The 72089-nt window shown below is 37.5% G+C and overlaps 2 protein-coding genes across 7 annotated transcripts; both read left to right on the top strand.

Annotated features, from left to right (window-relative positions):
• Positions 1-32376: 32376 nt before the first annotated feature.
• Positions 32377-49428, top strand: LOC145158964 (putative serine/threonine-protein kinase PBL22). 6 transcript variants are annotated; one of them, XM_079077831.1, is made up of 6 exons: positions 32377-32517; positions 35039-35380; positions 47121-48025; positions 48153-48386; positions 48507-48958; positions 49078-49428. In XM_079077831.1, exons 2-5 carry the CDS (start codon positions 35053-35055, stop codon positions 48834-48836), a joined length of 1797 nt encoding a protein of 598 aa, XP_078933957.1. In that variant the 5' UTR covers positions 32377-32517; positions 35039-35052; the 3' UTR covers positions 48837-48958; positions 49078-49428. The 6 variants fall into 6 exon arrangements, with proteins under 6 accessions (XP_078933957.1, XP_078933956.1, XP_078933960.1 ...); XM_079077830.1 differs by having other exon boundaries at positions 48504-48958; XM_079077834.1 differs by lacking the exon at positions 35039-35380 and adding an exon at positions 34250-34378 and having other exon boundaries at positions 48504-48958.
• On the top strand, positions 48878-49329 carry LOC145157290 (agglutinin-like). Its single transcript, XM_079076353.1, has 2 exons — positions 48878-48958; positions 49078-49329. The coding sequence occupies exons 1-2, from the start codon at positions 48878-48880 to the stop codon at positions 49327-49329; spliced, it is 333 nt and encodes a 110-aa protein (XP_078932479.1).
• Positions 49429-72089: the final 22661 nt, after the last annotated feature.

Genomic DNA, 72089 nt, shown 5'->3' with positions numbered 1-72089 from the left:
CTCAATAATAGTTTTAGACTTATCCAAGTGGGAGACTGTTGGATTAATGTCTAAGTCCATAACTATATTTGGTATGTACTTGACCCGACCCGGCATGGTCCATTTGGGTTGCACTTCACCGGCACAATTTATATGGATAGTCTTTTGAGAATAGTATATTTATGATTTATATTAATATATTATAAGTTCTAATATATTAATATGGAATCATATTATTTAATTAGTATTGATCAAGAATTAATTTAGAATTAATTAAGTGATCAAAAAGAACTAATTAAATATGGACTCTTATATATATGGAATGGGCCAAGTTCATTTAGGTTGGGCTAAGCTTTCATGGATGGTCCATGGAGCTTTTAACCCATGGATCCTATGTAAATAAAAGGTCATGGGTATTAGGGTTTACATGGATGTAACCCTAATCCTCCATAATATATAAAGGGGTCCTTGGCTCACAAAATTGGCACAAGTGTGTGAAAATAAGAGTGGGCCGATTTTAGTGTGCATACATATTCTCTCAAGTTCTTCCAAGGTGTTTTGGTGATTTGTGATTCCATTTGAGGCTTCCACACTATTGGGGCTAAGCTCTTAAAGCTTGAAGACATCAAGCTACATCAAAAGGTATGTCATCTAACTAGAACTTTGTAGTATATGTGCTTCATAATATGCTAGTTAGGATGAAACCTTGGAATAGTTAATATTTGCATGTATAATAGAGAAAACATAGATCCAAGGTTTATAGGGTTGCATGTACACCATAGGAGTGTTAGAATGCTCAAAACCCAACATGTAGTTCATAAAATCTTTGTACGAACATACTCTAGATGGACCTCAATTATCACCTTGGGAACTCTCACCCCCATTTCCTCCTAAACCCACATTCCTATTGGTTTCAATTTTTGTTATTGCGTCGGCAATGCGTTGTGCTACTAAGGCTTCAGTGGCGTCTGAACTCATAGGCTCAGGGTTAGATCAGGGTCATCCTCTTGTGACAGGCATGGTTCTAAATTTAAGGTATAAGTTAGTTGTTATCATTAGTTTGAAGTTTTCTTTTGACAATCTAGTTAAAAGGAAGTTAACTATATTAAGAAAAAAATTCAAATAGATAACAATATACGAAAGGTTTATATATTTACACTAACGTTTACAGATTTTTGGTTCCATTAAGCATTTCCCCCAAAAGTGTACAAAATGTGTGGTTTGAACAGGAAAAGTATCTATATCATACACAAAAGATATAGGAGGATCCTATACATCTGCTATTTTACTTTTCCCTCATTCAAACCCAAAAAATACAGTCCTCAGCTTCCCTAGCTGGGACAATCCATCACAATCCAAAATAAGTAATTATGAAGGCCACCAACATCACCATCTGCTGATGTAGGTACCTGATCATCACATCTGCCATGAAGGTACCGATCTCCAATATAATAACCCTATGTTCTAAATCATCCCTATGCCATGCTAACCCATCGATCATTATCTATTGATAATGGAACTGAGACCGAGTCTCCTCCATATGATAATTAGCGTGGAGTATCCTTATCTTGGTCAAGTCTCTCTCATGCTCCAACTCCCTAACTCTGTCGGTCAACATCCTGATCTCTTGTCTCATCGCAACATGATCCTTCTCTACCTGGTGTATATGATCCTCATGACATGCAACTCGTGGAACTAGGACTGAGATTGCCCTATCCACGAGATCCTCTAGAATAGGATCACATATAGTGCTTGAGAGGACTCACCAATCTCGTAGAATCTGATATCGTTCTCCAACACCCACACCGTCCACCTGAGGAGTCCATTTGTGAATGGAGTAGGGCTTTTTGGAAGCCCTAGGCAAAGATAGAGATGACACCACCCTTTTTAGTGATGGAGTGTGGATCATCTCCTCTAGCGGTGACTCTGACTATGTAGGGTCCTCCTCGCAAGTCTTTTTCGGCTCGATTGGATCACCATGAGATGATGAGTCTGGGTAAGATGAGTTGTCCGCTAGGTCTCCGTCCCTTGTCTGCTGCTCCTCGACCCCATCATATACATCATCCTCAGATGGCTTATCCTCCTCCTCGTAGGGTTCCTCATCCTCCACATTTACAGGTGGGGGTGTTATAGGCATCCACAGATCATACTCCTCCTCTGCCAACTCACGACACCACCTGATCATCCTCTGGGGAAGGGTATGACATCCACTACCAGATATCCATCCGCTAGCTTGTAATGGTCACGATACTCCGACTGCCCTACATAAGACATCAAACGGGTCATAAGTTTATGAGAGACATAGAGAAAATTGAAAATACATATAATTTGGTAATGATAAGTATATAGTAGGCAGTACCATTTCTACTAGGATTTTCTATAAAGGGTATATCGGATAGGGGACTTTCAACCATCATCCTTGAGCAAGAGTGGGATCCTTAAGCGATAAACTTGATCTATTTCTATCCGACAATCCTAAAGAGTCGAGCTATGTCGCTGATCCACCAATCCTCAAACGCTTAATGAGTTGACTATCATCTCCGGGTTTAGGCGTGCGACATTCAGACCATAAGAAAACTTAGTGCGCATTATAGGTCTAGTCGTGGTATGGCTGAAATACTATACTAACCCTAGGATTGGCCTTCGACTTAAACTCTTGAGTTGTGATTTAATGGATATTTATTTTCTGATTATTAGGTATATTTAATAGAGTTTATATATACTCTTCCATATCTTTTCTTTATTTTGTATTTTATTAATTTGTTGTTTTATACTTCAAGACTATATGGTAAGGATCAACTAGATGAGAAGTGATGGAGGGTAGGACCATTTTGGCATATTACCGTTCTGAAATCCAACAACCCAAGCGAAATTTCAAAATAGACAGCTCTCCCGTAAGTAGTCTATCTGTATGTTAATTAGTAATAATACTTTTTATTAGAGTATACATCCTAAGTTATAGTCATAGTTCCTAAGGAATTACTAGTTCGCTATAATTAAATTCTTTGATACCAATAAGTCACTCCCTTCTCGGCCGATGGCGGAAACGCCAGGCAGTGTGATGTAGGGATGATTGGATTCTCGGAAAATTATCACAATTGAACAATATACATAATATAAATCAAAAGATAATTTTATTCATTATACTAATTGGGGGTTACATTGATAGTTTTAAACATTCTCGGAAAACATAACGACACACAAGATATATAGAAATAACTTCCAGCAAGCTTCGATGATGATCCGCTCCTATTCGGGACTATCCTCCACATTCATCTCCCTAAGAATACATGTATTTTCATACATCAACATAATGTTGGTGAGTTCATAGGTTTTTATAATGTTCTGCCTTAAACTGATCTTTTAATCTTAAAGATTGTTTTAGTTATTAGGAAAATCTTTCTGAGATACCGTTCGGATAACAATCCGTCCTAACTTACTATGTGTTTTAGGTGTCTTATTTAACCCTAGTTCTATTTTAATTTATTTTTAAGAAGGTATGTTATCTTCCTTAAATTATAATAACCACTACTAGAAGGTGTCCCTCTTTAGTAGCAGGAGTATTGACTAGTGTACTTTTTGAGCCCCCATAATCGAAGCTTCTAACTGATTATAACCCCACACAACGCTTCATTGGACGTTGTAAGTATTTAATTTCATATTGATATCCTACTGGGGATTGTAGCTAGCAGTCGCAGGCGGGGGTGTCGGACCTCGTATACATCTATACATATATCTCACCGGCTCCCTCAGAGATTAACGATTATAGTCCGAGGTAGCCGATTTTAATCCAACTTTAATTTATGAATATATTTTGGCTCACTCACACTTTTAGTCTTTATATTTTTTAATCTTTCCATAATTATCCATATATATATATATATATATATATATATATATACACACACACACATCAAATTATCTTTGTATATACATCTTCTACCGTAATATATATATATATATATATATATATATATATATATATCTTTTGTTGTATACATATATATGATAATTATTGTAAGTTTTATCTCATAATCACCTGAGTATACATTCATATATATATATATATATATATATATATATATATATATATATATATACTTTAATTATGTTTATTTTGTTAAATAGGATATTCGGGCAGAGTAACAGTTAAGTAAAGTGCATATCCATGTATTTTACTATCATTTGTTCTAGGTACTAAGTTACCCTGGGCATTTGGCCAACATAACATCTAGGCATTGTCTCGTCCTAGATTATTGGGCAACATAACTCTTAGGCATAATATCATAGCTTACACATAGGCAAGGTATCTATGTTATCCTTAGTTTTATACATTTATATCAACTAATATATATATACAGAAATGTTGTAACACCCGTTTTCCTGGATGAGTCAAATAAGAGTTTCAAGGAGTCAAAGGCATGGTTTTTGGGTAAGACCAAGGCCCATGACGTGAACCATAGAGGGTCATGACGTGAGGAGTAATTAAATAAAGAAGTTGTATTTATATTGAGCTCACGGCGTGAGAAATAAGAACTTACGACGTGAGGAGTGCTGCATCCCAAGCGCATGATCTTTTAGGGTTCCCTTTGTATTTAAGCCCCATTAACTCGGTTTTAGAGTTCATTTGTCATCCTCCACCCCCTCTAACTCAGAAAACCCTAACCCTAATCCATCTTGGCGATTTTGTATCCATTTTGGTTATTTGGTGGCTAGAAGACGGAGAAGAAGATGTTCTAGAGTGTTAGTCCAGCAAGGAAGCTTCTTCATCATCATCTTGTGCATATTCTGAACCTTTGTAAATGTCTAAGATTCAACCTTTATAAGTTTAAATTTCTAGATCTAGATTCTCTTCCCTTTTCCTCCACGGATGTTGAAGTTTCCATGGAAGAGATCCATAAAGTTCGCAACTTTATGATCCTTAAGTGTCCTTGGAGCATCTTATCCTTTGTATCTGAAGTTTGGTGGTGATTTATGAATATTGTATAATTTTGGGATCATTTCTTGTTATTTGATCAAAGTTAGGTTAAGGACATGCTTTGGGCATGAATGTCCATCAACTAATCATTTTTATTGACCTTGGAAGTCCCCTTAAGCCTCTGTGAAAGTTGGGTTTGATGGGTGAATGGATTAAGCCAATTTGATCTTGGTTTTAGCTTAAGGACGTCCTCACGAAGTGAGACATTAGGTCTTACAATGTGAGGATGAAGAAACCGAGTTACCGAGTTGACTGAGTGAGGAGCGAGTCACTGATGCAGATCGGTTGGGTTCTCATGATGCGACCAAGGTCTGGCCACGATGTGAGACTCTCTTTTGGGCCTTAATGGGCCACTAGTTTACTGACTTTGGGTCTTCTTGGCTTTGGGTCCATGATGGGTTTTGGGCTCATTTAGGAAGTTCGGACAGTTTGGGCTTCTGGATCGGGCCTTAGATTTTGGGTCGAGTAAGGAAAGGGTAAATTGGACTTTTACCTGAGTGTTGGACAATTGGTCTAGTATTTCAACATTGGGTTGTGGACCAATTATTAATTGGGTGTTATTTGTTGATGTTAGCGCGTGGATTTTTTGGATCAACAGTCCGAACTTTTATTTGAGACATTCAACAGCTTGAGGTGAGTCTCCTCACTGTACCATGGGTCGAAGGAACCAATGCCAGCTCATTAGCTTATGTTATATAGGAAGACCAGGGGTGGCCCTTGGCATTTGTATGAAAGACCCGAAGGTGGCTCTTGGCAAATTGTATGCAAGACTAGGGATCAGACCTTGGCAGATAGGTAGATACATATGTATATCTGTGTAGATAGTATGCTAGTTGTCTTTGTGATACTTGCATGGAAGACCAGGAGGTGGCTCATGGCACTTGTCTATAAGACCCAAGGTTTTGGGCCCCCGACCTGACAGGGAAAGACTATGATACTGCTCGTGGCCTAATGGCAAGACTATGGTCGGCACATAGCAGTCTCTATTGTATGTATGGTATTGTTGGGTTATGTGTCTAAGTTCATAACTATTTCTGGGTTGTACTTGACCCGACCCGACATGGTCCATTTGGGTTGCATGGCATCATGCATTTGGATAAACTAAAATGAGAGAAATAACACTTATGGTTTATTAATATATTATAAGTTCTAATATATTAATAATATTATTTAATTAGTATTGATCAAGAATTAATCTAGTATTAATTAAGTGATCAAAAGATGACTGATTAAATATATGGGTTGATTATGTAAATCATCCATAACTTGTATAGTGGGCTAAAGGCTCCATGGATTATCAAGTTGGGCTAAGGTCCATAGGATGCTCCATGGATGCTCCATGGGAGTTACAAACCCATGGGTCATGGAAATGAAGAGCCATGTTACATTAGGGTTTACATGGTGTAACCCTAATTGTAACACACTATATAAAGGATATGAAGCTCACCAAAATCGGCACTATAAGCAAGATTGAGGGCAAGCCGATTTCTAAGTGTGACATTCTCTCTCAAAGTTTATTCCAAGTGAATTTGGTATTGTGTGAGACATTTGAGGCATCACACTTCGGGTGCTAGGCTCTCAAGGTTTTCAAGGAATCAAATCAATTACAAGGTATGTAACTCTAGCTAACTTTTATGTTTAGAAGTTCCCCATGTATGCTAGATAGGATTATGAACCTTGGAAAAAGTATTTTTGCATGTATTTTAGACAAACATAGATCCAAGGTTTCTAGGGTTGCATGTACACCTTAGGAGTGTTAGAATGCTCAAATCCCAACAGGTATGTGGTATTTTGGGGAACTCACTAAGCTTTTGTTCTTACGACTTATTGTTTATGGTTTCAGGTACTTACGGTACAAAAGGGAAGGGCTCGGCTTGACTGCACTACATCCACTCCTGTTCCGTAACTTTTTGATTTTGGGATTGTACTATGATATCTGTTTTTTACCTTTTACACTTTGAATGATTGGAAATGTTAAATGTTGTTTATGGTTGAATTAAAATTGAAAGTTTTACCTTCACTACTGGAATATAGGCTTTTAATGAGACGCGAACCAAGACACACAATGATTTATGATACGCAATAGCTTGTGTCCTAAAAATAATGACATCTCCCCTAAAATTTGAAGGATTTTGAAAATTGATGTCTGAACAAAAAAAACACGGAGGGTGCCCATTATAAAAAGCGTGCCGTCAAAATATGTCGCTTTATAATTTATAAAATGAACGCGCGTTCCAACTATTTATCTTATCACAAAACCGGAGGCACCATTATCTAGGTTTTTTTTCAAGGAAGGGTCTCTACAAAGTTCGCTACCTCCGCTCATCTCTTGCCGACGACCTCAGCTCACCTCTCTCCTCCGGCGACCTCGAGCCCACCTCACCTCACCGGATTCGGCGACGACTTCTCATGTTAACAAGCCTTTATTGAAAAGCCAACCGTTTATGGCTGCTCACGCTCACAGAGACTGCAATTTAGGGCACGTTACACTATACGTGTGTTGGTCTTACAAAGAGATTAAGGGTTTTGCGACTTCTCCCGGTCGCCTTCTGTGAACTAAGGGAGCCTTAGTTAGGTCCGATTAAAGCAGTGTGTAACGTACAGGTGACATGCCTCCTCCACAAAATTGTAAGTTTTTATAATTTTTATAATTTTATGGAATTGGGTGCTCATATTATTTTCAGAAAAATGTTTTTACCCTATTATCGTTCTTTAGTTTTTGCTTGTATCTGGAAAGTCTTAATTTCTTGATGGAGTTTTTGCCTTCGTGATTGATTTTATATCCATGATGTGAACCGTGATGTTGAACTACAATATTAGGGTTTTATATGCTTCATTTTTTAGAATCTTTTGTTTAAGTAGCTCCCCCTTCAACTCCCAAGAGTAGTAAAGTGATAATGGTTTGTGGGAGATCGTATATAGAGACTCACCATAAAGTGACGTTGAAGGTTTGCAAGAAGGTTCTCAGGGATGGAAAGTGATCCTACCAACACAGTTTCTTCTCCTCGTATGTGTCAAGATTCATCTCATATTTGTAGATGTTTCTGCAGGCGAGAAATTTTGAAGCAGGCTTGGATGAGAAAATGCATTACAGGTCTAGTTATTTCCAAGTGCCCTTCTTACACAATATGTATATGTTTTCCAAAGAATGTTCATCAAGAAACAATACAATTGTTTTCTAGTGGGTTGAATAGAGTTTACCTTTATATGATTGCAACAGGGAATGACAACAATGATAGACATTACTCAGTTCTGTTTAGGGACTACCATTCAGTCGTTGTGATGTCACCAGAGAGAGACAACACCAGTCGCGAGCTACGCTCTTCTCACCTCCCACAACCATAAAGTCGGTCTCGTCGATATCCGCTTTCGTCGGCAACAGCCGCAACGGAGGTGTCGGCTCGGTGGTTCATGATGGAGGCTGCAACAAAATTTAGGGTTAGGGTTTATTGTGTGGGGTTTTAAACGTTAGAGCATGGGGAGGGGGTATCGGGTTTAGTCCCGCCTCTAACTCTTCAAACTTAATTCCATTTCTTACACTTTCAGTCCCTCTTTCTCAATTCTTTTTCTTACTCACACCGACCTATTGTTGAGCACAAAATCACTACACATTTGATCAGCTAGCACCTGCAACTCCATTTCTATTTAATTGAAGTTGTAAGGTAGTTACATTGTCACCTCCCGATGTTTTATGTCAAAGATCCAAAAAGATTAAGGGAATTTCTCATACATTATTGTGATCTCGCATTCATTTTTTCTTATTTATTTCATTTCAATACTTTTACACGTCTTTAATACATTGATTTTAATTGTACATTACTTTCCCAATTATGTACAACTTATTTACATCAATATAAGTCATGGTTATACAATTTATCTTGACATATATTACATTTTTGAAAATCTTCAAACATTTCTAAGTATCTTCTACTTTTAAATTTCTAAACATTAATTTTGTCCTAATTACACAATTAAAAATATGATATTCAATTCAAAATCTTCACAACAAATATTTACTAATACTTTCGGATCCCATGATCTTGGGCCAAAATTATATATATATATATATATATATATATATATATATATATATATATATATATATATATATATATATAGAGAGAGAGAGAGAGAGAGAGGAAGGATCATTTGAGAACTCATATATTCCCGAGAACCTGAGAACCAAATAATAGCCGTTAGATCAAATTAATAGAAGGTCAAGATGATTTATGACATTTTTGTAAATAATTGGAAAAAATAAGAAACGGGGGTATGGTATTGAATTTAATTGAAGGGCATTTATGATACTCAGATCATTTCCATCAAATTAATCGATGTCATATTTCTCCCAAATTCTTCCATCGTCTCTTCATCCCTCTCTCTCTCTCTCTCTCTCTCTCTCTCTCACAACTTCGTCGTTGATTGTTCCCCAATCCGGAACCATCGTCTCCTCCGTCAACCGTCTCCCTTATTCATTGAATCGAGTAAGGTGAAGACTCTGGATCCTTTGAATCTGAATTCTGAACCACAAAATGCGGTGGTTCATCTTCAGCCCATTGTTCGTGCTCATCTTCGATTGTAGCCGTAGATCGCCGAAGCCCTAAGTCATTTGGTAGTGGATCGATGGAGTATCCATCGTCACATCCTACAAAAACCGTATTGAAATCAAACTCACACTCATTGGAACCGAACTCAATAGCATCGATGCATCAGAGAAGCTCTGTAACAGTTATCCTTCCATTCCGATATATCACTCAAGTAAATGATGAAGTAGAGCACATTGACCGCCGATCACCGTCCTAAATCCAAGGACACCTTCGAATGGGTGCTCTTCCACGTCTGTCGTGTTGGCGACACTGCTCATCTTGTCTACGCCATCTCTAGTAAGTTCCTTCTCGCATGCAATTTCTCTGTTTCTCATCACTATAATTTAGTGTTTCAAGTTCAATATAGTGAACGATAGGGAGAATCTCGATAGGATATATGAATGCATATTGTGTGCTTGTTGTAGCACATCATGCCCTAGCTATTAGTGGAATCCTGAAGTTTACCTTGGTTCTGCTGCTATAATACATTCCTCAATATTTTATCAATGTACACAACTGGAGCATGGCAATCATAAACAGAGGTGAAGATGCTGATGGTTTTTCATTTGGAACTGCTAAAATATGTATATTTGGTCTATCTACTATCTGTCAAGCTGCTTCATCAGAGACACCAACATCCTCTGTTATTCAAGGCATCTGTTCAGCTGTATTTCTCAATGTTCTAACCTTCTTTATTTTATTTTTCGAGGGACAAGGAATCTTCCAGATTGTAAATAAAGATGTTGCAAACATCTTTGATTCTCCAAAAACATTCTCTGAGCTCAAAGAAAAGTTTTCTAATGAAAATGAAGCTCCATCTGTAATATTATCCAAGTTTCGTGCATTATGTATGCTTTGGATTTTCTTTAGCTGTCCTAGAAATTCACTTGCAGCCTGCTTTGAGCTCTGTAATTCTAGTTCAACTTCAACAAATGTTGTTCCTGTTACCATTCCCAATGGGGGGCAGTATTTTCTCAGTCAGGTGACAGCTGGACTTGACACCTGTGATGTGAAAGGTACCGTAAACCTCTGATTAATCTTTTTTTAGTCAATGATAATCCTACATGGTTGGAAATTAATTGTAAATGAAAATGATATGTTTCGCTTAAAATTTTCATAGACAACTCAGTTTCTGCGTTTTTTCTACTTTGCCCTGATAGGTCGATTAAAGCAGCCCTAGACAAGTTGGATTTTTCCCAAAATGATGGGGCGGATGTATACGAACTTGTATCTCACTGCATCAAAACCTTTAAGCATGGTTCAGAATATCGAAACGATATCAGATTTCTTAAGATTTGGCTCATATATGTAATCTTGTTTCCCTCTTTATCTCTGTCTATATGGATGCACTGCATTAGCTCCAAATGAAGTGATATAGTTTGTTGCTTGAGGTCAAGGCATCACTTTGACATACAAAATTTAAGCAATGTATATGAACAAATTAACCCTGGATTTATGATTTATCTATCTGCATTGCCCTTTATAAAGCTTAGTGTAGTTTTTAACTTAGAATAATTTGTGGTTAATACATTCATTTATCATCACAGAAAAATTTCTCTGTAATAAAAACAAAAAAAAACGCTTTTGTTTTTGCAAATGGATTTTAGTCCAAACTATGAGGCTGTTTTTAGGGAAATTGAACAGCTTAAAATTTGTTTGGATAAAACTTTGCTATATGAGTCATATGCATTGTTCTTGGAAGCAAAGGGAATGATTAATGAGGCTCATTTAGTGTATCAGTCAGGCATTTCAAGGTCCTTACAATCTTCTCCTCTTTATATCATATCTATATCTAATCTTATGACCAAGGGGTTATAATTTAAAATTAAATTGTTATTCTCTTAATGGTTTTCATTGCTAATGGGTATAGTGTCAAGTTTTGTTATAGGAATGCTGAACCAATAGAGAAGTTGAAGAAGGCACACACCTATTTTCTTGAAAGAATGCAAGCAATAATAGATGCTTGTTCACATAAGAAGGTATCTATGATATGATGCTTGAAACTGTTTTTTATTTTTTTATTATGAGTTTGCTCTTCAAATATGGTTATAATATTTAACAATGTCAATTATGGTTATTTGTAGGTGGATGGAGGATCCCCTCTTAATAGCGGTTCAAATTGTATGAATCCATGGTCAATCTCTACTCTCTACAATCTATTGCAAAAGATGAATGCTCAAATATCAAAATACACAGTAAGAAACTTTGGTCATTCATTGTTGGATGTTATAACCTGTAATTCACAGTTGAGGTTTTTTTCATTGACTAAAAAAAGATAAATCAGGGTTTCAATCATTCGATTCATATGATTTACATGTAATTCACATGTAAATCACATATGAATTACATGTAATTCACATGTAAATCGCATGTAATTCACATATGAATTACATGTGCTTCACATGTAAATCGCATGTAATTTACATATGAATTACATGTGATTCACATGTAAATCGCATGTATATTACATATGAATTACATGTGATTCACATGTAAATCGCATGTAATTCACATATGAATTACATGTGATTCACATGTCAATCACATATGAATTACATGTGCTTCACATGTAAATCGCATGTAATTCACATATGAATTACATGTGCTTCACATGTAAATCGCATGTAATTCACATACGAATTACATGTGCTTCACATGTAAATCACATGTAATTCACATACGAATTACATGTGATTCACATGTAAATCGCATGTAATTCACATATAAATTACATGTGATTCACATGTAAATCGCATGTAATTCACATATGCATCACATGTAATTCATATGTGAATCGTTTGTGATTCATATGTTAATCACATGTAAATGACATATGTAGTTTTGTAAGTGATTTTGCATCAATCATTTTTTTTAATTTTCTTGTAGATTTGGATGAAATTGTGATGAATATTGAAGAGGTGAAGATGATACCAACTGTGACATCCCCAATTTCACGGCCACAAAAGACCGATTTTCTACATACTTTATATAAAAATCAGAGTAACTTTTTAAAGAAAGTGTTGCGGAATTTGTTCCCAAAATATGATAAATATTTTATCAAAACATTTCCGAAGAAATGTATTTCATTATATCAAAAACCTTGGGATGTCATTGTCAATACATTTCAAAAGCATAAAGCAAAACAACATAGGCCTTACAAGATTTATTTATATCTACTGGCCTATAATCTATAAACTCTCATCCGATCATCAGATCTATGCTCTTGTGCCACTACCTGTAATACAAGAAACTGAGTGGGTCAGGCTTGGGAGCCTGGTGAGCACATAGGGTTTTCAACCCACAATAATTAAGTTTATTAATTTCATCAAATTAAACAACCCGATTACCCGTTCCCGTTATCCTCACTTTCTGTCCCTAAAGCATCTAATTCAAGGGACCTAGCCTAAGGATTTTCATCAGGATGTACACTACTACTAAGGGGGTTCATCAACAATATATGTCCATAAGGCAACCATGAGAGGGATGGCGTCCACCGGTGAACACATCGTTCAAAAACACCTACAGGTTGCGAGCCTGCCTGAGTTCCACTAGAATGTCTAAAATAGTCCGCGGTCGTCATCTATACTTCGCTAGATGACTGGATCATCGTAAACATCGAGGCCTCTCATCATTTTATTTACTCACACATCAACTATTTCATCTACCCATGTTTTAACCAACATATTTGTAGATATAAAATACATATATACAGTTTAAATCAATTAAAACATGTAGGAATTGTTCATCCAGCATAGATATCAAGAAAACATATAATGTCACACCCCGCTAAAGTGGAAACACGCGGCGTGGCAGTACAAAGGGTCTCATAGAAAAAGTTAAAAGACAACACCAACCATAGTATTAAAAACTTTACAAATTACAATAAGTTTGAACAACTTTTAAAAGTAATTACACCGTATTAAAATAGAACTGCACATGCAAATGCTCCTACAAGTGTTGTGTCTCTACGTGCCTCTTACTAGGTGATTCCAGAAAAAGCATGTAAAATGAGGGTCAGCTATAAAAATAGTTCGTTCACATGTTAAAAATAATATTAGTTTCATGAATCGTAATCAAAATTTTGATATAAGTTTCCATAAATAAAAGTACATTGCTAAAATGAGTAAATAAGTTTACATAAACAAAGTTCGTTGTCATCATGAGAAATAAAGTACATTGCCCAAGTAAGATGTAACGTTCATATCCTCATGGGAAATAAAGTTCGTTGCTAAAACGAGTAAACAAGTTTCATTACTATAATGAGCAATCAAGTTCGTTGCTACAAGGAGCAAACAGGTTCATTGTTAAGACAAGTAAATAAGTTTCCAGTAATAAAAGTTCGTTGCTATAATATGTAAGCTAGTTCGTACGTATATGAGCAAAAAATGAGTTCACAACCAAGCCTATGACTGATGCCCTTTCAAGATCTATGCTTATCGTTCCATAGATGAATATGGTATCACGCACTCAAGCAATCGGGCGAGTGAGGAGTTGTTAATTCCTAATAACGCTATCCATAATGACCATTGGCTCAAAGAGTTAATGGTTGGAGTAAAGTGGAAGGGACTTAAGATGATAAGGCCTCATGTTTCAAGTTTCATAAACATACATAGCAAAATATAACAATCAAGTTTGATACAAGAACAATAAATGGTTTTTGGACATTCTTTTCGACCCCAAAACATAAAAACCAAAAATAGGGGGAGTCGTGAATACTCACAATGCATTGAGATGATGCAAATGATTCCTTGAACTACGTTCCACTTGTACCACTATCGATTCCTACACGATGTTACACACTAATGAGTCTCTAATACTAGTATACTTACTACTACAATAGAATTATGACAATATTGTGTCAAAATTGTGATATTGATAAGTTATAAACATTTTTCTATCAAATTTAAATTTCTATGAATCAATTTGTTGTATAACAAATTTAAGTGGAATTTCACATTTTAGAAATGTTAAAATTTAACATTTTAGGAGGTGTTCCAATGATTAAATATTTAAAAAAACTAAGTCAATTTAGTTACAAAATTTCCCAAACTTTGCATTTCAGTTTTAACTGAAGTCAAAGACCTTAAGATAAGTTTTCTTGCATTTTTGATTTGTCTAACTATTTTTCATCATTTTAATTTCTTGAATAATCATAAAATCATGAAAAATACTAAACAGTTAATCAAAATTACCAAACTTCTGATCTTGGTAAATAGAAAACAGTTTCAAAAATTCCCCACACTTTTTGTACTAGTGTCATTAGACATATAAAAGCTAGGGAAAAATAAAAGTTGGTTTCCATACATTTGAGATATTTTTCTTTGTTTTGTTCACTTAAATAAGCATTAATTCGTGAATAATTATTAAACAGTAAATGAAAAGTACCAAACCTTTTGTAAAGTTCATATACAGTGTACAAAAGCTGAGAAAAATATCAAAGTTGATTTTCATATATAGGAATCCGATTTTCATAATTTATGTGTATTTAATCTTAGGAAAATAGAACAAAATAGCATACAGAAGAGAAAAATCATCACACTTTTTATATAGCATTCTAATGTAGTACAAGATGTTCTGGTAAATTTTCATGAATTGTGGATGAGTAAAACTATTTTTCCAGATTTTAGTCCATTCTATAACCAAAAAATCGTTGAAAAACACAAATACATTATGAAAAATCCTCTAAACATTTTTCTGAGTTTTCCACATAGTATAGAAGCTGCGAAATGATATATGGGATTTTAAAATTCTATATTATGGTTTTATGATTTGTTGGAATTAAAAATAAAAATTTAAAAATCATACAAAAAGGTAACAAAAATCGATTAAACTTAATGAGAAGTCTTTATGTACTCTAAGGGTCATCCACAAATTTATGTAGGATTTATGGACTTCAGAAAGTATTTTATGTGAATTATTGCTCTATTTTCTTGCAATAATTATAATAATTCCAGAAAATTAAGTTATCTTCTAAAAATTTGCAGAACTTCTCATTTTGTTGGTGGGATTCTGGGAAAAATCGGATTTGATCAAAAACGAAGTTTTAGATATTTATTTGTGAATAAATCTTTTATGACATATTTGAAAGCTTTTTAACAACATACTTTGATCATCTAGCATCTAAACTTAAAGATCATCACATGCATGTTTATTTTAGGGCCATTCATGAGTTTCAAATGTTCAAAAGTCGTTTTAGAAAGAAAAAGCATGGTTCATGTGGTGATTTTCCAAAAAAACTTCTGGAAAAGTGCATTATGTTGATTTTGGCTTGGGTTTTGGTCATGGGACTTCACCATTTGCAACATGCATGTTGTTTTTGGGTGAAATCCTACCACCATCATCATCAATTTTGACATACATGAACATGCATATGAATGTTCATAAAGAATGGTGTAGAAGGGAAGATAAATGCAAGAAAACATGAAATTTTTGAAAGAAAAGTAAAGAAAATATAAGGAAATTAGTTTTACCTTGAATATAAACTTCAAATGATGAATATTTTTTATTAGAAGGAGGGATATTTGCTGGAAATTTTGTGGGTTTTGGAGCTAATTCATAGAGGTAAAGAATGGAGGGTTTTAGAAAGAAGAAAAGAGAAAAGAAAGATTTCATCTCTCTGGATACCCAATCTCTATCGTCATCTCTTTGGGGTTTCTATCCACTAAAATAGGTCCCCAAAATATAGAGATGTGTGATAACATATGAATAATGAACCGGAAAAATCTCTCCCACATAAGTTGCTCTTAACATCAGATTTTCTTTATAGAGAAGAAATAGAGAAACTTTACAGAGAGAAGTAGAGTGGTAGAGTGAATAAGCGGGGAGAAATGATTGAGTTTTCGGGAAGAGTGGTATTAGGAGGGATGAAGCTGATTTTTGAGTGGAGAGAGGAAATTTTATTTTATTTTATTTATTTATTTTTTATTAATTCCTTAATTTTTATAAAATTTCTTTCAATTTATATAAAATGTGTATTTTATATAAATTTTGTTCATAACTCTTGGATTTTTAGTTTATAAATGCAAAGTTAATGTTTATGAATTAAATTAATTTCCTTGATTATATTTCCACATTTTAAATATATTAATTTGATATTATAGTGTTTATAATTTTTTATGGGATTTTAATATAAAACTTCATAAATTTAAGTTTTTATGACTTTTAGGGTTTTAAGGAATTTTGTAAATCCTTGGATATCAAAATTAATTGAATTTTGAGACTTCAAACTATTTTAGAGTTTCATAACTCTTATTCAAGTTAGAAATAATGTTTGTAATTTATTTTTGTCGGTTTATTGGCATTTCTATGTAGTAGATCCAAGATTCAAATGAAATTGAAGAACCAGGTATACTAGTCCTAGTTTTCAACTTTGACTTAAGTTCCTATGAGACTTGGACCTAATTTCTACTGGTAGGTCTAGTGCATGAAGTGTCTACATGATTCATGCAAAGATGTTCGAGTCAAAGAATGACCTGAATATAGATAGTCACTACAGTTAAGTAGTTGTAGAATTCATAAATCAATGAGAAATCTAAGTACACTATCCTTCGATTCTACTTGTTTCCAAGTTTCTAGTATGTTATAACTTAGCTTCTAGTTACAAAGTCTAGTATGTGTCGTGCCTACATGTGTAACTAAGTTTATTCAAATCTACAACTGTCTCAAATTTTGACGGTTGTCACATATAATATGCACACATAACACGTAATTTATATTACATACTTCATATCTATGTTTAAGATGAAAGTAACTATGCTCTCACTTGTTAAAGTGATGATTCCAAATTCGGGCAGCGCTTCGCTTCTAATAATTTTATTTTCCTTCGACGAAACCTAGTTTCATTACCACTAGATTTTAGTCTAATATTTATCGTGACAATTTACGAGCGATGTTGTTTTATAAGTGTTAAACAATACATTTCAACCGCTATGTATAGACATGGGCCATACATGAAACACCGGAGGGCAATTCCATTTTGGCATTATAGCACTTCTTAAATCTAACAACCCAGGCGACCCTTCAAACCGGATTCCCCGTACCACGAGTAGTTAAAAGATATTATAATAACACTTTTTATATCATATATATATATATATATATATATATATATATATATATATATATATACATATATATATATATATATATATATATATATATATATATACATATATATATATATATATATATATATATATATATACAAGTAAGTTCAAATAAAAACAGTAAATAGTGTGAGAACGTAAAAACACTATGTTTATGTTATTATTCTGTAATGAATGTTGTATATGTATATTGTTGAAGTAATTCTAATATGAATATTAATGTTTGATTATTCATATATTCATTGAAATGTTATTCTTCTATTATATATTTATGTATATGCATTTTTGTAGTAAATTCTAATTTTAATTTTAACCTATGACTATTCATTTATTCATTGCTGAATAATAACATAAACATGTGGATACAACATTCATTGCAGAATAATAACATAAAAATAGTGTTTTTACGTTCTCACATTATTTACTGTTTTTATTTGAACTGTCTGTATATATATATATATATATATATATATATATATATATATATATATATATATATATATATATATATATATATATATATATATATATATATATATATATATATATATATTGTTTATAAGTTCCTAATAACGATAATAAATTTAAACATAAGCATATCTCACTTACCTTGGGTTTGGCTAGGAACCGGGCTCCGCGGGGGCTGAACTTCCGCGCCGAAAAGCACTTCTTCTTGGAGCCTTCTGGCGCTTCAAGACTCGCCTCTTAGCACTTGGGAAGTACTAGGGCTTGGGAGGGGCTTAGAGAGAGATTAGAGAGAGAAGGGTTATGGTGTGAGTTTTTGGAGTGAGCCGCACATCTTTTATATAGGCCTCAGCCTCGGACTACACTGGGCGTACTTCGGTATGCATGGCGTACGAGGGTACGCTGCGCGTGCGAGGGGGCATGTGTCACACTTCGGATGGGGCGACGTGGTCTCCTCTGGGCCAAGTATACGAGACCGCGGGGCGTACACATGTACCCTTGCAACAACCTCTTCCAACTTCTAAATTCCATAACTTTCGCATACGAGCTCCATTTTCGACGTTCTTTATATCCACACGTAGGTGGAGACGTACTCTACAACTCTCGTTAGACTCCATCGGCTAGTTTTGACGTTATTTTTAAAGTTATATTTTAACAAGCCTGGACAGGTAAAGTTCGTTAAAAATTCATAACTTGGTCATCTGACGTCCGTTTTTGTCTGTCTTATAGTTGAGTTCCTATTAACGACATTTTCGATTCTCATTTAGATTGTGTCGGCTAAAAGTCGGTCGATCTAAAATTTGAACTCCGGGCTGCATATTGTTATGCCAAATCTTAGAAAAAACATAACTTCTTCATACAAAGTCAGCTTTGAATTATTTTTTATGCACACTCTTGGTTTAACATATACTACGAGTTTCGTTTAGATCACTAAGGCTAAAAAGTACTTTATTGTAAACTCACTTTTTACATCACATAGTGTCGTGTCGGTTTTGTCGCGAAAGTTCGACAGGTCATAACTTCTTCGTCATAAGTCGGATTTCGACGTTCTTTATATCTCCGGAATCCTTGTCACGACCACTACGACTTTCTTCATAGATATTGGGTCTATCTATTATTTTTCTTTTGAAGCTTATTTTTATTCTTAACATGTTATATCTTATAAATAAGTATAATGCACATAAAATCACATAATTCACATAATATTTGTAACATACATAAAATATGGTCCCAAAAATTTCATTTTTAATTTATTAAATAAACAACATTTTTCAAAAACATCTAATCATGTTCATAAACCAAAGTATCCATATCAAAAACATCAGAGTAATATCCCAGGTAAAACATGATGGTGTGTGTAGTACAATCATCCCGAGCTCTTCCCCCTTGCTACCAGAGGTACCTGAAACCGAAACTGAAAACCGTAAGCACAAATCTTAGTGAGTTCCCCCAAAATACCACATACCAACATACAGTAAAAATACAGTGGGCCCCGCCCACTCATCCGGTCCCACCCGATCATCAGACCCCGTCCGATCATTGGGCCCCGCCCGGTCATCGAGTTGAGCTCGACATAGATATAACATATATCAAATAAACACAAACACACATGCAATAATTACATATCATACAACTAGTCTTCGGGCCTTGCCCGACATCAGGCCTTAGCCCGGAAGCGTATAAACACATATACATGCGAGAGTCACGAAGATAACTAGCATACTAACATATCATATACATGGGCCGGACTTGGTGCCTTCGACCCGCTAAACCTGGTAAGGAAACTCACCTCGCAAAGCTGAATGATACGGATGATCCCCGACTGCTGGTCCTATGACTCCCCGAGCTACCAATTATCAAATAAAAGTTAATTAGGTTCGGGATCTCCATCACTTAACCACAAGTCCTCATTAGGGTAAAAGATAATTTTACCCCTAATATACTCTTGTCGTAAAAGTAAACTCTAAATCATAACCAATGGCCCAAAAGTGATAAATAATCCCATAAGGCCCAATATATGGCCCAATTTCCAATTGGGCCCAATCCCTTCACATGTCCCTAAACCAAGGCCCTAAACATTTTCCTAACCCAACGAGTCGATTTCAGATGGCCCACTAAGGCCCAAACCACAAGCTTAAGGAAACAGCCCAAACCGAGGCCCAAAAGACGCCAGCCCAAATCCACTGAGTACGCGGGGTGTACTCAGCTGTACGCTTAACGTACAGGCTGCATGGCTTGTACGTTGCGCGTACAGGCTCGTACGCCCAACGTACTCTCCTGTTAAGCCAAAATCCCAAAAAGGGCTTAATGCCTTAAGATTTGAAGCTCCAAACAAAGATCTGAGTCCATTGAAGGGTCTTAACCCATAAAGTCGATTACATGGCAGCTTGCATGCCCCCAAATGGGATCAAACTTGAAATAATACAACCTATTTCCTTAAAAATGAACAAAACTCATGCATGGATGCTACAAGACTCTCAAGATGGCAACTTTCTGACTTAGGGACTCCCATAACACCAAGGGTGGTAACCCTAAGCTTAGGAAAGGATTTTAAACCATAAAGCTTCATTCTTTGGACCAAAGAGGTCCAAAAATCAACTCAAGAGATCTAGATATTCATAAGAAAAGTTCAAGACTTTATACCTTAAAAAGGTCTGAAATGAAGCAACAATCCCATATCTACACCTTCTCATTTGAACCTCCACCTTGGTTCAACCTTCACTTTCTTGGAGAATGGATCAAAACACCAAGAATGCTCTCAAGAGGCCTTCCAAACACAAGAACACATAATATATGAATTAGGGTTTTATGGGAGCTTCTTGAAGGTGAGAGGGAGGTTGGTCTTTAAGACATAATGTTCTTTATATAACGTTCAACCCTAAAATTTAGGGTTTGGGGACTGCACGCGTACTCTGTGCATACGTGCATGGGATGCGCGATCATCTCATACTAGTACGTTGCGCGTACATAGGGTGGTACGCCCTGCGTACGACACCCTTAAGCCCAAATAATGAGGATCCAATGGATACAAGTCAAGTCAATACAAAATAATTAACCCAAAATATAAATAATACCTTAGAGAAATACCAAGCGTTACAATTCTCCCCCACTTGAATCAGACTTGGTCCCCGAAGTCCGCCGCCCTGAACAACTCCGGTTAGTGCTCCCTCATCTCCTCCTTAGGCTCCCAAGTCCACTCAGACCCCTTGTGGTGCTGCCACTACACCTTCACCGGCTCCACAACCTTGTTCCTCATGGTCTTCGTTTTCCGATCTAAAATTTCCACCGGTCTCTCTATATAATTCCGGTGGTCATCCACATAATTATGCTCCAAGGGTACAACTGCGGAATCATCCACTAAACACTTCCGCAGCTGAGAGATGTGAAAGGTGTTGTGAATCTGACTGAGCTCTGCTGGAAGATCCAAACGATAAGCAACTCGGCCCAACCGAGCCAAAATCCTAAATGGACCGATGTACCTAGGCCCAGCTTGCCCCGTTTCCTGAACCAGATGACACATTTCCAAGGTGACACCTTCAGGAGAATCATATCCCCCACCTGAAACTCCAAGTCTGACCGGCGCTTGTCGGCATAGCTTTTCTGCCGACTCTGAGCTGTATGGAGCATGCTCCGGACCGGCTGAATCATCTCAGTAGTCTTGAGTACCACTTCGGTACTCCCCATGACTCGCTGACCGACCTCACCCCAAAAAATCGGGGTTCTACATTTCCTCCCGTAGAGCATCTCAAATGGAGGTCGATCTATGCTAGCGTGATAGCTGTTGTTATACGAAAATTCCGCTAACGGAAGATACGTATCCCAACTCCCACCAAAATCCAATTCACATGCGCGTAGCATATCCTCCAGAGTCTGGATCGTCCGCTCACTCTGTTCATCAGGCTGAGGATGAAAATTTGTACTGAAGTGAAGACGAGTGCCCATCTCGTCATGAAACTGCTTCCAAAATCTGGAAGTAAAGCGAACATCTCGGTCTGACACAACCGAAACTGGCACCCCATGATGTGCTACAACCTTGCGGACGTAAATCTCGGCTAGCTTCTCAGCTGATATATTCTCCTGAATTTGGATGAAATGCGCACTCTTGGTCAACCGATCCATGATGACCCAGATTGAATCTACTCCACGTGCAGTCCTAGGAAGCTTTGTGATGAAATCCATAGTGATGTCTTCCTATTTCCACACAGGAATCTCCAACAGCTGCATTTTTCCGTGCGGTCGCTGATGTTCGGCCTTGACTTTCCTGCAAGTCAAGCACCGCTCTACAAACCATGCTATATCCTGCTTCATGCAGGGCCACCAATAAACAGGGCGAAAATCCCGATACATCTTCGTCGCCCCGGGATGAATGGAGAATCTCGACATGTGAGCCTCCTCTATCAGAACTTGGCGCACACCGCCCCAATAAGGAACCCATACCCTTTGATGCAGGGTCAACAATCCATGACTATCATAAGAGAAAGAAGCCGCCAGAACTATAATCCGATCACATTTCCGGCGCTCCTCCTTTATACCCTCGACTCGAGCCTCCCGAATCCGTTCCAGCAACGGAGTAATCACTGTCATCCTCAAGTATATATATCCCTGATCGGAGCCATGACCGCCTTGCGGTTGAGGGCATCGGCCACCATATTGGCCTTCCCCAGGTGGTAGAGGATCTTACAATCATAATCATTCACCACTTCCAACCAACGACGCTGCCTCATATTTAGATTCAGCTGGTCCATCAAATACCTTAGGCTCTTGTGGTCCGTGTATATGGTACAACGAACCCCATAGAGGTAGTGCCGTCAAATCTTGAGGGAGAAAACAACGGCCCCTAACTCCAAATCGTGCGTCGAGTAGCTCGTCTCATGAGGCTTCAGCTGCCTCGAAGCGTACGCGATCACGCGGCCTCGATGCATCAGAACTGCACCCATACCCGAGATCGAATCATCACAGTAGACTACAAAATCATCGACACCCTCTGGCAAGGTCAGAATCAGCGCCTCGCACAATCGCTGTCTAAGAGTCTCGAAAGTTACTTGCTGCTCAGCCCCCAACGAAATGTCACCGACTTCTTGGTCAGTTGGGTCAGTGGAACAACAATCTTGGAGAAATCCTGGATGAATCTCCGATAATTACCCGCCAAACCAAGAAAACTCCGAATCTCAGATGGAGACCTCGGAACCTCCCACTGCATCACGACCTCTATCTTGGCCGGATCGACCAAAACACCATTGTGGTCGATAAGGTGCCCCAGAAACTGCACCTCGCGCAACCAAAACTCACACTTGGAGAACTTTGTGAAAAGTCTCTCCCTCCTCAATGTCTCCATCACCTCCCTCAGGTGCTCCACGTGCTGCTCCCAAATCTTGGAATAAACCAAGATATCATCGATAAAGACTATTACAGACTGGTCCAACATAGGTCTGCAAATGCGGTTCATGAGATCCATGAATGCGGCAGGAGCATTGGTGAGCCCAAACGGCATCACCACGAACTCGTAATGTCCATAACGAGTCTGAAAGGCCGTCTTCTGCACATCGTCGTCCCTAAATCGCATATGGTGGTAACCCGATCGCAGATCAATCTTGGAGAAACAAGATGCACCCTGTAGCTGGTCAAATAAATCATCAATCGCCGGGAGGGGATAACGGTTCTTCACCGTTACCTTATTCAACTCCCGGTTATCTATACACATCCGATGTGACCCGTCCTTCTTCATAAACAGAATCGAGGCTCCCCATGGCGAACTGCTCAGTATGATAAATCCCTTGTCTAACAGTTCCTGCAGCTGTGTAGATAACTCCTGCATCTCGGGAGGAGCCAACCAATATGGTGCCTTGACTATCAGAGCCGCACCAGGAACTAGATCAATCCCGAACTCCACCTGTCTCTCCGGAGGTACCCTAGGCAAATCCTCCGGGAACACGTCCGGATACTCTCGTACGATCGGTACATCATGCACGGTCTCCTTACCCTTATCCCGTGTATCCATAACATAGGCGACATACCCTGCTCAACCCTGCTGAAGGTAGCGCCTCGCCCTCGCTGCTGAACACAAAGTTAGCCCACACTACGGCCTCTCGCCCTAAATCACCAACCCTCCCCCACTTGGGGTCCGAATTCGAACTAGCTGATGCTCGCAGTCGATCACCGCCCTATTGGGGCTCAACCAGTCCATGCCCACGATGACCTTATTCCCTCGCAGGGGAATAAGGACTAAATCCATGAAATACTGCTCATCAAACAACTGAAGAGTACACCCCCGATGAACCCTCGCAACCCGAACGATCCTATCATCCGCAATCTCTACATCAAGAGGACAATCCAGCTCCCATGGAGCCCCAACAAATCGCTTGCTAAGCGCGAGCGATACAAAAGATCGAGTAGCCCCCGAATCGAATAATACCAGGGCAGATATACCATTCACAAGGAGAGATAAGGAGAAGATACTCTTGTCCACATGTCCTTACTGGGGTAAAAGACAATTTTACCCCTAACATACTCTTGTCCCAAAATGAAACTCTAAATCATAACCAATGGCCCAAAAGAGATAAATAATCCCACAAGGCCCAATATATGGCCTAATTTCCAATTGGGCCCAATCCCTTCACATGACCCTAACCTAAGGCCCAAAACGTTTTCGTAACCCAAAGAGTCGATTCCAGATGGCCCACTAAGGCCCAAAGCACAAGCCTAAGGAAACATCCCAAACCGAGGCCCAAAAGACGCCAGCCCAAATCCACTGATCAGCTATACGCTTAGCGTACAAGCTGCATGGCTCTTAAGTTGCGCGTACGGCCTTTTACGCCCAACGTACTCTCCTGTTAAGCCAAAATCCCAAAAAGAGATTAATCCCTTAAGATATGAAGCTCCAAACACATATCTGAGTCCAATAAAGGGTCTTAACCCATAAAGTCGCTTACTTGGCGGCTTGCATGCCCTCAAATGGGCTCAAACTTGAAATAATACAACCTACTTCGTTAAATATGAACAAAACTCATGCATGGATGCTACAAGACTCCCAAGATGGTAACTTTCTCACTTAGGGACTCCCATAACACCAAGGGTGGCAACCCTAAGCTTAGGAAACGATTTTAAACCATAAAGCTTCATTATTTGGACCAAAGAGGTCCAAAACTCAACTCAAGAGATCTAGGTATTCATAAGGCAAGTTCAGGACTTTATACCTTAAAAAGGTCTGAAATGAAGCAACAATCCCAAATCTACACCTTCTCCTTTGAACCACCACCTTGGTTCAACCTTCACTTTCTTGGAGAATGGATCAAAACACGAAGAATGCTCTCAAGAGGCCTTCCAAACACAAGAACACACAATATATGAATTAGGGTTTCGTGGGAGCTACTTGAAGGTGAGAGGGAGGATGGTCTTTAAGATTTAGGGTTTGGGGACTACACGCGTACGTGCATGGCATGCGCGATCATCTTATACTAGTACACTGCGCGTACATAGGGTGGTACGCCCTGCGTACGACACCTTTAAGCCCAAATAATGAGGACCCAATGGATCCAAGCCCAAGTCAATACAAAATAATTAACCCAAAATATAAATAATACCTTGGAGAAATACTGAGCGTTACAATATTCAAATAATTCATCTTCATTACTTCAACAGAGGCTACAATTGTTGACCCTAACTATTACATCATCATACTAATGCTTAGCTAGAAACATGAACGTTACATTCAGGTTGGTATCCAACTTTCTTACATCTGGAGTTAGGGGATTCTCAATTTTAGCAGAAGGACCAAAAGATATAAAACCTTCAGTATCAAAAGAAGAACTAAAAGCTACACCTGATCGAGTAAGACGTGAACCTAATTAAGTTAATTATATCAAAAACGTTGAGAAGAAATAGAGAAAGAAAAGTAAAAGGGATTTACTTGTAGACATGCTAATTGGATCGTATCTCTAACCAATAAATATGTGCTAAGATCTTTATATGATAGACACTCTACCAAGATCTTGAAACTACTTTTATTTTTCTTAGAAAGCTTCAAAAAATTCTGAATCCTCTTGTTGTTATCCTCCCGAGGAGGAAAAATCTCTTCAAACTTTGGAACTGTCAAAGATAAGTTAAGAACTCATGTTAATTTCTAAAGAGAAACTTAATAAAAAGCCTATAAATAAAAACCCTACCTTAGTCATCCAATCTTTGGGGAGAGAATCCCCGTTTTCAAGAGTCTATCTGTTATCAAAGATATATTTCTTCTTCCAGTCGTTATCAATTGTGGAACTCTTAAGGACCAAGTAAGGTTTCTTAGGTTTCATCTTGAGGATTATACAAGAAAACCCACAATTATGAAGATCGCAAATGCTTTATATCTCGGGTAAACCAATACATAGGCCTTCATACTCATTTAGATATGATATCTAAAATAGAACGTACCAAGTTACTAGTATAACTTGGGCATATGCAATCTCAGTGTTCTAAAAAAATCCAGAAATCAGTGGGGGAAATGGGAAGTGAAGACCGACGGAGAATAGGAAATGATAGAAACAAATCCAGGATGGAGAAAGATAATTTGATCTTAAATTGGTTCTAGGGACGCTAAAGATGGTGCCGTGTGGAAACTTGCTAGACGATCGAAGCGATTCAATCTCAACATTGAATAGGCCCTAACTTCACTCTCATCTTGAGGAAGTGTCACGTCCCATTTTTATCAACCAAAATTTCCATTTTTATTAAGGTAAAATTTCCCAATTCATAAATCCATTAATCAGAAAACCGTTTATTCCAAATTACATTTATTAAAATCAGAGTATCAAAGAAAACGGGAAATCCTCAATGCTACCGATGAGTGTGTACAGTCCCGCCTTCGCCTTCCCATAGACCTTGATGATACCTGAAACAATAAACAACTGGATAAACATAAAGCTTAGTGAGTTTCCCCCAAAATACCACACATAACCAGATAGATAAACAAGGAACAGGCCCAATCAGTCATCAGACTGAAATGCCCAACTATACTGGGTTTATTGGCCTTACCGCCTTAACCCAACTACTCATCCCGAGCCTCCGTGCCTACAGATTATAGCCAACTCACACCAGGTATCTTGTCCTACAACATAAAGCAGGACCGCCTCAACCCAAACCAAACACAATATGTCGACATGTGAACAATCAAGGATCAAGTAGGCACATAGTACAAGAAACATCAATCATACAGCTCACTACTACATACCAGTCCTCTTATAGCATACAGTTCTGCTACCAGCTAAACTCCATGAAATACATAACCATAAGTAATCAGATGTGAGATAGCCACCCGAACATATGATCCTACTCTAGATCTACAACCAAACAAGGAAAAGGCAAGAAAGCCTAGATCAAGAGTTCTTAGGCTCTCCTACATGACTACACACAGTCCCTAGGGCACTCCACTAGATGATAACCAACAAGTACAAGTAGACATACAGTTCTACATATCACTACAACAAGGCAACATACTCGATACCAGGATACAGATCTAACAAATCACTATAGCAAAGCAACATACTCAGTATACAACAAAACAATATACTCGATACCATGATACAGATCTAATAGACCACTACAACAAAGCAACATACTAAGTATCAACAATCTAAGGAATGCATGACCGTATATACTTAGAGGTGAGATAGACACCCGGACAGGTGATCCTACTCTAGAACCACAACTAAACAAGGAACAGGTAAAAGAACCTAGATCAAAAGTCCTCAGTCTATCCTGCGTGACTATATACAGTCCCTATGGCATCCTCTTACTAACATATAACCAAAACTAGTGACCCAACATTGGTGCCTTCGACTCACGGGTACAGTGAGGCGAAACTCACCTTGATATACACATAGGTAACCACCGTAGTAACGAAGAACTCTTCTAGCTTCAACTCACTTGCAATCACCTATAGGAAGATACTTGAGTCAATACCCGATCACAGCTCATAGTTACTTGCAACAATGACTAACTTACATAAAATGACGATTAGGGTTCCACATAAAATGACAAATAGGGTTAAGTAAGGACACTTAACCCATTAAGGACTTAACTAACTAAGAGTAGGACTGATTAAGGTTTGACCTAGTAATTCTCGGGTATAATAATAATCCAAGCAATATCCCAAATATGCGCCCTGATCATTGCCCAAAATAGGGCTTCCCGATTCTAGGGTTTTCCACATAAAATCATAACTAGGGTTAGTGTTCCACACTTAACCCCCTTAGGGAGTTAATTCATTAAGTCCAATACCGCATTAAGGTAATCGTAGGGCATTATTGAGTATAATTTAAAGTTCAATTAACACTTTTAACGCGAGACCCAACACACTCCAAAGCTAGGGTTTTCTTGACATTAGGGTTTTTAAAACCCTAATTAGGGTTTCCAACCCAAATATATGCCACTCGGTCTAAGGTTAGAAGCTTATGTCATTCAGTGTTTAGTAAGTCGGACAACAACCACTGCCACCTCCGGCGGTCCATGGCGGCGAGAGGCGGCAGCCACCACTTTTTAATGGCGGAAGTTATAATTTTAGGCCAAAACAGTATCCAAAGTATTCTGGTTCAAACAATACGTCAATCCAACACACATATACACACACAACCACCCGCGGTGGTGGCTAGCTGCCATGGTGGTTCTCTTCATATTCCGGCCAACTAAGACGCATACACAAACCTCATGACTTGCAGCAGCAACACACACACACATGCGAAACACGAACACCAACACAACCACCCACTCACGGCGGTATGCCACAGTCGGGAAAATGATGGAAAAACGGGACAGCCGCTGGGAGCGGCAGCGGCGGCAGGTCTCGATGAAACAACAGATGAAGCGAAGAGGGTGGAAGGGGAACATGTTGCGCCGTTACCAGAGAGAGACAACACTAGCCGCAAGCTCTGCTCTTCCGACCTCCCACAACCATAACGTCAGTCACGTCAATATCCGCTTTAGTCGGCAATAGCAGCAGCGGCGGTGTCAGCTCGGTGGTTCACGACAGTGACAAGGAAGATGGAAGCGACTGGAGGTTGGAGGGATAAGGGTGGCGGCTGCAATAAAATTTAGGGTTAGGGTTTGTTGTGTGGGGTTTTAAACGTTAGAACATGGGGAGGGGGCATCGGGTTTAGTCCATCCTCCAACTCTTCAAACATAATTCTATTTCTTACACTTTCAACCCCTCCTGCTTAATTCTTTTTCTTACTCATGGAGTAAGCAAAAACTATGGGAGAAAACGAAAGAAGAGAATTACCTAAAAGAATAGGAGAAACCCTCTTGCTGACAGGTGAACGAAGATTGACAAGAAAGTTGGATTTATAGTCTAAGGGAGAAAATTTCGTTCGTATAAAATTCAAATTTCCTAGGATCGTAAACGGATAAGATTGACCCTGAATAAGTGAGCCACATTATATCACCACCTAACGTAATGATTTTACTTCGATAAATTTCCAATCACCAAGACCTTAGATTGAAGATTTCTGGGGGCAGTTGTTATGGGTAATATTTCCACCTTTACTTATTATGGCTAACATCTAGAACTTATACTAATATATTGAGTAGCCCAAGATCTTGAACTAGCCAATATCTCGGGTATGCCATCGTGTTTCTTGTATCAATCAATGCGGAGATGAAGACTTATTAAAAACACATGGACTAAGTCAAACAGTTAGGGGTCAAAGAGAAGGAACGTTGAAGTCTTTCCTAAAAACTTCGTCAAGCAATAATCAAGGAACATCCCAAGATTTTAGGATAGTTTGTTATACAATCCTTGTATAAAAATACAAGTCGGTGATCAAAGAGACACGTTCACTTACTCACTCCGACCTATTATTGAGCACAAAATCACTACACAGTTGATCATCTAGCACCTGCAACTCCATTTCTATTTAATTGAAGTTCTAAGGTAGTGTTACATTGTCACCTCCTTATGTTTTATGTCAAAGAACCAAAAGATTAAGGAAATTTCTCGTACATTATTGTGATCTTGCATTCATTTTTTCATATTTATTTCATTTCAATACTTTTACACGTCTTTAGTACATTGATTTTGATTGTACATTATTTTCCCAATTATTTACAACTTATTTACATCAATATATGTAATGGTTATACAATTTATCTTGAAATATATTACATTTTTGAACATCTTAAAACATTTCTAAGTATTCGTCTACTTTTAAATTTCTAAACATTAATTTTGTCCCAATCACACAATCACAAATATGATATTCAATTCAAAATCTTCACAACAAATATTTACAAGGATCCCATGATCTTGGGCCAAAACAATATATATATATATATATATATATATATATATATATATATATATATATATATATATATATATATATATATATATATATATAGGGAAGAGTTATATGGAAAATAAAAAATCCCTAAAAATCATAAAAATGCATAAAAAATACTTAGAGATCACAAATCTATTTTTTGACTTTATATTCTTAAAAATCACAATTTTTTTTTAAATAAATTCAGCGAAAAAAATTAAAAAATCAATAAAAAAAATTTGGTTTTTTTTCAAAAACAATTTCAGCGAAGTTATATAAAAAGTTGCGATTTTTAAGAATATATAATAAAAAAAAAGATTTGTGATCTCTAAATATTTTTTTTATGTATTTTTATGATTTTTAGGGTTTTTTATTTTCCATAGAACCTATCTATATATATATATATATATATATATATATATATATATATATATATATATATATATATATATATATATATATATATATATATATATAAGGGTAAGAATGCATTATTTGTGTGTTTTTTTGGCAAACCAAGTAAATAATTCATTAGATGACAAAAAAAAAATAACAAGAATTGCAAAAAAAATCCCGAGAAAAGGCATCGATGATTCAATTTTTTACTGAATCAAGTTTTGGTTAACTTTTTTGACAACTTTAATGAATAATTGTAAAAATGAATCATCAATGCATTTTTTTTGGATTTTATTTACGAATCAAATTATTTTTGTATTATCTAATAATTAATTTTGTTGATTCGCCAAAAATCATATAAATGATGAACTTCTTATCATTTATTCACAATATTTTCTTCTTATATATTGTATGTGTGTGTGTTTATATATATATATATATATATATATATATATATATATATATATATGTGTGTGTGTGTGTGTGTGTGTGTGTGTGTGTGTGTGTGTGTGTGTGTGCACGTGCGCACGCACACTTTTAATAGAATAAAGTAGTAAGAAAATTTTCAAATTAACAAACTAGCACATTTATAATGAACGTAAAATTTTCAGTCACCCGAAATTCGAAATTTCATATTTGCAAACTGTTTGTGGAATATAAAAATTTCATCTATAATTTTGCATATAGTCGATGCTGGTGATTTTAGTTTTATCAATACTTTTAGTATAGTCATGATTAACTCAAGACATTCTAAGTTTAGTTTTGGCTATAACATGAGATTGGAGGTGAAAAGTGCATACTCAGTTAAACTAAAGTTTACTGGAGAGAACACAGGGTCCGGGGGCAGTGTCCTGGTGGGGTTGAAGGGACATCACCCCTGACGAGGCTTAAGGTGCAACAACCTTGCCCAAAACCAAATCCTTACGTGAATGAATTGACCTTAAAATTATTTTATGCCAAAACTAACTGTCACTCTGTCGGTATCGGTTGTTGAAGAGAGATATGAACATATTGTATCGTTACTCTGTTGGATTTTTTTCTCGAAAAGCATACAAACAACAACGACATATTGAATGTTTGTGATTGGATTAAGTCTGTAATCCAAATCGATTTTATTGGATTTTCTCACGTCTGAATTTGTGTAACCCTGGACATTGGGTCACATTAATGATTTCCGAAAATATATTTTACACGATCGATGAAATTATCCAAGTACATATAATCCTATTTCTAAGGGTCGATTTAAAAAAATAATACTAAAAGGTGATATTCAGTGAGAGTCCTATATCATCTTCACAGTTTAGGATTAGATATACCATAATATATACTTCCATGTCTAGAACCAGTCAAATAATAAAAATATGTTTAGCAACACCACGCGGTTTACGGTTGACTTTCTAATTCAAGTTGTTAATACTTAATAAGTTATAATTAAAAGATGATAGTAGAATTTTTATTTTTAATTAAATATTGCTAATAAAGAAGCCATTTTTAATTAAATATTGCTAATAAAGAAGCCATTGGTTGATATATAATAATTAACAAATTCCCTTCCGTCCCTGTTACATGTCTTGTGTAAATAACATATGCTTAATGCATTGGCATAAGCTTTATCATTGCAGCAATACGGGTGAGAAAGTTAGCTTCAGGTGCCGCAAATTCTACACCCATATTTAGTTTGTGAGGTACTGAGGTGGTGTTTCTCCGATCAACCGGTGAGATATTTAATACCAAGTCATGTATGATTAAATTTTCGTCTTTATCATCTTATTTTATTTTAGTTTACCGGTATTAGAGTTCGCAAACACCTATCAGTGTATGCCGTTCAGTAAATTACTGTCTTTTAAAGTATCTTTTTAGAGGTTAAATTTATTTGTTTTTCTGATAAATTGTTGGTTTACGAGCATTCTAATTGTGATATCTTGTCTTTGAAATGATAAGATAATATAAATAAAATAAGTATTCTTGCTTATGTTGATCTAGTTTCATGAATGTAAGAGTAAATTACATGAATGACTTCTATAGTTTGGTATGTATTTGGTCCTTATTTATTTATTTTTTAAAATTTGGATTGTCTCTGTTGTATTTGGTCCGGTTCTTGGTTCTTAGTTTACAACGTATTCGGTTTTTGGTTTTCCGGGTGCGGTTGGTTCCGGTTCCAAACAACTTCTTAGATAACATATTTCTTAGTAGAACCAAATCGGAACTGGTTAGTGGTATTTGACCCGATTTTCTATTCCTAGTTTACAACTTTTTTGGTTTTCGGTTTTTCGATTCCGGTCCGGTTTACATGCCTAGTGTTGATGACCATGATGCTGGTAGCATCCACTGTGACATACCGACATCTAATGCCGACGACAACCACTACCTTTCAACAGCCACACATTTTTTAGGCATGCATGAATGAAAAAGGTTTTTAGTTGAAAATGTGGTTGGCAATTTGACATTTACTTCTCAACTAGCTGTTGAGAGAGGTTAGGGTTTATAATTTTTTTCTTTCTAAATTATAGCTCTTTTCAATATTATAAATACATATATATCTTCTACCCATCTTACCACCTTAGATAGTACTATTATTTCTCACGAATTCTCTATGAATATGAAAAAGAAAATAATAATTTGTAGGTATTATATTTTTAGTATTTTAATTTTCTAAATGTCATTTTCTATTTTTTAATTTCCTCAATGTCATTTTTATTTATTAGTTATGTAATTTTAATTTTTAAATTAATGAAATGTTTGGTTTAAAAAAATACAAAATATTGGAGGCATTGGATGACACCACAACCTAATGTAGGCACAAAATGATATGTTTTGGCTGCATCCTATGTGACACATATATGACACCAAATGTTCGAGGTATTGACCATACCCTTTTAGGTTAGGACAATTACATGGACTATTAAGATTTTTCTTGGCATTCAATATCATTCTCTTGCATTCCACCTTACCATCGATTTGATTAACGATTCTCTCTTCAATAGCCATAGGTTCTTGATTATTGTCAAGATTTGTTACTTTTCATCACCATTATTATCATGTTCCCGAAAGATCTTGCATATCTTTTGTCGTATTCGATGGAATTTGGTGGCAATATTATCCTAATTATTCGACTACTTGACATTTTTTTGAACGGCGGATGTATTAAACAAAAAAACAAATAGAAATATGCTAGTAGATTACAAAGTACAAAAAATATAAGGAGCATTACACTAATCGAACCAACATAAATTAAAGAACTTAGTACAATGTTTTATATGATTAAACGCAATTAATTGTAATTCATCCGACGTCTTCAAGGGAGCACACCTTAATTTTTTGAACACCAATGAGTTTCGGGCTTTCCAAATGAACCAAAACACTGAATAAATTAAGGCCAAACAAAGTTCACGATCTTTTTTCCCACTCCTTTAAACTCCATAACTTTGAGAATATCTTCTATATTAGATGGGGAGGCCTCAATGAAGTTGCTCCATGATCCAAACCACATGCATATGCAAGTAGAAAAATGGCAGCCAAAGAAAAGATGATCCACTTGCTCATTCTTAGACCTGCAAAAGACGCACAAGGTGGAAGGTAAGGTAACCCCCGCTTGACAAGATTTCAAGCAACCGACACTCGATTTAAGAATACCCTCTAAACAAAACAATTGATTTTTAAGGGCATCTAATTATCCAAATAAAGCCGCTCACATTTTCATTACTGTCTACCTTGTCAGCCAAAAAATACCTCATAGAGGACACACAGAACTGCCCCCTCCATTTCCAAAAATCAGCTGCATCATTGAGTCTAACGTCAACCAAGGCAGCCGAAAGGTTCAACAGAGCAGACGATTCACATTAATATATGATTTAGTCTGGAAGTTAGATATGAGACCATCATTATTATTATGCATTTGAATAATTGGCTAAAAAATATTGGGCTTTTCTTTTAACTTAAATGGACTACTTTTACCCCGTCTAAATATTATCAGTGTGAAGTTTGGGGAGAAATGGAGAAAGTGGATTCGAAACTGTCTGGAATCAGGGAGAGCGTCGGTAATCATCAACGGAAGTCCAACCACTGAATTCACGATGTCAAAGGGTGTCCGGCAGGGAGACCCTCTTTCTCCCTTCCTCTTCATCATTGCTATGGAAGGTCTTAACCTGGCAATGAAGACGGTAGTGGATACTGGAGTTTTCGACGAGATAAAACTCCCAACCTCTAACATTTGTTTCTCTCCCTTATTTTATGCAGATGACGCGCTTTTCATGGGAGAATGGTCGAGGAGAAACATTGCTAATCTGGCATGTATTTTGAGATGCTTTTATGTACCATCTGGGCTGAAAGTGAATTTCAGAAAATTTAAGGTGTTCGGGATCGGAGCTTCCCCCTCGGAAATCTTGAACTGGTCCTCTCCCCTTGGTTGTGAACCATCGACGTTACCATTTACCTATCTTGGAATCCCCGTTGGTGGAAACATGAATCTAAAAAGCGCTTGGAGGGCGATAATAGATAAATTTCAATCAAAACTTTCACTGTGGAAAGCTAAAACATTGAGATTTGGTGGTAGACTTACACTTGCAAAGGCGGTGCTAGGTAACCTCCCGATGTATTATATGTCCATCTTCGTACTTCCTAATGGATTCATTGATACGCTTGAAAAAATAAGACGAAAATTTATATGGAGTAGAGAATACGACAAAAAAAGCATCTGTTGGGTGAATTGGGAAAAGATCACTGCCCCAAAAAAGGTGAGGGGTATTGGGCTTGGCTCAATTAAAGCTCTTAATCTCTCCTTGGTCACTAAATGGTTGTGGAAACTAAAAAATGACAATTCTGCCCTCTAGGAAAAAGTGATCAGTTGCCTACACAGACTATTGGGGAGGCATTGGAATGTGTTTGGTAACTATACTATCACTGGGGTTTGGAAAAACATCATAAAATCCAACAGGAGATTGGCAAAACTTAACATCGACCCTAATGAAGTTGTTTCTTGGAATCCGGAGGAGAACAAATGGGTCTCTGATTTCATGTTTGGCGATCGATTCATTGTTAGTTTGTTACGAGACCGAATCGAGTTGGCGAGTCATATTGTAAATGATGGTCCCTTTGATTGGTGCAAGGTGATCCCATACAAGATCCTGTGCTTCATATGGAGGGAAAAACAGGGAAGAATTCCAGTTGTTGTGGCACTAAGTCAAAGGGGAATTACCATTCCAGTCACCATATGTAGTATATGCGATGCAGAGGAGGAGACAAGTGATCACGCTTTACTTTCATGTCATGCAGCAAAAAACTCAACTTGATAAACAAAAAACTGACCATGTTATCAGATGGCTGTTATAAAACCTTCACTTTACCTTGGTGCACAAGGTGTAGATGTGTTAATGGAAAATTAAGAACAACGGACAGAACATGTGAAGAGAAATACAAAAGGAGAGAACATGAAATTACTTGATCTACAAGGTTTATTAGTAACAGAAGGATGAATACTTGATAAAAAAACATCTAACATATGTTCCCTATTTATACAAATAAAAAAGACTCCTTCAACTAACACAAAAGCTGGAAATATGGTAAGTTTCCAAAAAATGCCCTTGGTCCCCGATTCTGAATTAAGCCTACAATTTCTGCCTAATTCAGAATTCATCACCTTCTTCACTCCCAACATACTTTTCATCTCTACAAACCTTACTTTTCCTTGTTATTAATGACCACATTGCCTTTAACAAGATAAATCAATGCAACATTTAACCCGTTACTTGGAATTTTTTAACCAAACACTAAATAAAGAACACTTAAAGACAATGACCCATACTAGTGACCCGGTAAATAAATGCTTAACACAACAATATAGATTACCCCTTAATAATGTATTCACACACTTCACTTACAACAATGTTTCTTCACATTCTTGTCAAACCATCTTGATTGTCGACCTTTCCCGGGCACCCGACCTTCACCTTGGTCACATAGAAAGTCTTTTCTAGCTCAACCCCTTTTGTTTTTTTTTCACAAAACATCTGTAACATTTAACATGTCATCCTGTTGGACATGTTCATTACCATCTCGACTTTTTCCGGATCCACGACCTTTTCCTCGGCTACATCTAAAGCTACCCAATTTGAACTTCCACCACCATAATGTTCACATAGTGTTGTTTCTCCATTATCTCATGTATTGACAACCATACTTTGCTATTCAATCCTATTTCAAGATATTCATTCACAGAAAAAGAAAACAAGGTCACCACCACCTTTACCGTCTTTTATCACATGCAATACGAACCGAATGAAAAGCCAAATGCTTTGACTTCATTTTGCTCGTCTTTTCCATGCCATTAGTTAATTAATCTCACTTTATCACACAAACACCCCAATCAAGGATGGAACCTGCTTTCAAGATTTCAACCTCTGATCATAACATCACAACCCCTTTAAAACAAAGCCTGGTTCTTTCTGCGTCTGCCCTGTAGCGAAGTGTAACACTCCAAAAATCAAATAAATTTAAAATTTTCAAAATCAACCATTAACCAACATTATTTACAAAAGGAGTTATTGTTTCAAAAATAGTATTTCAAAATCAGAGTTTTCCCAAGACCCAATGACATATAACAGGAAGATGTGCACGATCACGCCATTGCTTTCCCAAAATCCTCAAAGTACCTGAAACGATAAACCGAAACTATAAACACAAAGCTTAGTGTGTTCCTCCAAAGTACCACCACACAAACATATGATCAAACAAATATTGGGCCCACAAACTCCTAGTTGGATTATCCTCGACAGACAACCTTTCGGTTGGAATGCCCCGGCCCAAAACCTTACGATTAGAATGCCCAATACATAACAGGTCCACAATCTCCTGGTTGGATTACCTCAGGCCCACAACCTTACGGTTGGAACGCCCAATACATAACGAGTCCATAACCTCTTGGTTGGATCACCCCAAGCCCACAACCTTTCGATTGGAATGCCCAATATATAACGGGTCCAGAACCTCCTTATTGGATTACCTCCGGCCCATAACCTTTCGGTTGGAATGCCCTGGCCCACTACTTTTCGGTTGGAATGCCCCAGTCTTTTGACTGACATCACAAAGCAGTACAGTCTCAACCCCACCATACCATGTCGACATATACATAACAAATAACATATATCCAACAACAGATAATCATATAACTAGTCAGCAGAAAAACATACATATCTACATAATAGTACATCATAACGACATCCTATATACCAGGATACACAATCTAGTGGGCCAACATTGGTGCCTTCGACCCACAGACACAATGAGGAAAACTCACCTCACAGTTTGACGAATAGTTAAACAATACACTGCTCCGAATACGACTCTACTTGTCACCTATTCAACAGATAGAGACCAAGGCTTAACTGTAGCTTAAAATACCTAAAATACCCTTAAGTCAAACTTGGCCAACCCTAGTCAAAGTCAAAGTCAACGGTCAAGGTCGCAAAAGTCAATATCCATTCCCAGTGGAGTACACTCTACATACCACAAGAGTACGCCTAGCGTACTTTGATGTTGACCAAAAAAGCGGGGCACTAACCGCGTATGCGCAGCGTACCTCCAGGTACACCCATAGTACACAGCCCAATCCAAAAACTCCATTAAGAGCTTATTCGATTAAGCCCTTATGTCCAAAACTTAGATCCACGCCCAAAATGATGTCCTAAGTCATAAAGTTTTGAACCTTATGAATTTTCATGGCTATTCCAAAACCCTTAGTTCTTAACCCAATAAGACATACAACTCTTGTATGGAAGGGATAGAAGGGCCAATATCATATTTTTATGGTTCATAATGACTCCTTAATGGATAAAGTTTCCAACTTTATCAATTAGAATGGTCCCAACAAACAAGATATAGTCTTTAATTCTCAAAGGGTACCAAAAGGGCATCTTTTTCAACTTAATCCATTAAATACAAGTCTCCAACCTTTAGATCTGAATCAAAATGATGTCTAGATGGATAAAGTTTCCAACTTTATCCATAACAAGGTCACAAACTTTCAAAATTTATGCACTTAAAGTGACCAAAAGCTCATAACACCCAAAACTAGCTAGATCTAACAATTTCATCTTCAAGATTCAAACTTTATATCTCTAGGAGAAAGATCAAGGTGAGAAGAGTATGGATCTACAAGCTCCAATGCAACTAACACTTCTTTAATGAGTTCCTTCTTCTCCAAGGTGCACCAAGAATACTCCAAATCACTTAAAAACACCTTATTTTTGCTCACAAGGCTCAATCTAGGGATAGGGTTTCAAGAGAGGGTGTTGGAGAGGTGGAGGCTGAGAATGGAATGGGTTTGGGGAAGTTAAGGAGCTTAAATAGGGCTCAAACCACGAAAATAAGGTTTGGGCACTGATCGCGTATGCACAGCGTATTCAATTTACTCCTAGTGTACTGGGGATGCCCTTGTACGTCTAACGTACACGTTGAGTACGCCCAGTGTACGTGAATCAACCCAAAACCTCCCTAACTTCAAACGGTCATAACCTATTTGTTCCAACTCCGTTTTCGACGTTCTTTATATCCACGGAAAGGTCTTGAAGAGCTTTACAATATTATCTAAATATCTTGGACTAAAAAGTTCTCGAACAAAAATCCATATTTCATGCAAGGACTCGGCCTATGAATTTACCCTTTCTACCCTTCGGCCCAAAACATAATTTAAGGGTAAAATCTCTTAACTATCATTACCTCTTTCCACAAGGGCTATACTTTGCCTCCTTAAGGCCCAAAACCTTACACAATCGAATTTCGGTTCATGGTTCAGAAATGGCAGGAAACAGGATGTTACAATTCTCACCCACTTAAATTAGATTTCTTCCTCGAAATCAGCTCTTGCTTCCGCTTCACGACGGAATACTAACCGAAAACCCGCATATTTGATTGGCTCTAAACCACCTCCGGTAATCATCGTTATGCTAATCCCGCACATAAGTGCACAATCACGATGAGAACAAACTGGAAAATAGAACCCTTGACTATTTACTGTTGTTGAAACCTCCATTAAAAAACAAGGTGACTCCTAACGCGAGTCTCATCTATGTAACCGCTGTAGAGAAGCATGTACAACGCCATCATATTCCACAACTTCCTAGCTATAAGAACGAACTTCTAGTGAGAATCATAGATCTGGGAACTCTCGAAACTACAATCACCGAATCAACTATATCAATATGCTTCCCAAGACCGGGAACCCATCAGGTCCAAGCTTTAGTACCCATATTCCAGGACTGATATTCATCCATTCGTTGAACCCACCCTTTGTCTTTGACTAAGAACACCACCAAACACGCAGAATGAAGTACTCAAAACACATCGATCGCGAATTTCAACCAATTCCAAATCCATAAGATGTACCAAAAACCTTAAATAAACCCTTGATTCCCTGACACGCCATTACCAACCATTGCTCCTATGAGCTAAGATGACCAATCATAGAATTTTCACATTGCATCCAACCCTTATCAGCTCAGGTGTACCCCCACCTGGAAATTCGAGACATTCACAATGAACTTCATGATTCGAGACTCCATAACCAATACCGAACCTTGGTAACCAAACCCCTAATAACAGCTCGCGAACAAATGGGATTTATAATGCAAACACTCTGTAAGATACTTTCTGATGCACGACTGATACTCCCAATAAACCTTAGCTGCTCACTTTATTCAACCAGTTGGTTCGTGGGTCTCCCGACTTCCAACAATGCACCAACACCAAAATTACCACATGCAGAAGAAATAAAGAATCATGATCACTGGGGACACAACCTATGTCTGGAATGCTCCCAGTATTGCGCCGATCTTGTCGACGTTCCATAAGTCGCCTGGAAACTCACGACCAACACCACGGGGCCTAAAGATACTCAACCTCATTCCACCGCCTTGTAGGAACCCAATCAACATCTCTCTCAACACTAACCGAGTGCAAAAATGCCATATTCTTTTACTACGCACAATTCCTTTCACAGTTCAAGCTGCTACCAACGCAATATCCGACGAAAAACATGGTCGCACACGGCCCAAGAATGGGATAGACGGTCACACTCTTGTTCCAATTTAGAGGCTATAAACCAAATAAGAACCATGCATATAATTCGAACCAAGTGCTCCATTGGAATCTTGTCCAACCCACATACACCCCTTACAACAATATCTAATGAACTTACCACAATACACACCCTTAGGGAACCCATAACCTTACCCAAAAGGGGCACAATACAAGAGTCATAACGAAATGACGAACCTCAATCATTAATAGAAGACATCCTCATGAACGCTCGAAACAAGATCCCATACCTTGATTGAGACTAAACAGACGCCATCAATACGTAACTATCTCGATAAAACTTTTAAGTTTATCTAGAAATGCTGCTAAGACTCTAGCCAGATCCATCCAAATACCAACCCTGCCAACACGACATGCCAAAAATTAGATTCCATCCAGATCTAATGTCCCGTCTGGAAAACTAAGCAACACTATCCCAAATTCTAGACTCCCAATAACCCAGGATGTCTTCCAAAATCGAGCCGAACTTGACGATAGGTTGACTTATCCATTGAATTTCAACGGTCATAACTTGAAACTTTCAAAGAACCTCTGCTTGATGATGAACAAAATGACCAATGATCGAGGACGCATTGAAACTTAATCCAATGAACCAAAACCCGTGTGGAGCTGAACGTACCCAACTCTGAAACTGATTTCCTGATTGACATTTGCCCAAGCTAGACTATAAATAACAATCCATACAACGAGATGAAAATCCCTCAGCAACCGATACTCCACCTGAGTGATCATAGCAGCTCCTTATCTATTCATTGGCACCCCAAAAGGAACCAATGGATGCAACGAGCTCTTTGACTAACTACTTTCTACTGAGAGACAACTCGTGTATCTCCTGAATATATACATCCGATAGTCACTTACTCTACACCCCTGACTTGATCAAATCTTGAACCGAGATCCCACATACCCACACCACAGATCCATATGAACCATTCTTCCAACATCACGAACTCGAATAGATTGATGATCCTCCATGCAGAATACCTAGTTCTCCCCCACTTAGGGTTTGAACTACCACTCACTAGTGTTGCAACCCAACCATATCTCAAACCTGCTCAACCACGTATAACCATCCCTGACCTTGGAATGTATAACACACGCAAGATGATCTTCCAGATAAGGACCAAGCAACCTTAAGAGATTATGAATTTCAGATGAAGACCTCAATTTTGTTTTCATTCATAACTGCCTTTAACATTAGGGATTTCATGCAAATGCATAAGCAAAACACCAACTTCCTATCCAAAACATACGTTCCTCGCATGAAATCCCGACCATCAATCCGGTACCTGACCTACCTATATCCAAAGAAAATAGACCCCTGATCGCATCACTAAGCATCCATACCACATTAATCCTCCAACGTACTCCCATGTTATCACACTACGGCCAAACACCACAGCCAACTGGCCCCGTGTTGGGTTTGCATCCTAACTCTGAAAGTCATAAGCTTGCTCACTCCTTCTCCGAAACCAGAAAACTGAGAGGACATAATCCTCGCCATAGATAGCGACATTCCAATCCATCAGTCAACCATTTAGCTTCCAGATGCAATCCTTAAGCCGATCATAACAATCGTTTCCTTCTTGAGTCGTGCGACTCCAATGCACAACCTCGAGCAAGGCCCTAGAGACCTTAAAACCAACAAACTCACCTAGGTCTGCACCAATCAAACCCAACTAATATCACCCCTAAGGCCCAAAACAATTAGCATACCCATCCTCATGCTTGAACAACCATAACCAAAAGATTAACAGATATGAAACCACTGCCACGAATCATGGTATCAAACCATGCTATCTTCCCCGACCACCTCCCTTAGAATCCCCAATTTTTTTCTCTATTCGACTATGGTTCTGTGCTTCCATTAGTACGGGCCCAATACTACCTTCCACACCTATCCGTACTTTCCTCAAGAATCATCCGGGGTCCTCTATGTCACCTACTCATAATAATACTCCCAATACCTGCTCAACAACATAGCAACCACACTAAAATACTTCCTAGGCTCTCCTAGGATTCCCCACCTCGCCTGCCATCAGCTGTTGTAGACCCCTACTAATGCCATCTAACCACTTCATGAATACAATTATATACAACAAAGCTTAAATAATCTTTTGACTAAAGGACTCAACCCTATAATGGTTAGACTCAAACAAGAGCTACGGAATAGGACAAAATCCTTCACTATAAGATTATTTAACCGTCGTAACATGTAACTTAACATATTCATTTGATAGTTAAATCACATCGATATCAATACTACAAAGCACGAAGCAAGCATCATCCGAGCAGTGGAGTTTACTGATACTAAGACACAATAAAAATCAGACAGATCCTCATACGAAATTCCCGACGCCTAAACCCAAGCATCTAGGATACACCCTTATCCTATCCTCGCTCTATCAAGAGTGACTAATCATTCTCATGCTGACCTGCTATGAACTGCACCCACTCATGAAACTTCCACCAACCTTGCAGCCACTCGTGCATGCTAATCATACATAAATCTGGATCCCATAGACAGTCGAATACTTGACTCAACCCTAAGCCCTTAATCAAACAAGAACGTGAAATAAAGCTAAATCAAACATTCTCAGGTTATAGAATCTTTGTTATGTACAACTATGATGCACACACTAATCAACCACAATAATGATGTTAACTTCATCTAGCATATAAGAAGTCCTCCTAGGCTATCAGGCATCATAAATAAGGCAATTCTATCATGCAATTCCTGAAGATCACAAGCTTATCACTAGCATGCAGTTCTATCATATCATAAAAAATAACAGTGTGGGTAACTTGGCATATACTTTCTTGTTTCGGCTGACCGTACACATCACATCATTCCTTGGTTATTTTGAAAACAATTTGAAAACCATTTAAAAACTTTTGTAGTTCCCTAGTTTGAGTCTGGATTCACACGAATGTTCATCCAATTCTCTCAAACAAAGGATCTGATACCAAATTGTAACACTCCAAAAATCAAAGAGATTTAAAATTTTCAAAATCAACCATTAACCAACATTGTTTACAAAAGGAATTATTGTTTCAAAACTATTATTTCAAAATCCGAGTTTTCTACAGACCAAGTGACATAAAACAAGAAGATGTGCACGATCACGCATTTGCTTTCCCACGATCCTCAAAAGTATCTGAAACAATAAACTGAAACTGTAGGCATGAAGCTTAGTGAGTTCCCCTAAAGTACCACAACAAGAACATATGATCAAACAAATATTGGGTCCACAACCTCCTGGTTGGATTACCCATAGCCCACAACCTTTCGGTTCGAATGCCCGGCCCACAACCTTACGGTTGGAACGTCGAATACATAACATGTCCACAACCCCCTGGTTGGATTACCCTCGGCTCATAACCTTACGGTTGGAATGCCCAATACACAACGGGTCCACAACCTCCTAGTTGGATTACCCTCGGCCCACAACCTTTCGGTTGGAATGCCCAATGTATAACGAGTCCATAACCTCCTGGTTGGATTACCCTTGGCCTACAACCTTTCGGTTGGAAGGCGTCAGTCTGTTGACTGACAACACAAAGTAGTGCAGTAGTCTCAACCCCACCAAACCATGTCGACATATACATAACAAATAACATATATCCAACAACAGATAATCATATAACCAGTCAGCATACAAACATATAGATCTACAAAATACTACATCATAATGACATCTTATATACCAGGATACATAATCTAGTGGTCCGACATTGGTGCCTTTGACCCACAGGCACAGTGAGGAAAACTCACCTCACAGTCTAACGAATAGCCAAACAATACACTACTCCGAATACCGGTTCTACATGCCACCTATTCAATAGATAGAGACCAAGGCTTAACTATAGCTCAAAATACCCAAAATACCCTTAAGTCAAACTTGGCCAACCCTGGTCAAAGTCAAAGTCAACAGTCAAGGTCCCAAAAGTCAATATCCCTTCCCAGAGGAGTACACCCTACGTACCAAGAGAGTACGCCCAACGTACTCTGATGTTGACCAAAAAAGCAGGGCGCTGACTACGTACGTTCAACGTACCTCCAGGTACGCCCAACATATGCAGCCCAGTCCTAACACTCCATTAAGAGCTTATTCCATTTATCCCTTACGTCTAAATCTCATATCCAAGCCTAAAATGATGTCCTAATTCATAAAGTTTCCAACTTTATGACTTTGCATGGCCATAAACTGCTTAATGTCCAAAACCCTAAGTTCTTAACCCAATAATACATCACAACTCTTGTATGGAAGGAATAGAAGGGCCAATATCACATTTTTATGGTTTATAATAGCTCCATAATGGGTAAAGTTTCCAACTTTATCCATTAGAATGATCCTAACAAACATGATCTAGTCTTTAAGTCTCAAAGGGACCCAAAAGGGCATCTTTTTCAACTTAATCCATTAAGTCAAAGTCTCAAAACCTATATATCTGAATCAAAATGATGTTTAGATGGATAAAGTTTCCAACTTTATCCATAACAAGGTCACAAACTTTCGAGATCTAAACTTTATGCACTTAAAATGTCCAAAAGCTCATAATAACCAAAACTAGCTAGATCTAACAATTTCATCATCAAGATTCACACTTTATACTTCTAGGAGAAAGATCAAGGTGAACAAAGTCTGGATCTACAAGCTCCAATGCAACCAACACTTCTTCAATGAGTTCCTTCTTCTCCAAGGTGCACCAAGAACACTCCAAATCACTTTAAAACACCTTCTTTTTCTCACAAGGCTCAATCTAGGGCTAGGGTTTCAAGAGAGGGTGTTGGAGAGGTGGAGGTTGAGAATGGAATGGGTTTGGGGAAGTTAAGAAGCTTAAATAGGGCTTAAACCATGAAAATAGGGTTTGGGCACTGATCGCGTATGCCCAACGTACTCCATTTATACCTAGCGTACTAGGTATGCCCTAGTACGCCAGCGTACACGTTGAGTATGCCCAACGTACGCGACTCAACCCAAAACCGCCCTAACTTCAAACGGTCATAACTTCTTCGTTCCAACTCTGTTTTCGATGTTCTTTATATTCACGGAAAGGTGTTGAAGAGCTCTAAAATATTATCAAAATATCTTGGACTAAAAACTTCTTGAACAAAAATCCATATTTCATGCAAGGACCTGTCCTATGACTTTTCCCTTTCTACCCTTCGGACGAGAACACAATTCAAGGGTAAAATCTCTTAACTATCATTACCTCCTTCCACAAGGGCTAAACTTGGCCTCCTTAAGGCCCAAAAACTTACACAATCGACTTCTGGTTCATGGTTTAGAGGTTGCAGGAAACAGGATGTTACACGAAAGGTTACACCTTTTCTTGAAACCGACTCTCAAACCGACCTTCTACATCTTCACTCTCCCTAGGCTCTGATACAAAATGTTATCAGAGGACTGTTATAAAACCTGCACTTTACCTTGGTGCACAAGGTGTAGGCGTATGACAGGATAAACAAGAACAATGAACAGAACATGGGGAGAGAAAAACAAAAGTAGAGAACATGAAATGAATTGATCTACAAGCTTTATTATTAACATAAGGAAGAATACTTGATAAAAGCACATCTAACATATGTGCCACATGTGGGGAATTTTCCCCTGAAAATCCCTATGGGGATGGGTTTGCCCACTTATGTGAAGCTCAAACTCGGGGTGCACGTTGAAATATTGCGTGTAGGCTTCCGTTGAATCATCTGTTGTTTCCAAAAAAGATACGTCTAACATATGTTACCTATTTATACTAATAAAAAAGACTCCTTAAACTAACACAAAAGCTTAAATGTAAGTTTCCAAAAATTCTCCTAGGACTTTTTGTCCCAGATTCTGAATTAAGCAAACAGACTCCACGTACATTTAGGTAGTTCCCGATAATGCCGATGACTCGATTTAGACAAACCTAGAGTTCCAAGTTTTATACTCAACTTAGTTTCTTGTAAACCATCTAACATTTCAGGTTGATGTTATTTTTTAGTCTATTTAGTCTTGGTAATTTATAGAATTATATTAGTTTATTTCTTTATTATTTTTCCGTCACAAAAAACTTGTAGTTTATTAGTATATTTTATCTTATATTTAAAGAAATATATAGGTGCTTTGTTAACCATCTTTGTTGTAACAAAAAATCATTGGTGTAAGATATTATATTTTTATTGTAAACGTTTAGATTGGAAACTACATCAGATTTTGCTCATAGTTTGTTAAACCTTTCACAGATATTGTGTTACTAATGGAAATTGCACAACATTTAAAGATACCACTCGAGGAGATAATACTAGCCACAAAAAACTTTGACAAACAAAATTTCATTGCCAAGGGTGGATTTGGGAGTGTCTATAAGGGCGAACTCTCATTGTTTGGTAGGCTCATTGAGGTCGCCGTTAAGCGATTAGAACCTCAATCGGATCAAGGGAAACATGAATTCATGATGGAAATTTCAATTCTTTCAAGTTATAGTCATGAAAACCTTGTCTCTCTACTTGGCTTCTGTGAAGAGGGTAACGAAAAATTACTTGTTTATAAACATGAGAGTAGAGGGAGCCTTGACAATTATATACAAAACCCAGACCTCACATGGATGCAACGTCTTAAAATAAGCATTGGCGCTGCTCGTGGCATAAATTATCTTCATGACGAAGTAGGACAACAACATAGAGTCCTACACCGAGACATAAAGAGTGGAAACATTCTGTTGAACAACGAATGGGAAGCAAAAGTGTCAGATTTTGGGTTATCTAAAATAGGACCCGCACACATACAACACACTTTCGTTGTTACCCGTGTTGCTGGTACATTAGGCTATGTAGATCCTTCATATTATAATACTGAAGTTCTAACAAAAGAAGCAGACGTATACTCGTTTGGTGTGGTGCTATTTGAAATCTTGTGTGGAAGACTAGCATATGTAAAAGGATCCGAGTCTCTAGATGTCTTGGCTAAAAGCAAGTATATAGATAACAAATTGGATGAGATCATTATTCCTGAATTGAGGAAGCAAATGAAGTTGAGTTCCCTTAACACCTTCTCAGCAATTGCATATCAATGTTTGAAACCCGATCGAAGTGAACGTCCAACAATGGCTCACATTGTTGAAGAACTTGAAAAAGCATATAGAATTCAAGTAAGCTTAATTTTTCATAAGTAGTTCGTCACATTACAACAGCTTGCATGTACATTATACATCAAATGATTCTTTTATTTATCGTGGTCCGTAGCTCACTTGTCATTTTTGTATGGTGTATTGCAAGGCTTCTCTCAAAACTGCAGAAGTAATTCGGGTTGGATCATGGGGAAATACATCTACTGGAGGTCCCCATAATTGTTGGCATTTCATACTTGAAAAAGATCATAAACTGAAGAAGATAACTATCGATCATGGTGATGAGAATATATACTCTCTGACGTTCACTACCGAATCCAATGGTATTTTTTACACATCCGAAAGGGTTGGTGATAAGAATGGTGGAGGCACAGTGACTGAGGTAACTCATTTTTTAACAAACCTACACATACATGTTGACTCATTTATTTACTTGTTACAATTATGAATAGTTAAAAGATGTTACTTTTTGGCAAAATTCCACTATGTACTTTTCTAGAAGAAGTTTGAAGAGAACGAGGAACTAACTGGCATTAAAGGAACAATTAGAGTATTAACATCAGGCCATACAACTATTTCGTCACTAACGTTTATTACAAACGATACGACACGTGGGCCTTTTGGTCGAAAAACAGATACCCCTTTCTATATACTATGGGAAAAAGGAAATTTTGGTGGATTTTATGGTCTTGCACACAACATTATTGATGGCATCGGTGTCTACATGAAGTCTTCATCTGACGGATTCACACGGGTTGGAAAATGGGGAATGAAATCTCAAGGACGTCCCGATAACCAATGGTCTTTCCGACTCCAGAAAATCATTGTCTGAAGAAGATAACAATCGATCATGGTTATCTTATATACTCTCTCATGTTCACAACCGAATTTAGAGGAGAAGAGAAAACTTCAGAAAAGGCTGGTGGTAGGGCCGGTGGAGAGGTAGTCTCTAAGGTGAGGACTTAACTAAGTGTATATGTCAACAAAATTCCGTATTTGGTATATTTTTTAAATGAAATGTTTACTTTTTTGGTTCACTTCTCCTTTCGTTTTTTGTTGTTTATTCTTCTCAGGTTAAATTTGCTTGGGATGAGGAAATTATTGCTATCAGTGGAACTGTCGGTATCTCAAGGGGATTTTATGGTGGTTATACGATCATATCGTCTCTCACATTCATCACAAACAAAAGAACTCGTGGACCTTATGGTAATGTAACAAAAAAGCCTTTTAATGTACCATGGGACAAAGGATCATTTGCTGGATTTTATGGTCGTGCTGGCGCATTTATTGATGCTATCGGTGTATATTTGAAGACTACTGTATAACTAACCATCTTATACAGAGCGAAAGAATAAGGGATAATATCACTTATGCCCTATGAACTTCTTTGTTTTGGTTTAAAAGAGGTATTCTAAAGATATAAAGTCTATTTTTGTGTTTTAAATAAGCTATTATAAAATATTTAAACATGTCATCCGGTAAACATTTTCCTAGTCACCAAGGTTGAGTGCCACATCATTTAAAACTTTGCCAAAGAAAAGGAGAAAGTCTAGAGGGATGAGAGCAAGAACCCCAAAGTATTTGCTACATTTCCATCTTCTTCTCTCCCACCTCTGATTATCTTGCCACAATTAAATTCCAACACCATCGTCCACGAAGTTTGTTGAACGGAGATTGTATCGATTTTTAGCAAATTTCTTCATATAGTCTTGTTATTCATGGCACCATTCCCCAACTTTCACCGGTTTGAAGCCCGATTCTCCCTTTAGGTCCATCTGGGTCTCTGCAAAAACAATCAATTCATTGATGGATTTTGGGGTGAATTTAAAGGGGTTGCATCAGTTCAGTTCTAAACATGTTGTCATCACTACTCTTTCCCATATTCATGATTCTCCCTTTCCCCTGGTCATGCTTCTTCCCTGAAGGTTATTCATGATAGTAAAACCGCCAAGAATTTTCGGATCCTCATCAAAATCTGGATTAAGGATTATGGGGGAAGATTAAAGAGGAAACGATGATCAGATCAGTAACACGCCGATAAACGGAACTATGTCATAGAAAATCGTCAACATCGTCTACATGGTTTCCAGAGGAAAATCATTAAAAAAAATTCCATAATCTGGCATGCAACGACAAGTTTAAAGACACAACTATAACGAATCCTTCAACCAGGAGAAGCCTTCAAAGGGTCTGATGTGGAAACTAGGTGTTAGAAAACTAGGTCTCTGATAAAAATTTGATCAGTTTGCGTGGCTCATAGCCATTGGAAATAAACAAATACTAAACTACTGACTTCAGTGACCATGAAAGGTTCACTGAAGAAAACAAAGTAAACACGCTAAGTAAGTAAAGTAACATAGAAATCTTCATGCAATCGTTCAACTCTACGGTAGGTCTTCTGGTCTTCGATACACAAAACATAGGATTAAACTTTGGTAGTCATTGTCTTTTATGGTAGCAGCAGCAATTCAGGACTGCGGTTCCTTAGCTAAAGAGGGTCACTTTTTGTTTCAAGAGAACGTATTCACCAACACCTTCAACACTCTCAACAAAAGTACTAATTTGATCTTCATTTATAAAGAAACTCACATTTCACTTGTAAAAGACATTGTCAAACAACAGAACCTTTCATTAACAACATAAACATTTATTCTTAAAACAAATATTAATAATATATCATATAAAACACTATAATATAAAATGTAAATGTTATGTTATAATATAAAATGTAAATGTCAATAAACGTTTATTGTTTATAACAGATATCAACGATATCAATCACATATAATTTTCTCAATGCTTTAAATCATATATGATGTAAATCATTGTATTATAGTTTATATAACAGATATCAATCACATATGTTTCTTTGATAGCTAATCATAAACTGTTACTAAAAGAACTTAATCACATGTTATTGAAATAATTCAATTTTAAACATATACTAACACATGTTTTCTGAATGATTTAGGTTTTTATGCAAACATAAATCACGATTATTAACTTCATACTTAACAATTTCGATTTATACTACGTAAATACAATAACAAATTCAATAATCGACGTTTAACGATCAACATGACTTACAATATATTAAACATAACTCCTTTCGAACTCAAGCTTTCAATTTATACTTCATAAATGCAGTTACAATGCAAGGATCAACGATAAATAATCAAAATATGTTCTGAAAAGTGACGATCTTTACTTTTTCGATGAACAATATGTTAAACCTAACTCCTTTCAAACTCAAAACGTTAAATAACTTATTATATTACTAGAATAGATGAAATAAATACAAATGCGAGTGTTTAATAATAAAAAAACATTAAAAAAAGTGAAGATTTTTACCTTTTGATAGAATGAACTATTAGACGTAACTTCTTTGACGACAATGCAATTACTTCTTCTATAAGAATAGACGAACATAAGGCAGTGAATTTAGGAACAAAAATCGTAGAAATCGCTGAGATTTAGAAGCAATTTCGTAAAAACGCTAACTAATCACTCTGTTCTCATTCGATACTCTCGACAAGAGTTACGTCAAATATGGAAACAAAATCAGATGAAAACTCGTTCATAAGAGCAAAGTTACAGAAATACCCCTGAAGTTAATTAGAAAAAGGAACGTGTGTGTTTTTGAATATAATAGGCTAAATTTTCTTCTCAAATGTTCTCAATCTAAAAAATGTTCTCATTTGAACATACATCTCTCTCTCTCTCTCTCTCTATATATATATATATATATATATATATATATATATATATATATATGTGTGTGTGTGTGTGTGTGTGTGTTTGTGTGTGTGTGTGGAAAAGTTCAATATAGAACCATTAGTAATTAAGAAACCAAGGAACTAATTAGACAGTAACTTTTTCCTATCTTAATTACGAATGTGTGTTTAATTCGACAGTAAAAAGTTTGGGTTAACTAAAGAGCTTGTCTTGGTTAATTTAATTAGGTAAAAGAGATTATACTAGAGCATGATAGTTGATCTCTGTACCAGCGTAGATAGAAACCACTCTGAACAACCAAATCTGGGCTGATTGCATGAATAGGAAAATCGTAGCAGAACTGAATTCATTTCTATTACTAATTTCACTTAGTTTATTTACACTGCTATTTTTAGTTTAGTTAATAATCAAAATCCCCCATTTTTATATTTTCTATTTTGACTAGAATGTGCCTTACACAAAGAGGCATTGACCATTAGGTTGTGTCCCTGGGGATTCTGTTTGATTAGGTGTCTAAGCCCATAACTAAAATTGGTATATAAAATTGATAGTAGCACAGTCCTTTTTGGTTGCCCTCAAGCCTAACAATTGGACATGATGATTTTAGAGAAAGAGATTAATTTATTATGTGAATAATAAATTAAATAAATATTTTATTAAGGTGTTATGAAAATAATATATTAATTAGAAATCATATTATTTAATTAATAATTAATCAGAAATTAATTGGATTAATTAAAAGTACATGGACTGTTTTGTTATTTATTAATAGTTGAGAAAGGAAGAAGGCTCTAGAACCCCTTGGCACACCTAATCCATTCTGTTTCTAGCTTGGGTGTGATTCCATTAGAGGCACGCCGCTTGTGGTGTTTGCTTCCAAGAGATTTACAAGAAATGTATGTAATTCTAAAACCCTCTCTAGGTGATTTTGAAAATACCCTAGGGTTTGCAAGTTTCTTTTTGATGTTCTTAGTTATATGTTCAATAAAGAAAATATAGATCCTGTTTTGGTTGCATGCAAACTTAAGGATTTTATTTTTGTTTGTTTACCTAAATCCCATAAGTGGTATCAGAGTGTTTGGTTTGTTTTCTGTTTTATAACTATAATAGAAGAATAGATCAATTAGGGTTTATAGAAAATAAACCCTAAGAAGCCATAAATTTCGACAAGGGCTAGGGTTTTAAGAACCCTAGCTTCCACCCCTTAGTTTTCGATTTTAGGGCTAGGGTTTGGAAACCCTAGCCTTCCTCCCCAAGTTTTCAAAGTTGGCAAGGGATTTGAGGTTTCCATATTTGATAATTGTTAGTTTATTTGATTAAAAGGAATAATTATAAAATTGGAATCATTAAATGATTTAGTTTATTTAATTGTTAATAACTAAATTATTTATTTTAAATTTAATTAATTAAATATTAATTCCGAAATTTAAAATATAAAACCTAGTATTTGGAAAAGTTTAAAATACACCTTATACTATATGTAAAATTAAAAGTTTAAATTATTATCATGTGTATAAGGCTAAGTCAGTCAAATCGCTAGTACGCTCATTCACGAAGCTAGTCTATAAGGGGGGGGGGGGGGGGGGGCATAAGAAAACTGCCTATAAAATGGTAGTTGAATGGTTGTCCACTCTTACCCACCACTTCCTTGATTAGTGTTGGGTCATTATCCGAACGGATTTGATATGACAATAAATTCTCATTAAAAGTATAATGCTATTAAAAGTAACTAAACATTTTTCTTGAAAAAAATCCTAATCTTAGTTACTTTAGAAAAATGTGAATTTGTATGCTAACCTATCAAATTGCACATTACAATTTATAAGTCGTTAGTGGAGCGTGTGTGGTTAACCAACACACTAATAAAGACTAATAAAGAGTGGTAATTGGTATCTCATAAATTATCATTGTTGATGGAGCGTGTGTGGTTTACCAACACATCAATTGGGATGATAAATGACAATGAGGTTACCAAGCATATTTGCATGGTTATTCACATCTTGGTCTGTGATCCTCGGCATCCCACTCACAAATAGAAGCACATAATCTGAGACTAAACATGTCATTGAATAGTTTCAATGAATCTCAAAAGATCTAGGAATTCCATTTAACTTAATTTCTTATAAAATTCGTTTTCTATTGTTGGAATTGGTAAATCGCCATTTACCTACCTTTATAAAATTTACTATTAGATTACAACATCCCTTTTCTAAGTTATGAATTATATAGTTGGATCCTAGCCTTAATATTTTATTTTGGGTTTCTATATTAAAGATTATTCTTATCTAACTACCTTCTATTTTCAGATGTCTACTCCAAATGATGCTTCTGGTTCCTCCACCTCTAACCAAAATTTCTCGTTGTTGAACATCTGCTCAAAGGTGACATTGGATGGCACCAATTACAAATAATGGATACGCAACATCAAAATGGCCCTTCGTTTCGAGGACAAGGAATATGTCCTTGAGAAAGAACTAACTGAGATTGACGAAGAGAAGAATTAGCTTCCTATAAGAGGCACTATAATGATGCAATAAAAGTTGCTTGCATCATGTTAACCACCATGACTCCTGAGTTGCAGAGATTTTATGAAGACTAGTGGCCCTATGAGATGAACAAGGACCTCATGGAAAAGTTCCACAAGCGAGCTCATCAAGAAAAGTAGAAGGTGGTCAAATCCCTGATGGCTTGCAAGCTCAAGGAGGGAGACTTTGTCTGTACCCACGTGCAAAGCATGCAACGATACATGGAGCGCCTTGTTAGGCTTAACATACATTTTGATGAGGAGTTGGCTATTGACATAATCCTAAAATCGTTGCCAAGTAGTTATGATAAGTTCATCCTGGTTTATCACTCGAACAACAAAGAGACTACGTTGGACCAATTGCAAAACCTTCTATAGACAGTTGAAGCAGGTATGAATGGAAAAATTATTGCCTCCTCTCCTGCTAGTGCTTCGTCCTGGACATTGGACAAGGAAAAGGTAAAAAGAGGGAAGGTCTTACCAAGAAAAACTGGAAGGGAAAGTCTCATCTAGGGTCCTCCAGTAGTGTCCCTAAAGGAAAGTCCAGTTCTCAGCATCCACCCTCTTCGGATCCCAAAGAGGCTATCTGCTTTTACTACAACGACAATGGGCATTGGAAACGAAGTTGCCGAAGAATCTGCAAGATATCAAAGATGGCAAAGTGAAGCCAAGTTCTGGAGGTATATACACTATTTCATCTAATAACTCATCATCTTCTCGTTATTGGGTCCTTGATACAGGATGTGGATTTCACATTTGTTTTGATTTGCAGGGTCTAAGAAGAAGTGAGGAGGTGGAGCACGGTAGAATGAACTTGATCATGGGGAATAGATGATCTTCACTTGTCACCAAGATTGGAGTTTATAGTCTAGTGTTTAGTATTGGTGTTGGTTTAGATTTAATAAATTGTTGCTACTCGTCAGAAATGACAAGAAACATTATCTCTTTTCATGCGTTGTATAGACAAGGTTTTAGATATTCATTTAATGATTTGAATGTTTCTATTTCTTTTTAAAAAAAATGGGGTCTTTTATTTTGAAGCTTTACTTTGTGATGGTATGTATGAAACTATAACGTGTGATGATAATTTAGGCAATAATGTGTTTTATATTGATTCGTCTAATGGTATAGACAAAGCATGCTTGTGGCATTATCGTCTTGGACACATGCAAATCTTGTCTTTTAAGAAAGATGACAAAATGGTAACATCCCAAGTTTTGTCATTTGTAGTCCCTGGGGATGGAAGGGTAAAGCCATGAAGAGCCTAAGGGCTAAATTGTAATTTTGGGACCAGGAGGAGTACGCTGCGCGTACATAAGGGTACGCTGAGCGCCCTAGTACGCTGGGCGTACTCATAACAGAAGGAAACCCTAATATCTCGGGTTGGGGGCTATATAAACATCCTTATGGCTCATTTTCTATCCTCCTTCTCAGCCTCCATCTTCCAGAACGTCCCCAAACCCTAGTTCTTATGTGTGAAAGTGAGTTGGTGGGTATTTTGAGCTCTTGAAGGTGAAGCCATTGTAACAAATAGTTGAAGAAGGAGATTGGCTTGTAGATTTGAAGTTGTGTTGTGCCATAGAAGCTCCAAAAGGTAAAAAGCTTCAAACTTTATGCTTGTAGGTCATAGATCTAGCCTTTCTAGCATTATGGAACCATTTCTTGTCCCAAAACCCCAATATGGTGCATGATGCATTTTGGACGAGATAAGCTATCCTTTCTGGACCTTGAAGAGGTCTTAAGTGATAAAAATGAGGTCCCAAAGGCTTAGGATGTCCCATGCATGTAGTAGAAGGGTCTTAATGGATTAAGACCTTGGATTAAGAACTTTCTGGACGTCCAAAGTGATAAAGTTCGAGACTTTATGAGTCCTAGGCATATTTGGTCTAGACCTGGCAAACGTGTCGTGTCGTTTCGGGTTCGTGTCGTGTCAAGACATTAAACGGGTTGATAGTGCTTGACCCTAACCCGACCCGTTTAGTTATCGTGTCGTGTCGTGTCAACCCGTTTATTTTCGTGTCGATTTCGTGTCGGGTTTCGGATTAAGGTTTAAACCTTATAAATATGTTGTGTCATGCTAGGTTGAAACATTTTAAAGGTTGAAAAGTAAGAGCCATGGAGGAAAAAAAAATGAAAAAGTGAAATGCTGGAGTTTGGAGGTGGAACGGAAAAAAAAAATTATAGTAGTAAGTTTCGAAAGCAAAATGGAAAGAGTTAGAGTTAGGAAGCAAATGAGATTGGTAGTGAGGAGTAAAATTAAGTCACTTTGATATTTAAAACACAATCCATTCATATATTTTGCATTAAGTGTTATATATCAAAAACAAAAATATTTAAGGTCAAATTTGAAGAATAAAGACTTCAAAAGTCAAAATTAGATAATAAATATGGGACGGAGGTAGTACTAAGTTTAGAAAGCAAAATGGAAAGATTTAGAGTTAGGAAGCAAGTGAGATAGGTAGTGAGGAGGAGTAAAATTAGGTCACTTTGAAATTTTGAATTTTACTTTTAGTTCTTGAATTTGGGCCACTACAAATGTATAATATTGAAAATATTTATAAAAATATGAAATATATATATATATATATATATATATATATATATATATATATATATATATATATATATATATATATATATATATATATATATATAATTAAACGGGTCATCTTCGAGTCATCTTCGAGTTGAAAGTCTTGACCCTAACCCTACCCGTTTAATTATCGTGTCGTGTCGTGTCAACCCGTGTACATAAACGAGTCGAAATCTCTGACCCTAACCCGCTAACTTCGTGTCGGGTTCGTGCCGGGTTGTCGTATCGTGCCAGATTTTGCCAGGTCTAATTTGGTCACTGGATCTGTTGTTTGGGCTTTAGTGCTTAAGCCATTAAGCACTTATTAGGGTTTTGGTGAAACCCTGCGTACGCCCAACATAAGGTTCTGTACGCCCAGCGTACTGAGTCAATGTCCCCGTTTTCCAGTCAATACGAGACTCGTGTACGCCCCGCATAGCCTTAGGGTACGCCCAGCGTACGCCTTCTGTAGACTTTTGGTGATTTAGGCTTTGGGTTTGGTCTACATTTTGGGCTAGTAGGGTTTCAGCCTTGCTGGACTTTCTGAGTAGATATGTTTTGGACCAGGTTTGGTGATAGTGGATCATGGGGTTAAGCCCAATAAGGAAGTTGGGCCCAATTTAGTAAATTGGGCCAATAATGGGCCTTGCATAAAGACTTTCAAGGTTATGGAGTTGGAATTGAGCCTTGGCCCAATAAAAGAGAATGGACATGATGGTTTGATTCGACCCTTAGCCAAGATTGTTATGATGTGTAATGACTTAGTATTTATCATGTGATAGTTCGGGATTTTCCGTGAGATAGCTATTCGGGAGTTGATACTTCAGTTCAAGTCGGCATTGTGAGGTGAGTTATCCTCACTATATCAACAGGGTCTAAGGCACCAAGGCCAGCCCTTATGGATTTGTATTCAGATTATGGCATGTTATGTTATTGATTTACATCCTGGTAGTTAGGATGGGGATATGCTTATGCTTAGTGGCCTGGTTAGGTCGGTGTCCTGGTTATAGGATGATGTTATGCTATTATGATCTGTTAGATCGGTATCCTGGCATATATGATGATGCTATGTTGGTGACCTGGTTAGCTCGGTATCCTGGTTATAGGATGTTGCTATGATTGATGATCTGTTAGATCGGTATCTTGGTAGACAGGATGTTATGCTATTATGATATGTTAGATTGGTATCCTGGTATATAGGATGATGTTATGTTAGTGACCTGGTTAGGTCGGTATCCTAGTTATAGGATGTTGCTATGCTATATGATCTGTTAGATCGGTTTGTTGTCTATAGACTGTTATGTGATTATCTGTTATATGTGCACATGGTTGTTTGATTGGGGGTTTGGTTTGAGGCGGTCCTGCTTTGTGCTGAAGGCCAAAATACCGAGGGCGGACGGGATAGACTGCAGGCCCAGGAGGGCACATAGTCAGGCCGAAGGCCCAGTGAGCGGTCCGGATAGGCTGAAGGCCTTGCGAGGCGGTCCAGACGTACCGAAGGCTTGGAGAGCGGTCCAGATAGACTGAAGGCCTGCGAGGTGGTCCAGTCAGGCTGAAGGCTCATTATTTATAGTGTAGACTCAGAGAGTGGACCGGGTGGACTGAAGGCCCGATGCGGGCGGACCATTCACATTGTAGACTCAAGATACATGGCTGTTCTGTTTACTTATATGTTGTTATGGTTATATCGGTATGGCGTTGGTATTTTGGGGGTAACTCACTAAGCTTTCGGGCTTACAGTTTAAGTTTATTGTTTCAGGTTCAGCGGATGGTCGTGGGAAGGCGAAGGCGTGACCGTACACTTCCTCGATTGATGATTATGATTTCTGGGAACTCTGATGTTTAAACTATTTTGAAAACAAATTGTAATGACATGAATGGTTTTAAATGATTTAAAAAGTTTTAAATTGGCTCGAATTTTTGGATGATACGAGTTGGTATCAGAGCCTTGGTTTGAGTGAATTGGAGGAACACTCGTGTGAATCCAGTCTCAAATCAAGGAAAGATTTTCAAAATGATTTTTTAAATGGTTTTCAAAATAAGTAAAGGAGGATGCAAGTGTACGATCAGCCGGAGCCAGTAAGTAGACCCCAAAATACCATACAGTTATTTGATTATGTGATATGATAGAACAACATGCTAGTACTAGGCTAGGGATCTTCAGGAATTGCATGAGAGAATTGTCTGATTACAGGATGCCTGCTAGCCTAGGGTTTTCTTCATATGAGATTGACATCATTACTGTAGTTACTTGTATATGTATCGCAGCTGTACATAATTAAGATCTTATAGCCCGAGAATGTTTGATTTGGCCTTATGTTCTGTTCTTATTGATTAGGGCTTAGGGTAGGATCAGATATTAGAATGTCTATAGGGTCCAGCGTTATGTATAGTTAGCATACACTGGTGCTGCAGGGTTGGTGGAAGTTTCATGGATGGGTGGGTAGAGAGAGGCCAGGAGGCCAGTTATGAGATATTTAGCATTCCTCTAGGAGTGAGGATTGAGCGCTCGCTATGATTATGTATATTGTTGGGACGTTGTGATGATACTTGAGACAAATATGGGTAGGTGTGGAAGGTAGTATGGGCCCGTACTACTGAAAGCACAGGACCCATACGCGTAGCAAGGAAGTCACAACCCCTAGGGTTGGGTTGGGGGTTGGTTCCCTGTCATTATATGGGTTGTCAGAGATCTCTCTGGTGTTTTACCAGAATGGTGGTTACGAGACGTCTTGAGACCGGATCCAAGTTAGGATCGGGAGCGGGCAGCCAGGATAGGCCAACATTTTCAGTAGATCGTGTTAGTGAGATCATCCGGGGGGAGGTGATCCAGATTGTCCGGGGGTAGTTTTCGGAGATGACAGGTTTATTAAGACCACCATGGTTGATTATTTCGACGAGCGATTTTCATGTATTGTGAAGACTTAGTCGAATCTAAGTGAGGGAGAATCGTCCTGGGATTCGGAAGCAAGAGTGGTTTCGAAACTGGAATAAGTTTCGCATCCTTGTCAGGAAGAAAGGCAGCCCAAGTGGCTGTTTGGTTTGAGGGTGTGTGATTTGGGAGTTTGGTAAAACTTCCTAGTATGTGTATCACGTCTTCTCGGTGCTTGATAGCAGAATTTGGGAAACCAGTTTGGGATTCCAGTCATGAATTGAGTTCAGTTCGGTTGTTCAGTCGAGTGTGTGATAGACTTTGAGGGTAATTGGATTGATAGATTAAGGGTAAGGTATCACACTGCGTTTGTGTTAGAGTGAAAGTGTTGTAACACTGCGGGGGTGGCCGTAGCATTCACTAGCGGTTAGATGGTGTGGGAAGTGTTGTGAGTCTGCGAGATGATTCGTAGCATTCACGGATTCTTTCAGATGATTAGGTCAGGGTGGGCCGTTCGCAAGATTGTGGGTCGACCATAGCATAATCGGAATCAGGAAAACGGTAGGTCGTTGGAGACCGGACAAGATGTAAGACTACATTATTTGTTGGGATTTGAGCATTCTAACACTCCTAAGGTGTTCATCCAACCCTAAATACCTTGGATCTATGTTTTCACTAATTATACATGCAATGGTGTTTCCAAGGTATTAAACCTATAACTAGCATACAAATATCATATACCACAGATGAATCTAGTTAAGATAACATACCTTATGGTGGAGATTGAAGTCTTGATGTATCTAGCCTTAAGAGCTTAGCCCCAATAGTGTGGAAGCCTCAAGTGGAATCACAACACATCATGAACAAAGGAGGAACTTGAGAGAGAATCTCCATGCACCCAAAACCACCATGAACTCCAAGAATACCTTAGTGTCAATTTTGGGCAATGAAGTATGTAATTATATGTGGGATTTCTATGGTCATGGATATAACCCAAATCCATACTCATGGGTCTTATGATCCATGGTTCATGTGGCCCAACTCTTTATGTATCCATACATAAACTTGGTCCAACATGGATCATAAGCCCAACACACATAAATATAACTAATTAACATAATTAGTCCCCATAGATTTAATTAGTCTCTTTTTGATCACTAAATCAATTCTAAATTAATTCTTGATCAATACTAATTAAAACCATATGATTTCATATTAATATATTAGTACTTATAATATATTAATAAATCATATATAACCTTCTCTCAAGAGTCCATCCTAACAAATTGTCCTGATGATATGCAACCCAAATGGACCATGCTACTCTCGGGTCAAGTACATACCAATAATAGTTATGGGCTTAGACATCTAATCCAACAGTCTCCCACTTGGATAAGTCTAAAACTATTATTGCAAGTATGACTTCATAACCCGACTAGCAATCATAGCTCTTAAAGTCGTTGTCGAACTCTGAACAAATCAATGACGCGTCCATTAGATAAGTGATCATATATTCCTCCATTCTAGATATCATATGGACTGAGACATGGATTATAATCATTCTCTCCGTCCATTTGTTGTTTCCCGATTTTCAATTTATGATAACTGACTAATTGAACAAATCAAATCAGTCCAGGCTTGGCCAAGCACTTAGGGGTGTTATCACTAAACCATCGAGGGGCCCACAAATATCGCTTTTATCCTTATGAGGTAAAAGGAATGGATAAACTTCGACTCATATGCTTGTACTAACTACTTGTTGAATCATACACAAAGGCACGTTTTATAACATCAAGGTACTGATGCATTTTCGTACAATCAATGTATAATCAACTCATAGTCAACAACTCATATCTCTAGGTTTGAAGAATATAAGATATTATCGTCTCATGATTCACTCGTGATAAAATCCATGAAGTGATTCAAATGAGCGTGGGTTTAATCCAATACTCGAATCTTATTCCAGGAGCACTCATGAATACTACAGCTAAGTCTAGCTACCTAGACAGACTACATACCCATTCATGACAGTCTTGCCTCAATACCTACTTCCAAAGTATGATTGACTGTGGACGATTTGAATAACCTAGTTATTCGGGAAGTCAAAACATGCAAAGTGAAACACAAGAATAATACTAATCCTATATGGCCCCAACACTTTGAGCGTAAATAAAAACCCTTTTATCTAAGCACCATATTGATTACTCATTATTCATTGTATAATGTTTCGATTTATCAACTTAATACTTGAATTAAAACAATAGTCATGCCATGCTCCAAGCATGCACACTATGTTTACCTATGGTCATTTATTTTGTGAAATAGATCAATTGAATACGACTCCAATGATGCTCATTTCACAATCCAATCCCTTTTGTAAATGTAAGAAAACCAAACTCTCGTCATTTACTGTAATCTGTTAGATTCTAAACTTATATGCAATGATTCTCTTGTAATGACTATGCACAAAAGTCACAAAGACTTGGCAACAAACATTACAAAGTATTCCATTGGAGATCAATTCCATGGAAACGAAGTCTCATATTCAAAGTACATTTCTTTGAACATTCTTCTTTGCATTAAGTTTTCTAATCTTACACAGATTCAGAGAATAACTTCCACCTATGGAAACAATTCCATATTACCATTTTGACTATCACTTCTGAACAAGATTTGCCTCTTTTCAGAATATGTCAATATGGTCCTTTACAAAGTTTACACTATACTTCCAATTGTCCACGAGCAACCAATATTTGGTAAACCTCAGATTGTCCTCGACAATTGCTTAATCAGTTTAGTCATATCTAGTTCTATTCCTTTTTCCCTCTTAATGCCCTAAGCATTTCGAAAATTTAGAATGGATGTAATCGATCCTATACCCGAAGCATATGGGAAACGATTCATGCTATAAAAATTTTATTTGCCATGTTCTCACAATTCGAACTATGAAGAGGGATGCCGTAATCATAATCGAATTTTGAGAACACCACATATATAGAATTTCCTTATGTAATCATAATCGATTTTTGAGAACGCCACATATATAGAATTTCCTTATGTTGAACCATTCCAACATAACATTCATATATATCCTTGACTAAAGTTGATTAAAATCTCAATCTAAGCTTGTAGAATTGGAATGAAGTATAAAATTCTCTCCCTTATATATAGCAAAACAACTTTTCAAAGCGAATTGAAACTTTTTGTTTTCTATAATTAACATTGCTAACTTGCAACACGTAACATAATAATCATGCTCCCACTAACATGATAATTATAATTTAACCAGAATAACACTTTATGCTCCCACTAGCTTTGACATGTACCCTGAAGTCAGGTGGACTTCTAGAAATCAATACTTTATTGACTTTCTTACCAAAGTTCCGTTTTCTGATACGAGATGCTTTGATAAGACTTTATCAAAATCATACACCTTTTCTTAGACAAATCACATGTGTGTCTAAACAATTTTAGAACTATGAAAAAGGATGCCGTAATCATAGTCTCAATTGTTTAGACCTTTGCCATTTCTCACAAGTCTTTGTTAGTGTGCCGGATACCCACACATGCTTCACTAACGACATTGAGAATGCAAATATCACAATTGCTATCTACTTAAAACCTACCTAGTGAAAGCGTTTCCTCACCATCATTTTCATGAATCGGAGAGAAACCTCATGACACTTAGATTTTATTTTTATGGTGTAAGTGTTCCTATCCATGCGAATTTGTCAAAACCATAATCATAAGACAATGTTAGTGACAAATCCAGACTCATATGGACTGAACTTGTTTAATCTTACTTTCTTGCCACCTGGCAGCACAGGGCCTACCATTGCTTCCAGGTTGTCATGCAAACAATTGAGAACTCAAAGAACTCACAAGCATAGTCAACTTTTAACTTGAATAGACACAGAAATAAGAATATCTCAACACGATAGGTTACAAACCTCAAGTCGTGGGCTAGTGATTAACAATACTCTTGATTATTTCTTGAAACTATCTCAAGATCTTTTAAGACACCCACTGACCTCTTGACATATAAGATTCTCTTGTCAAGAACCATTCCTTGACAAAACAAATATTGAAGAGTTAGTGCGGATTCTTATCAAGGTAAACATGTCTTCCAATTGGTCTTAGTTGGTTTTTGTCTTATCCAAAACATCACAACTTACCAATCTCAGATGTACAAGAGTAAGAAACATGCTACTCTACATTTGATAAGTGTTATAAACCTTCCTTAGAATTATGTCACTCAAGTTACAATGGAACGAAGTATGATTTATCTTTTGATTTAACCATTTCAACAGTTCATGATTCCTCTCCTTAGCCAAACAAATGCACTAAGGTGTCCTTAGAGGATCAACTGTGATATGGTTCCATAATCACTAAGATAATCATAAAACAAGATACTCAAGTACTCTCCCATCTCTTCATATTGGAGAAACTTTTACCTTTCTGCCTTATTTGATTCTTTTTATCCGTCCTGCCATACATTGAAACTTTTCCAATGTTTCAGAATTACACTTAAACTTGTAAGTATAACCATATTTACTAAACTTTAGTAAATCATAACAAATAATCTTATCGGTCTTTGTGGTGGACCTGACCAGCACACAACCAAGTGTACCCAATCCTTTAGTCCTTCACTTGACTCACACATACATGTGAACAAGGAATTAGTCTTAATTTACAAAAGATGAAAATTCTCATTCATCATACAATACAAGTTGCATGATTCCAAGTTTCTATCCAACTTAAACTTGGGTGAAGAGAATCTTTCCTTATTTGGAAAATTGTGACACTACCACAAATGAAAGAATCAAATCCATTTTACAATATTGCTATCAATGAAATCATATAAACAACAAATTTTCACAAATGCCATTGTAAGGATACTTAAAATAAATAAAATCAAAACTTTTCTTTTATTTTAAAACTTGCGGAAAAACTTATCCTTACAATGCAAAAACATATGAAAACATGTTGTTATATATTCCTAAGCAATATATCATAACTCTTAAGCAGCAGCTCAAAATTCTGATCATCAAACATTACGATCGAAATCCATCTATTCGCGATCAGAATCAGCTTACTCTTTCTTTAAGCTTCCTTACTTTTCTTTGATTCTACAAAACATCAAAAATGTAATTACATTAAATCATGCATTAAGAATCTTCAAATAAGAACTTAATAGAGTTAGATAGTGGACTTTACCTGAAGTAGAGTCAAACCTTTTTGACTTTACCATCCTTATGATCTTTCAGGTAAATTGGGCAGCTTCGCAACCAATGTCCCTTCTTTTGGCAAAAGAAACATATGGACTCTTTGGAAATGGTAAACTTGATTGTCCAAACTTAGCCTTTCTCTTTACCATTGAGTCAAACGACTTGACCATGGCCGATCCCTTTCCATTGGGAAGAGAAAGTTTTTCTGGACTTTCAATGTTACCATTACCAATGTCCTTGGAAGCATGGGAAGTAGATCTTTCAATTAAATTTTCTTTACCATTGCTCCAAATCATTGCTGAGTCAGTAGCATCGAGCAAATACGTAAGATCATTAAGGGTCATGTCATGGTCTGTCACATAGTAGTCCTTAAAGAACTCACTATATGACTTAGGAAGTGATTGAAGAACCCAGTTAACAGTTAACTCGCTTAAGACTATGACACCCAACTCTCCCGGCTTGCCAATATGTGACTTAATCTCCAAGATGTAAGCACATACAGACTTTGCTTGCTAATTAGGGATTGAGTGACCTTGAACTTGTGGGTCAGGGAGAATTATTGGAGGAGGTGGAGGAAGTGAAGCTCTATCCAAAAGGATGAGGAAGACCATAGTTGTCTGAACTTAGACATCTATGAGGGAGAAATTCTAGTTTTAGTTGATTTAAGTCCTTAACATAACACCCAATATGGAATATTAAGGCTAGGACCCAACAAACTATTTTATAACTTGGAAGAGGGATGCCGTAATCCAAGCTACAAAATATTTGAAGGTAGGTAAATGAGGATTTACCAATTTCCACCATGAAAAACAAAATAAATTATTAAGTTTTAATTGGATTGAAACTCCTAGATCTTTTGAGATTCATTGAACTTTCAATGGCATGTTTAAATCTCGATTGTGCCCTCTCAAGTTTGTGACTGGGATGTCGAGGATCACAAACAAGGTGTGAATAACCATGCAAATTGACTTGGTACCCTTAATTTTATCACCCAATCGATGTGACGGTTAACCACACGCGCTCCACCGATCTATGATAAAACTTAAGTCACCCTTTGCCACACATTGTCAGTCCCATGTAAGTGTGCTGGTTAACCACACACGCTCCACTAACGACTTAACAAGGGTGCAAAGTGTAATTTCATGGGTTAGCACCATTTCACATTTTTCCTAAGTAACTAAGATTGGGAGTTTATAAGTGTTTAGTTACTTAGTATTTATCATTATACTTTTAATGAAAGGAGAATTAGAGTCCTATCCTACCCGTTCGGCTACGACCCTCCACCAGTCAAAGAAGCGGTGGGTGAGAGTGGACACCTATTAAACTGCCATTTTATAGGCAGTAACCTTATACCCCCCTTAGAGACATACTTCGTGAATGAGGCCTACTAACGGTAAGATTGACTTTATCTTATACATACATACACACATATATATATATATATATATATATATATATATATATATATATATATATAACCATTAACTTTTAATATTATAATAGTATAAGGTTGAATTTTAAACTTTTAAAATTATAAGGTTTAATTTGGAATTAAAGTATACATGGGGAGGTAACTTTGCAAATTCCAAAACTTGAGGGCAAGTTTTGAAACTTTTCAAAACTCTTAGATTTTCATAACTGATGAGTTTAATTAAGGTTTTTAAAATCTTTAATGAAGAGACTCTTGAACATCCATAATTTGAGGACAAGTTATGGAGTTCATAAAACTATTTATGACAAAAAGACTCTTCATTTTGTAACCTATGACAATTTTATGAGTTTTAAGAGTCATAAATGTGACTTTTCATACAATCTTGGGGACAAGTTACAAAAACACATTCTATGAAATACTTTTAGATCAATTTAGATTGAAAACAACTAACACATAATTTTTTTCATTAATCTAAATTTAACTCATAAAACAAGGTAACATGAAAACTTTAGGTGTTCCATAAGTTGAGGACAAGTTATGGAGTCCATTCAATGTCATTGAGATAAAAAATTATACTAACAAACAATTTGCACATAATTCCTATGATCTACCAAAACTCATAAACATGAACAATCCATATCAACAATTTTCAAAAATCATATAAACATATATAAAACTTGAAATTTTGATAATAACTTTGAAATTGGTTTACCATAATCATTACCACATTTAAAAACAGGTTTTATAAGTCCAAAATAGTTAAGGGTAATGATTCTAAACAAATTCCAGCACCAAAACTCGAAAATCTGCACTCAGGAGCACCAACTCGTCGAGTGTATGAACTGACTCAGCGAGTTGGTTGAAGATACACATGAACTCATCGAGTTCCTTCATGGACTCGGCGAGTCCACTGTCCAGTGAGCAGTTTTTCGACATTTTCAGCAAACAGCATCAAGTATAATTGAAAACAAGCCTAGGCTCTGATACCACTGTTGGGATTTGAGCATTCTAACACTCCTAAGGTGTTCATGCAACCCTAAATACGTTGGATCTATGTTTTCACTAATTATACATTCAATGGTGTTTCCAAGGTATTAAACCTATAACTAGCATACAATTATCATATACCACAAATGAATCTAGTTAAGATAACATAACTTATGGTGGAGATTGAAGTCTTGATGTATCTAGCCTTAAGAGCTTAGCCCTAATAGTGTGGAAGCCTCAAGTGGAATCATAACACATCATGAACAAATGAGGAACTTGAGATAGAATCTCCATGCACCCAAAACCACCATGAACTTCAAGAATACCTTAGTGTCGATTTTGGGCAATGAAGTATGTATTTATATGTGGGATTTCTAGGGTCATGGATATAACCCAAATCCATACTCATGGTCTTATGATCCATGGTTCATGTGGCCCAACTCTTTATGTATCCATACATAAACTTGGTCCAACATGGATCATAAGCCCAACACACATAAATATAACTAATTAACATAATTAGTCCCCATAGATTTAATTAGTCTCTTTTTGATCACTAAATCAATTCTAAATTAATTCTTGATCAATACTAATTAAAACCATATGATTTCATATTAATATATTAGTACTTATAATATATTAATAAATCATATATAACCTTCTCTCAAGAATCCATCCTAACAAATTGTCCCGATGATATGCAACCCAAATGGACCATGCTACTCTCGGGTCAAGTACATATCAATAATAGTTATGGGCTTAGACATCTAATCCAACAGTATTCTGGTAGCGTTCACTTTTCGTATCTGATTCGATGGCGACAGGTTGTCAGGCTGTTATGATCGAATGGATCAGAAGGATTGATGGAGCCATGAGTGGCGATATAGTTAGGGCGGTTATTGCTAGTCGAAGTTTCCTCCGGGAGTCGCGTGGGGCGACTGTGAGATTACTAATGGCTCAGCAACCGGACTGGACTTCGGTGTTCCAGATAAGTTGGGACCGGGGAGGTCTCAGTGGACATCGGAAGCAACCAGAAGACAGCCTACTGTTTCGGACAGTTCCTGTTGATGACTTGGGTTTTCAGGTGTACGAAAAGACTCTGTATGTGTTTGTAGATCTATGTGCGGGTATTGAGCATGCTGATGGAGTATGATGAAGACATTGTGTGGGTTTTGTTAGTTATATGATCAGGTTCTGAGTATATATATATATATATATATATATATATATATATATATATATATTTTATGGAGGTAGCAACTTGTTCTACAAGTGGATAGTATGGGGTGAGGTTTCAGTACTGTGACATTTGTTGGTGTTATGAAGGACATTGTTTAGGCCCTTTTGGGTAATGGAGGAGGTGAGGATGGAGCATTGGGACAACTGAAGTGACGACAGCAGTGTCGAAAAGTTATTGGGAGCATTCCAGTCATGAGCTCAGAGGGCCGGAGTAGGCATACCAGACTCGTGATGTGGGCTCAGAGGCAATCCAGACCTAATTTGAGGACCATGTAAGGGTATTACAGTCATAGGTTGTGGGCATAGAGATTGTGTTGATTATGTCTTTTGGAGGAGCGCGTTCGGGTTAGGTCTTTCTCCTGATCGCCTATGGTGACACATTATATTTGGGTAGGGTTGAGGCGGTCCTGTTCTATGCAGTAGGCCAAGATACCCAGTGCGGGCCGACTAAAAGTCGTAGGCACGGAGGCTCTAGAGGAGAGGTCGGCCAACAAACCCTGAGAGTTTCAGCTCGATGGTTGAATTGATTCGACATGTTGGTATTTCAATCTAGGGTATTCCATCCCGAGGATGACCGGTCCCTATGATTAATTGGATTTGGCATATTGGTATTCCCACCCGAAGGGTGGTATGGGATAAATATGAGTGCCGTACTAGTGGGCCGGTAGTGGTAGGTATGTTGTTGGTGGTAATCGCTTGCGGGACTATATTCTATGGAAGTGGTGGATGGAAAGGAACGACATGGTAAATTATCGCTGGTATTAAGTGGACATCTTTTCTGATGGTCTATTAGATGGCATGTTGTGCTTGATCGGGCTGAGGCGGTCCTGCTCTATGCAGTAGGCCAAGATACCTGGTGCGGGCCAACGGTGAGTCGTAGGGGCAAGGATTCAACAGAATATGACACATGGTTCTATTTCGGGTAGGATCTTCAGGTTCCCAGGGCTGAATAGTCCGTTAGTAGTAATGGGAAGAGAGCTAGTGATGGATAGTATGAGTGGTCGGCCAGAGAGTCAGACAGAATCCAGGTTTCCAGATTGCGGGTTTTAGGTGGTGAAGGATTGTGTGCCGCATGGGATTGTGGAATCGTCTTCTCTGGAATGAAAAGATTCCCATTGGGTTTAGTCTCCTTCGAAAGTCGTCGGATGTAATGGTTGTGGAGGTGCCCCTCAGGATGTCGGGTTACCAGGGATGGTAAAGAATGATTTCGAGGACGAAATCGATTTTAAGTAAGGGAGAGTTGTAACATCCCAAGCTTTGTCATTTGTAGTCCCTGGGGATGGAAGGGTAAAGCCATGAAGAGCCTAAGGGATAAATTGTAATTTTAGGACCAGGAGGAGTACGTTGCGCGTACATAAGGTTACGCGGAGCGTACTAGGGCACGCCCTAGTACGCTGGCCGTACACTTGTGTACGATGGTCGTACTCATAACAGAAGGAAACCTTAGTATCTCGCGTCGGGGGCTATATAAACATCCTTATGGATCATTTTCTCTCCTCCTTCTTAGCCTCCATCTTCCAGAACGTCCCCAAACCCTAGTTCTTGTGTGTGAAAGTGAGTTGGTGGGTATTTTGAGCTCTTGAAGGTGAAGCCATTGCAACAAATAGTCGAAGAAGGAGATTGACTTGTAGATCTGAAGTTGTGTTGTGCCCTAGAAGCTCCAAAACGTTAAAAGCTTCAAAATTTATGCTTATAGGTCATAGATCTAGCCTTTCTAGCATTATGGAACCATTTCTTGTCCCAAAACCCCAATATGGTGCATGATGCATTTTGGACGAGATAAGCTGTCCTTTCTGGACCTTGAAGAGGTCTCAAGTGATAAAAATGAGGTCCCAATGGCTTATGATATCCCATGCATGTAGTAGAAGCGTCTTAATGGATTAAGACCTTGGATTAAGAGATTTCTGGACGTCCAAAGTGATAAAGTTCGAGACTTTATGAGTCCTAGGCACATTTGGTCACTGGATCTGGGGTTTGGGCTTAAGTGCTTAAGCCATTAAGCACTTATTAGGGTTTTGGTGAAACCTTGCGTACACCCAGCGTAAGGTTCTGTACGCCCAGCTGGACTTTCTGAGTAGATATGTTTTGAACCACTTTTTGAGCTATTAGGGTTTGGGGCTTGCTGGACTTTCTGAGTGTAATGACTTAGTATTTATCATGTGATAGTTCGGGATTTCAAGTGAGATAGCAATTCGGGAGATGATACTTCAGCTCAGGTCGGCATTGCGAGGTGAGTTATCCTCACTATATCAAGAGGGTCTAAGGCACCAAGGCCGACCCTTATGGATTTGTATTCGGATTATGGCATGTTATGTTATTGATTTACATCCTGGTAGTTAAGATGGGGACATGCTTATGCTTAGTGGCCTGGTTAGGTCGGTGTCCTTGTTATAGGATGATGTTATGCTATTATGATATGTTAGATCGGTATCCTGGTATATAAGATGATGCTATGTTAGTTACCTGGTTAGGTCGGTATCCTGGTTATAGAATGTTGCTATGATTGATGATCTGTTAGATCGGAATCCTGGTAGATAGGATGTTCTGCTATTATGATATGTTAGATCGGTATCCTGGTATATAGGATGATGCTATGTTGGTGACCTGGTTAGGTCGGTGTCATGGTTATAGGATGTTTCTATGCTATATGATCTGTTAGATCGGTTTGTTGTCTATAGACTGTTATGTGATTATCTGTTATATGTGCACATGGTCGTTTGATTGGGGGTTTGGGTTGAGGCGGTCCTGCTTTGTGTTGAAGGCCAACATACCCAGGGCGGACCGGATAGACTGCAGGCCCACGAGGGCACATAGTCAGGCCGAAGGCCCAGTGAGCGGTCCAAATAGGCTGAAGGCCTTGCGAGGCGGTCCAGACGTGCCGAAGGCTCGGAGAGCGATCCAGATAGACTGAAGGCATGCGAGGCGGTCCAGTCAGGCTGAAGGCTCATTATGTATACTGTAGACTCAGAGAGTGGGCCAGGTGGACTGAAGGCCCGGTGCGGGCGGACCAGTCACATTGTAGACTCGAGATGCATGGCTGTTCTGTTTACTTATATGTTGTTATGGTTATATCAGTATGGCGTTGGTATTTTGGGGGTAAATCACTAAGCTTTCGGGCTTACATTTTCAGTTTATTGTTTCAGTTTCAGCGGATGGTCGTGGGAAGGCGAAGGTGTGACCGTACACTTTGCTCGATTGATGATTATGATTTCTGGGAACTCTGATGTTTAAACTATTTTGAAAACAAATTGTAATGACATGAATGGTTTTAAATGATTTAAAAAGTTTTAAATTGGCTCGAATATTTTGATGTTACATCACTGGGTCTTGTGAAAGAGTTGAAGGTTTGTTGGATCTCATACATGTTGGATTAGATGTCTAAGCCCATAACTATTATTGGTATGTATTCGACCCGAGAGTAGCATGGTCCATTTAGGTTGCACTTTACCGGAACATTTGTATGGATAGTCTTTTGAGAATAGTATGTCTATGGTTT

The sequence above is a fragment of the Lactuca virosa genome, chromosome 2 (assembly GCF_052849685.1).
Source record: "Lactuca virosa cultivar CGN04683 chromosome 2, Lactuca_virosa_CGN04683_v6, whole genome shotgun sequence".
In the NCBI taxonomy this organism is placed as follows: Eukaryota; Viridiplantae; Streptophyta; class Magnoliopsida; order Asterales; family Asteraceae; genus Lactuca; species Lactuca virosa.
This window is presented reverse-complemented; position numbering and strand designations above follow the sequence as displayed.

Coding starts and splice junctions, on each gene's coding strand:
- LOC145157290 (XM_079076353.1), top strand. CDS start 48,878: ATGTTCACAACCGAATTTAGAGGAGAAGAGAAAACTTCAGAAAAGGCT. Junction 48,959..49,077: donor GTGGAGAGGTAGTCTCTAAG/GTGAGGACTTAA, acceptor TATTCTTCTCAG/GTTAAATTTGCTTGGGATGA.
- LOC145158964 (XM_079077830.1), top strand. CDS start 35,053: ATGGGAGAATGGTCGAGGAGAAACATTGCTAATCTGGCATGTATTTTG. Junction 35,381..47,120: donor ACTTGCAAAGGCGGTGCTAG/GTAACCTCCCGA, acceptor AACCTTTCACAG/ATATTGTGTTACTAATGGAA. Junction 48,387..48,503: donor GTGGAGGCACAGTGACTGAG/GTAACTCATTTT, acceptor GTACTTTTCTAG/AAGAAGTTTGAAGAGAACGA.